Source organism: Dermacentor albipictus, chromosome 4 (genome assembly GCF_038994185.2).
Source record: "Dermacentor albipictus isolate Rhodes 1998 colony chromosome 4, USDA_Dalb.pri_finalv2, whole genome shotgun sequence".
Classification (NCBI taxonomy): Eukaryota; Metazoa; Arthropoda; class Arachnida; order Ixodida; family Ixodidae; genus Dermacentor; species Dermacentor albipictus.
In genome coordinates, this window is record NC_091824.1 from 111,790,228 (window position 1) to 111,852,398 (window position 62,171).

General features: G+C 43.2%; 1 protein-coding gene across 1 annotated transcript; it reads right to left on the reverse strand.

Annotated features, from left to right (window-relative positions):
• Positions 1 to 27,843: 27,843 nt before the first annotated feature.
• On the reverse strand, positions 27,844 to 52,415 carry LOC139059688 (A disintegrin and metalloproteinase with thrombospondin motifs 4-like). Its single transcript, XM_070538124.1, has 9 exons — positions 52,380 to 52,415; positions 51,670 to 51,747; positions 49,316 to 49,455; positions 47,436 to 47,491; positions 46,006 to 46,114; positions 43,739 to 43,897; positions 30,586 to 30,733; positions 28,238 to 28,363; positions 27,844 to 28,144 (listed from the first exon to the last, which is right to left on the reverse strand). Exons 1-9 carry the CDS (start codon positions 52,398 to 52,400, stop codon positions 28,052 to 28,054), a joined length of 930 nt encoding a protein of 309 aa, XP_070394225.1. The 5' UTR covers positions 52,401 to 52,415; the 3' UTR covers positions 27,844 to 28,051.
• Positions 52,416 to 62,171: the final 9,756 nt, after the last annotated feature.

Genomic DNA, 62,171 nt, shown 5'->3' on the forward strand with positions numbered 1-62,171 from the left:
TTCTTCCTATATCTTACTCCGCGCACGCCCTGACAGTTATTAAGGCTATAAATACAAGAATAGGCTCAGATAAAATTTCCCAGGAAAAGTGAAAAAATGGTAAGCCTATAGCCCAGGGAAAGTTTATTTCTGCGAGTTCCAGTAAGTTCGGTCTAAAGCATTTGTTCTTCCTATAACTTACTCCGCGCACGCCCTGACAGTTATTAAGGCGATAAATACAAGAATAGGCTCAGATAAATTTTCCAAGGAAAAGTGAAAAAATGGTAAGCCTATAGCCCAGGGAAAGTTTATTTCTGCCAGTTCCAGTAAGTTCCGTCTAAAGCGTTTGTTCTTCCTATAACTTACTCCGCGCACGCCCTGACAGTTTTTAAGGCGATAAATACAAGAAGAAGCTCAGATAAATTTTCCCAGGAAAAGTGAAAAAATGGTAAGCCTATAGCCCAGGGAAAGTTTATTTCTGCCAGTTCCAGTAAGTTCGGTCTAAATCGTTTGTTCTTCCTATAACTTACTCCGCGCACGCCCTGACAGTTTTTAAGGCGATAAATACAAGAAGAAGCTCAGATAAATTTTCCCAGGAAAAGTGAAAAAATGGTAAGCCTATAGCCCAGGGAAAGTTTATTTCTGCCAGTTCCAGTAAGTTCGGTCTAAAGCATTTGTTCTTCCTATATCTTACTCCGCGCACGCCCTGACAGTTATTAAGGCGATAAATACAAGAATAGGCTCAGATAAAATTTCCCAGGAAAAGTGAAAAAATGGTAAGCCTATAGCCCAGTGAAAGTTTATTTCTGCCAGTTCCAGTAAGTTTGGTCTAAAGCGTTTGTTCTTCCTATAACTTACTCCGCGCACGCCCTGACAGTTATGAAGGCGATAAATACAAGAATAAGCTCAGATAAAGTTTCCCAGGAAAAGTGAAAAAAAAGTAAGCCTATAGCCCAGGGAAAGTTTATTTCTTCCAGTTCCAGTAAGTTCCGTCTAAAGCGTTTGTTCTTCCTATAACTTACTCCGCGCACGGCCTGACAGTTATTAAGGCGATAAATACAAGAATAGGCTCAGATAAATTTTCCCAGGAAAAGTGAAAAAATGGTAAGCCTATAGCCCAGGGAAAGTTTATTTCTGCCAGTTCCAGTAAGTTCGGTCTAAAGCGTTTGTTCTTCCTATAACTTACTCCGCGCACGCCCTGACAGTTTTTAAGGCGATAAATACAAGAAGAAGCTCAGATAAATTTTCCCAGGAAAAGTGAAAAAATGGTAAGCCTATAGCCCAGTGAAAGTTTATTTCTGCCAGTTCCAGTAAGTTCGGTCTAAAGCGTTCGTTCTTCCTCTACTTTACTTTCCCCGCACGTTCTGACAGTTATTAAGGCGATAAATACAAGAATAAGCTCAGATAAACTTTCCCATGAAAAGTGAAAAAATGGCAAGCCTATAGCCCAGGGAAAGTTTATTTCTGCCAGTTCCAGTAAGTTCGGTCTAAAGCGTTTGTTCTTCCTATAACTTACTTCGCGCACGCCCTGACAGTTATTAAGGCGATAAATACAAGAAGAAGCTCAGATAAATTTTCCCAGGAAAAGTGAAAAAATGGTAAGCCTATAGCCCAGCCAGGGAAAGTTTATTTCTGCCAGTTCCAGTAAGTTCGGTCTAAAGCGTTTGTTCTTCCTCTACTTTACTTTCCGCGCACGTTCTGACAATTATTAAGGCGATAAATACAAGAATAAGCTCAGATAAATTTTCCCAGGAAAAGTGAAAAAATGGCGAGCCTATAGACCAGGTAAAGTTTATTTCTGCCAGTTCCAGTAAGTTCGGTCTAAAGCATTTGTTCTTTCTATAACTTACTCCGCGCACGCCCTGACAGTTATTAAGGCGATAAATACAAGAATAGGCTCAGATAAATTTTCCCAGGAAAAGTGAAAACATGGTAAGCCTATAGCCCAGGGAAAGTTTATTTCTGCCAGTTCCAGTAAGTTCGGTCTAAAGCGTTTGTTCTTCCTCTACTTTACTTTCCGTGCACGCTCTGACAGTTATTAAGGCGATAAATACAAGAATAAGCTCAGATAAATTTTCCCAGGAAAAGTGAAAAAATGGCAAGCCGATAGCCCAGGGAAAGTTTATTTCTGCCAGTTCCAGTAAGTTCGGTCTAAAGCGTTTGTTCTTCCTATAACTTACTCCGCGCACGCCCTGACAGTTATTAAGGCGATAAATACAAGAAGAAGCTCAGATAAAATTTCCCAGGAAAAGTGAAAAAATGGTAAGCCTATTGCCCAGGGAAAGTTTATTTCTGCCAGTTCCAGTAAGTTCGGTCTAAAGCATTTGTTCTTCCTATAACTTACTCCGCGCACGCCCTGACAGTTTTTAAGGCGATAATTACAAGAAGAAGCTCAGATAAAATTTCCCAGGAAAAGTGAAAAAATGGTAAGCCTATAGCCCAGGGAAAGTTTATTTCTGCCAGTTCCAGTAAGTTCGGTCTAAAGCATTTGTTCTTCCTATAACTTACTCCGCGCACGCCCTGACAGTTTTTAAGGCGATAATTACAAGAAGAAGCTGAGATAAAATTTCCCAGGAAAAGTGAAAAAATGGTAAGCCTATAGCACAGGGAAAGTTTATTTCTGCCAGTTCCAGTAAGTTCGGTCTAAATCGTTTGTTCTTCCTCTACTTTACTTTCCGCGCACGCTCTGACAGTTATTAAGGCGATAAATACAAGAATAAGCTCAGATAAATTTTCCCAGGAAAAGTGAAAAAATGGCAAGCCTATAGTCCAGGGAAAGTTTATTTCTGCCAGTTCCAGTAAGTTCGGTCTAAAGCGTTTGTTCTTCCTATATCTTACTCCGCGCACGCCCTGACAGTTATTAAGGCGATAAATACAAGAATAGGCTCAGATAAAATTTCCCAGGAAAAGTGAAAAAATGGTAAGCCTATAGCCCAGGGAAAGTTTATTTCTGCCAGTTCCAGTAAGTTCCGTCTAAAGCGTTTGTTCTTCCTATAACTTACTCCGCGCACGCCCTGACAGTTTTTAAGGCGATAAATACAAGAAGAAGCTCAGATAAATTTTCCCAGGAAAAGTGAAAAAATGGTAAGCCTATAGCCCAGGGAAAGTTTATTTCTGCCAGTTCCAGTAAGTTCGGTCTAAATCGTTTGTTCTTCCTATAACTTACTCCGCGCACGCCCTGACAGTTTTTAAGGCGATAAATACAAGAAGAAGCTCAGATAAATTTTCCCAGGAAAAGTGAAAAAATGGTAAGCCTATAGCCCAGGGAAAGTTTATTTCTGCCAGTTCCAGTAAGTTCGGTCTAAAGCATTTGTTCTTCCTATAACTTACTCCGCGCACGCCCTGACAGTTTTTAAGGCGATAAATACAAGAAGAAGCTCAGATAAATTTTCCCAGGAAAAGTGAAAAAATGGTAAGCCTATAGCCCAGGGAAAGTTTATTTCTGCCAGTTCCAGTAAGTTCGGTCTAAAGCATTTGTTCTTCCTATATCTTACTCCGCGCACGCCCTGACAGTTATTAAGGCGATAAATACAAGAATAGGCTCAGATAAAATTTCCCAGGAAAAGTGAAAAAATGGTAAGCCTATAGCCCAGTGAAAGTTTATTTCTGCCAGTTCCAGTAAGTTTGGTCTAAAGCGTTTGTTCTTCCTATAACTTACTCCGCGCACGCCCTGACAGTTATGAAGGCGATAAATACAAGAATAAGCTCAGATAAAGTTTCCCAGGAAAAGTGAAAAAAAAGTAAGCCTATAGCCCAGGGAAAGTTTATTTCTTCCAGTTCCAGTAAGTTCCGTCTAAAGCGTTTGTTCTTCCTATAACTTACTCCGCGCACGGCCTGACAGTTATTAAGGCGATAAATACAAGAATAGGCTCAGATAAATTTTCCCAGGAAAAGTGAAAAAATGGTAAGCCTATAGCCCAGGGAAAGTTTATTTCTGCCAGTTCCAGTAAGTTCGGTCTAAAGCGTTTGTTCTTCCTATAACTTACTCCGCGCACGCCCTGACAGTTTTTAAGGCGATAAATACAAGAAGAAGCTCAGATAAATTTTCCCAGGAAAAGTGAAAAAATGGTAAGCCTATAGCCCAGTGAAAGTTTATTTCTGCCAGTTCCAGTAAGTTCGGTCTAAAGCGTTCGTTCTTCCTCTACTTTACTTTCCCCGCACGTTCTGACAGTTATTAAGGCGATAAATACAAGAATAAGCTCAGATAAACTTTCCCATGAAAAGTGAAAAAATGGCAAGCCTATAGCCCAGGGAAAGTTTATTTCTGCCAGTTCCAGTAAGTTCGGTCTAAAGCGTTTGTTCTTCCTATAACTTACTTCGCGCACGCCCTGACAGTTATTAAGGCGATAAATACAAGAAGAAGCTCAGATAAATTTTCCCAGGAAAAGTGAAAAAATGGTAAGCCTATAGCCCAGCCAGGGAAAGTTTATTTCTGCCAGTTCCAGTAAGTTCGGTCTAAAGCGTTTGTTCTTCCTCTACTTTACTTTCCGCGCACGTTCTGACAATTATTAAGGCGATAAATACAAGAATAAGCTCAGATAAATTTTCCCAGGAAAAGTGAAAAAATGGCGAGCCTATAGACCAGGTAAAGTTTATTTCTGCCAGTTCCAGTAAGTTCGGTCTAAAGCATTTGTTCTTTCTATAACTTACTCCGCGCACGCCCTGACAGTTATTAAGGCGATAAATACAAGAATAGGCTCAGATAAATTTTCCCAGGAAAAGTGAAAACATGGTAAGCCTATAGCCCAGGGAAAGTTTATTTCTGCCAGTTCCAGTAAGTTCGGTCTAAAGCGTTTGTTCTTCCTCTACTTTACTTTCCGTGCACGCTCTGACAGTTATTAAGGCGATAAATACAAGAATAAGCTCAGATAAATTTTCCCAGGAAAAGTGAAAAAATGGCAAGCCGATAGCCCAGGGAAAGTTTATTTCTGCCAGTTCCAGTAAGTTCGGTCTAAAGCGTTTGTTCTTCCTATAACTTACTCCGCGCACGCCCTGACAGTTATTAAGGCGATAAATACAAGAAGAAGCTCAGATAAAATTTCCCAGGAAAAGTGAAAAAATGGTAAGCCTATTGCCCAGGGAAAGTTTATTTCTGCCAGTTCCAGTAAGTTCGGTCTAAAGCATTTGTTCTTCCTATAACTTACTCCGCGCACGCCCTGACAGTTTTTAAGGCGATAATTACAAGAAGAAGCTCAGATAAAATTTCCCAGGAAAAGTGAAAAAATGGTAAGCCTATAGCCCAGGGAAAGTTTATTTCTGCCAGTTCCAGTAAGTTCGGTCTAAAGCATTTGTTCTTCCTATAACTTACTCCGCGCACGCCCTGACAGTTTTTAAGGCGATAATTACAAGAAGAAGCTGAGATAAAATTTCCCAGGAAAAGTGAAAAAATGGTAAGCCTATAGCACAGGGAAAGTTTATTTCTGCCAGTTCCAGTAAGTTCGGTCTAAATCGTTTGTTCTTCCTCTACTTTACTTTCCGCGCACGCTCTGACAGTTATTAAGGCGATAAATACAAGAATAAGCTCAGATAAATTTTCCCAGGAAAAGTGAAAAAATGGCAAGCCTATAGTCCAGGGAAAGTTTATTTCTGCCAGTTCCAGTAAGTTCGGTCTAAAGCGTTTGTTCTTCCTATATCTTACTCCGCGCACGCCCTGACAGTTATTAAGGCGATAAATACAAGAATAGGCTCAGATAAAATTTCCCAGGAAAAGTGAAAAAATGGTAAGCCTATAGCCCAGGGAAAGTTTATTTCTGCCAGTTCCAGTAAGTTCCGTCTAAAGCGTTTGTTCTTCCTATAACTTACTCCGCGCACGCCCTGACAGTTTTTAAGGCGATAAATACAAGAAGAAGCTCAGATAAATTTTCCCAGGAAAAGTGAAAAAATGGTAAGCCTATAGCCCAGGGAAAGTTTATTTCTGCCAGTTCCAGTAAGTTCGGTCTAAATCGTTTGTTCTTCCTATAACTTACTCCGCGCACGCCCTGACAGTTTTTAAGGCGATAAATACAAGAAGAAGCTCAGATAAATTTTCCCAGGAAAAGTGAAAAAATGGTAAGCCTATAGCCCAGGGAAAGTTTATTTCTGCCAGTTCCAGTAAGTTCGGTCTAAAGCATTTGTTCTTCCTATATCTTACTCCGCGCACGCCCTGACAGTTATTAAGGCGATAAATACAAGAATAGGCTCAGATAAAATTTCCCAGGAAAAGTGAAAAAATGGTAAGCCTATAGCCCAGTGAAAGTTTATTTCTGCCAGTTCCAGTAAGTTTGGTCTAAAGCGTTTGTTCTTCCTATAACTTACTCCGCGCACGCCCTGACAGTTATTAAGGCGATAAATACAAGAAGAAGCTCAGATAAATTTTCCCAGGAAAAGTGAAAAAATGGTAAGCCTATAGCCCAGCCAGGGAAAGTTTATTTCTGCCAGTTCCAGTAAGTTCGGTCTAAAGCGTTTGTTCTTCCTCTACTTTACTTTCCGCGCACGTTCTGACAATTATTAAGACGATAAATACAAGAATAAGCTCAGATAAATTTTCCCAGGAAAAGTGAAAAAATGGCGAGCCTATAGACCAGGTAAAGTTTATTTCTGCCAGTTCCAGTAAGTTCGGTCTAAAGCATTTGTTCTTTCTATAACTTACTCCGCGCACGCCCTGACAGTTATTAAGGCGATAAATACAAGAATAGGCTCAGATAAATTTTCCCAGGAAAAGTGAAAACATGGTAAGCCTATAGCCCAGGGAAAGTTTATTTCTGCCAGTTCCAGTAAGTTCGGTCTAAAGCGTTTGTTCTTCCTCTACTTTACTTTCCGTGCACGCTCTGACAGTTATTAAGGCGATAAATACAAGAATAAGCTCAGATAAATTTTCCCAGGAAAAGTGAAAAAATGGCAAGCCGATAGCCCAGGGAAAGTTTATTTCTGCCAGTTCCAGTAAGTTCGGTCTAAAGCGTTTGTTCTTCCTATAACTTACTCCGCGCACGCCCTGACAGTTATTAAGGCGATAAATACAAGAAGAAGCTCAGATAAAATTTCCCAGGAAAAGTGAAAAAATGGTAAGCCTATTGCCCAGGGAAAGTTTATTTCTGCCAGTTCCAGTAAGTTCGGTCTAAAGCATTTGTTCTTCCTATAACTTACTCCGCGCACGCCCTGACAGTTTTTAAGGCGATAATTACAAGAAGAAGCTCAGATAAAATTTCCCAGGAAAAGTGAAAAAATGGTAAGCCTATAGCCCAGGGAAAGTTTATTTCTGCCAGTTCCAGTAAGTTCGGTCTAAAGCATTTGTTCTTCCTATAACTTACTCCGCGCACGCCCTGACAGTTTTTAAGGCGATAATTACAAGAAGAAGCTGAGATAAAATTTCCCAGGAAAAGTGAAAAAATGGTAAGCCTATAGCACAGGGAAAGTTTATTTCTGCCAGTTCCAGTAAGTTCGGTCTAAATCGTTTGTTCTTCCTCTACTTTACTTTCCGCGCACGCTCTGACAGTTATTAAGGCGATAAATACAAGAATAAGCTCAGATAAATTTTCCCAGGAAAAGTGAAAAAATGGCAAGCCTATAGTCCAGGGAAAGTTTATTTCTGCCAGTTCCAGTAAGTTCGGTCTAAAGCGTTTGTTCTTCCTATATCTTACTCCGCGCACGCCCTGACAGTTATTAAGGCGATAAATACAAGAATAGGCTCAGATAAAATTTCCCAGGAAAAGTGAAAAAATGGTAAGCCTATAGCCCAGGGAAAGTTTATTTCTGCCAGTTCCAGTAAGTTCCGTCTAAAGCGTTTGTTCTTCCTATAACTTACTCCGCGCACGCCCTGACAGTTTTTAAGGCGATAAATACAAGAAGAAGCTCAGATAAATTTTCCCAGGAAAAGTGAAAAAATGGTAAGCCTATAGCCCAGGGAAAGTTTATTTCTGCCAGTTCCAGTAAGTTCGGTCTAAATCGTTTGTTCTTCCTATAACTTACTCCGCGCACGCCCTGACAGTTTTTAAGGCGATAAATACAAGAAGAAGCTCAGATAAATTTTCCCAGGAAAAGTGAAAAAATGGTAAGCCTATAGCCCAGGGAAAGTTTATTTCTGCCAGTTCCAGTAAGTTCGGTCTAAAGCATTTGTTCTTCCTATATCTTACTCCGCGCACGCCCTGACAGTTATTAAGGCGATAAATACAAGAATAGGCTCAGATAAAATTTCCCAGGAAAAGTGAAAAAATGGTAAGCCTATAGCCCAGTGAAAATTTATTTCTGCCAGTTCCAGTAAGTTTGGTCTAAAGCGTTTGTTCTTCCTATAACTTACTCCGCGCACGCCCTGACAGTTATGAAGGCGATAAATACAAGAATAAGCTCAGATAAAGTTTCCCAGGAAAAGTGAAAAAAAAGTAAGCCTATAGCCCAGGGAAAGTTTATTTCTTCCAGTTCCAGTAAGTTCCGTCTAAAGCGTTTGTTCTTCCTATAACTTACTCCGCGCACGGCCTGACAGTTATTAAGGCGATAAATACAAGAATAGGCTCAGATAAATTTTCCCAGGAAAAGTGAAAAAATGGTAAGCCTATAGCCCAGTGAAAGTTTATTTCTGCCAGTTCCAGTAAGTTCGGTCTAAAGCGTTCGTTCTTCCTCTACTTTACTTTCCCCGCACGTTCTGACAGTTATTAAGGCGATAAATACAAGAATAAGCTCAGATAAACTTTCCCATGAAAAGTGAAAAAATGGCAAGCCTATAGCCCAGGGAAAGTTTATTTCTGCCAGTTCCAGTAAGTTCGGTCTAAAGCGTTTGTTCTTCCTATAACTTACTTCGCGCACGCCCTGACAGTTATTAAGGCGATAAATACAAGAAGAAGCTCAGATAAATTTTCCCAGGAAAAGTGAAAAAATGGTAAGCCTATAGCCCAGCCAGGGAAAGTTTATTTCTGCCAGTTCCAGTAAGTTCGGTCTAAAGCGTTTGTTCTTCCTCTACTTTACTTTCCGCGCACGTTCTGACAATTATTAAGACGATAAATACAAGAATAAGCTCAGATAAATTTTCCCAGGAAAAGTGAAAAAATGGCGAGCCTATAGACCAGGTAAAGTTTATTTCTGCCAGTTCCAGTAAGTTCGGTCTAAAGCATTTGTTCTTTCTATAACTTACTCCGCGCACGCCCTGACAGTTATTAAGGCGATAAATACAAGAATAGGCTCAGATAAATTTTCCCAGGAAAAGTGAAAACATGGTAAGCCTATAGCCCAGGGAAAGTTTATTTCTGCCAGTTCCAGTAAGTTCGGTCTAAAGCGTTTGTTCTTCCTCTACTTTACTTTCCGTGCACGCTCTGACAGTTATTAAGGCGATAAATACAAGAATAAGCTCAGATAAATTTTCCCAGGAAAAGTGAAAAAATGGCAAGCCGATAGCCCAGGGAAAGTTTATTTCTGCCAGTTCCAGTAAGTTCGGTCTAAAGCATTTGTTCTTCCTATAACTTACTCCGCGCACGCCCTGACAGTTTTTAAGGCGATAATTACAAGAAGAAGCTCAGATAAAATTTCCCAGGAAAAGTGAAAAAATGGTAAGCCTATAGCCCAGGGAAAGTTTATTTCTGCCAGTTCCAGTAAGTTCGGTCTAAAGCATTTGTTCTTCCTATAACTTACTCCGCGCACGCCCTGACAGTTTTTAAGGCGATAATTACAAGAAGAAGCTGAGATAAAATTTCCCAGGAAAAGTGAAAAAATGGTAAGCCTATAGCACAGGGAAAGTTTATTTCTGCCAGTTCCAGTAAGTTCGGTCTAAATCGTTTGTTCTTCCTCTACTTTACTTTCCGCGCACGCTCTGACAGTTATTAAGGCGATAAATACAAGAATAAGCTCAGATAAATTTTCCCAGGAAAAGTGAAAAAATGGCAAGCCTATAGTCCAGGGAAAGTTTATTTCTGCCAGTTCCAGTAAGTTCGGTCTAAAGCGTTTGTTCTTCCTATATCTTACTCCGCGCACGCCCTGACAGTTATTAAGGCGATAAATACAAGAATAGGCTCAGATAAAATTTCCCAGGAAAAGTGAAAAAATGGTAAGCCTATAGCCCAGGGAAAGTTTATTTCTGCCAGTTCCAGTAAGTTCGGTCTAAAGCATTTGTTCTTCCTATAACTTACTCCGCGCACGCCCTGACAGTTTTTAAGGCGATAATTACAAGAAGAAGCTCAGATAAAATTTCCCAGGAAAAGTGAAAAAATGGTAAGCCTATAGCACAGGGAAAGTTTATTTCTGCCAGTTCCAGTAAGTTCGGTCTAAAGCGTTTGTTCTTCCTCTACTTTACTTTCCGCGCACGCTCTGACAGTTATTAAGGCGATAAATACAAGAATAAGCTCAGATAAATTTTCCCAGGAAAAGTGAAAAAATGGCAAGCCTATAGTCCAGGGAAAGTTTATTTCTGCCAGTTCCAGTAAGTTCGGTCTAAAGCGTTTGTTCTTCCTATAACTTACTCCGCGCACGCCCTGACAGTTTTTAAGGCGATAAATACAAGAAGAAGCTCAGATAAAATTTCCCAGGAAAAGTGAAAAAATGGTAAGCCTATAGCCCAGGGAAAGTTTATTTCTGCCAGTTCCAGTAAGTTCGGTCTAAAGCATTTGTTCTTCCTATAACTTACTCCGCGCACGCCCTGACAGTTTTTAAGGCGATAATTACAAGAAGAAGCTCAGATAAAATTTCCCAGGAAAAGTGAAAAAATGGTAAGCCAATAGCACAGGGAAAGTTTATTTCTGCCAGTTCCAGTAAGTTCGGTCTAAATCGTTTGTTCTTCCTATAACTTACTCCGCGCACGCCCTGACAGTTTTTAAGGCGATAAATACAAGAAGAAGCTCAGATAAATTTTCCCAGGAAAAGTGAAAAAATGGTAAGCCTATAGCCCAGGGAAAGTTTATTTCTGCCAGTTCCAGTAAGTTCGGTCTAAAGCATTTGTTCTTCCTATATCTTACTCCGCGCACGCCCTGACAGTTATTAAGGCGATAAATACAAGAATAGGCTCAGATAAATTTTCCCAGGAAAAGTGAAAAAATGGTAAGCCTATAGCCCAGGGAAAGTTTATTTCTGCCAGTTCCAGTAAGTTCGGTCTAAAGCATTTGTTCTTCCTATAACTTACTCCGCGCACGCCCTGACAGTTATTAAGGCGATAAATACAAGAATAGGCTCAGATAAATTTTCCAAGGAAAAGTGAAAAAATGGTAAGCCTATAGCCCAGGGAAAGTTTATTTCTGCCAGTTCCAGTAAGTTCCGTCTAAAGCGTTTGTTCTTCCTATAACTTACTCCGCGCACGCCCTGACAGTTTTTAAGGCGATAAATACAAGAATAAGCTCAGATAAATTTTCCCAGGAAAAGTGAAAAAATGGTAAGCCTATAGCCCAGGGAAAGTTTATTTCTGCCAGTTCCAGTAAGTTCGGTCTAAAGCATTTGTTCTTCCTATATCTTACTCCGCGCACGCCCTGACAGTTATTAAGGCGATAAATACAAGAATAGGCTCAGATAAATTTTCCCAGGAAAAGTGAAAAAATGGTAAGCCTATAGCCCAGGGAAAGTTTATTTCTGCCAGTTCCAGTAAGTTCGGTCTAAAGCATTTGTTCTTCCTATAACTTACTCCGCGCACGCCCTGACAGTTTTTAAGGCGATAAATACAAGAATAGGCTCAGATAAATTTTCCAAGGAAAAGTGAAAAAATGGTAAGCCTATAGCCCAGGGAAAGTTTATTTCTGCCAGTTCCAGTAAGTTCCGTCTAAAGCGTTTGTTCTTCCTATAACTTACTCCGCGCACGCCCTGACAGTTTTTAAGGCGATAAATACAAGAAGAAGCTCAGATAAATTTTCCCAGGAAAAGTGAAAAAATGGTAAGCCTATAGCCCAGGGAAAGTTTATTTCTGCCAGTTCCAGTAAGTTCGGTCTAAAGCATTTGTTCTTCCTATATCTTACTCCGCGCACGCCCTGACAGGTATTAAGGCGATAAATACAAGAATAGGCTCAGATAAAATTTCCCAGGAAAAGTGAAAAAATGGTAAGCCTATAGCCCAGTGAAAGTTTATTTCTGCCAGTTCCAGTAAGTTTGGTCTAAAGCGTTTGTTCTTCCTATAACTTACTCCGCGCACGCCCTGACAGTTATGAAGGCGATAAATACAAGAATAAGCTCAGATAAAGTTTCCCAGGAAAAGTGAAAAAATAGTAAGCCTATAGCCCAGGGAAAGTTTATTTCTTCCAGTTCCAGTAAGTTCCGTCTAAAGCGTTTGTTCTTCCTTTAACTTACTCCGCGCACGGCCTGACAGTTATTAAGGCGATAAATACAAGAATAGGCTCAGATAAATTTTCCCAGGAAAAGTGAAAAAATGGTAAGCCTATAGCCCAGGGAAAGTTTATTTCTGCCAGTTCCAGTAAGTTCGGTCTAAAGCGTTTGTTCTTCCTATAACTTACTCCCCGCACGCCCTGACAGTTAATAAGGCGATAAACACAAGAATAAGCTCAGATAAATTTTCCCAGGAAAAGTGAAAAAATGGTAAGCCTATAGCCCAGGGAAAGTTTATTTCTGCCAGTTCCAGTAAGTTCGGTCTAATGCGTTTGTTCTTCCTATAACTTACTCCGCGCACGCCCTGACAGTTAATAAGGCGATAAACACAAGAATGAGCTCAGATAAATTTTCCCAGGAAAAGTGAAAAAATGGTAAGCCTATAGCCCAGGGAAAGTTTATATCTTCCAGTTCCAGTAAGTTCGGTCTAATGCATTTGTTCTTCCTATAACTTACTCCGCGCACGCCCTGGCAGTTATTAAGGCGATAAATACAAGAAGAAGCTCAGATAAAATTTCCCAGGAAAAGTGAAAAAATGGTAAGCCTATAGCCGAGTGAAAGTTTATTTCTGCCAGTTCCAGTAAGTTCGGTCTAAAGCGTTTGTTCTTCCTATAACTTACTCCGCGCACGCCCTGACAGTTAATAAGGCGATAAACACAAGAATAAGCTCAGATAAAATTTCCCAGAAAATGTGAAAAAATGGTAAGCCTATATGTAGCCCAGGGAAAGTTTCTTTTTGCCAGATCGAGTAAGGTCGATCTAAAGCGTTTGTTCTTCCTATACTTTACTTTCCACGCACGTTCTGACACTGATTCAGGCGATAAATACACGAATAAGCTTAGATAACGTTTGTGAGAAAAATTGAAAAATGGTAAGCGAATAGCCCAGGGAACGCTTATTTCTGCCAGCTCCAATAAGTTCGGTCTAAAGCGTTTGTTCTTCCTATAACTTACTCCGCGCACGCCCTGACAGTTTTTAAGGCGATAAATACAAGAAGAAGCTCAGATAAATTTTCCCAGCAAAAGTGAAAAAATGGTAAGCCTATAGCCCACTGAAAGTTTATTTCTGCCAGTTCCAGTAAGTTCGGTCTAAAGCGTTCGTTCTTCCTCTACTTTACTTTCCCCGCACGTTCTGACAGTTATTAAGGCGATAAATACAAGAATAAGCTCAGATAAATTTTCCCATGAAAAGTGAAAAAATGGCAAGCCTATAGCCCAGGGAAAGTTTATTTCTGCCAGTTCCAGTAAGTTCGGTCTAAAGCGTTTGTTCTTCCTATAACTTACTCCGCGCACGCCCTGACAGTTATTAAGGCGATAAATACAAGAAGAAGCTCAGATAAATTTTCCCAGGAAAAGTGAAAAAATGGTAAGCCGATAGCCCAGGGAAAGTTTATTTCTGCCAGTTCCAGTAAGTTTGGTCTAAAGCGTTTGTTCTTCCTATAACTTACTCCGCGCACGCCCTGACAGTTATTAAGGCGATAAATACAAGAAGAAGCTCAGATAAATTTTCCCAGGAAAAGTGAAAAAATGGTAAGCCGATAGCCCAGGGAAAGTTTATTTCTGCCAGTTCCAGTAAGTTCGGTCTAAAGCGTTTGTTCTTCCTATAACTTACTCCGCGCACGCCCTGACAGTTATTAAGGCGATAAATACAAGAATAAGCTCAGATAAATTTTCCCAGGAAAAGTGAAAAAATGGCAAGCCTATTCCAGGGAAAGTTTATTTCTGCCAGTTCCAGTAAGTTCGGTCTAAAGCGTTTGTTCTTCCTATAACTTACTGCGCGCACGCCCTGACAGTTATTAAGGCGATAAATACAAGAATAAGCTCAGATAAGTTTTCCCAGGAAAAGTGAAAAAATGGTAAGCCTATAGCCCAGGGAAAGTTTATATCTTCCAGTTCCAGTAAGTTCGGTCTAAAGCATTTGTTCTTCCTATAACTTACTCCGCGCACGCCCTGGCAGTTATTAAGGCGATAAATACAAGAAGAAGCTCAGATAAAATTTCCCAGGAAAAGTGAAAAAATGGTAAGCCTATAGCCGAGTGAAAGTTTATTTCTGCCAGTTCCAGTAAGTTCGGTCTAAAGCGTTTGTTCTTCCTATAACTTACTCCGCGCACGCCCTGACAGTTAATAAGGCGATAAACACAAGAATAAGCTCAGATAAAATTTCCCAGAAAAAGTGAAAAAATGGTAAGCCTATATGTAGCCCAGGGAAAGTTTCTTTTTGCCAGATCGAGTAAGGTCGATCTAAAGCGTTTGTTCTTCCTATACTTTACTTTCCACGCACGTTCTGACACTGATTCACGCGATAAATACACGAATAAGCTTAGATAACGTTTGTGAGAAAAATTGAAAAATGGTAAGCGAATAGCCCAGGGAACGCTTATTTCTGCCAGCTCCAATAAGTTCGGTCTAAAGCGTTTGTTCTTCCTACGCATTACTCTCAGCACACTTTCTGACACTGATTGAGGCGATAAATGCGTGAATAAGGGCAGATAACTTTTCTCAGAAAAATTGAAAAAATGGCAAACCTATAGCCCAGGGAAAGTTTATTTCCGCCAGGTCCAGTAAGTGTGGTCTAAAGCCTTTGTTCTTCCTATACCTTACTCTCCGCGCATGTTCTGACACTGATTAAGGCGATAAATGCACGAATAAGCTCAGATAAGTTTTCTCAGAGGAGGAATAAACTTTTATTTTGGAAACGGTATTCCGGGTTAAGCCCCGCTTCTACTCTCGGTGGGAGGTCTCCTCATTCGAGGAAACCTCCGGTCTTCGTTGCCTCCTTTGCCCTGGCGACGAGGCCTCGTTGTTGTTCCAGGTCCTCGGAGACGAGCTTGTCCTCCCACGTTTCTATGAGATCTTCGCTTTGTCTGGCGTTGCAACAGTCTCTCGGTGAAGGCAATGCATCATTGTATAGATGATCAGGTGCGCTAAGGTGTCCGCTATGCCGCACATTGGGCAGTGTTATCGTTGTAGCGTTGGGTACAGTCTATGCATGATGATCCCGTGGATGTATTGCTTTGCAGTCTTCTGAGTATAGTGCTTTCTTCGTTGTTGATCTCTGGGTGTGGTGGCGGGTACACCCTGCGGTCCAGCCTGTGATGTTGAAGGATCCCTGAGTACGTGATGGGTATGGTCTTTGCCTCCCCTGACGCAGACCAGGCGTCTCGAGAGCAGGAAGGGTTGGCCTGGCACGTGTGAAATAGAAAACATCGTAAGGCTTTAGACCAGAGAAAGTTTTTCTGTGTCAGGTCCTGTAAGTTTGGTCTAAAACGTTTGTTCTACCAATATATCACTCTGCGTGGACTTTCTGACACTGATTCAGGCGATAAATAAACGAATTAGGTCAGATAACGTTTCCCTGAAAAAGTGAAAAAATGGTAAGCCTGTAGCCCAGTGAAAGTTTGTTTCTGAAATGTCCAGTAAGTTCGTTCTAGGGAGTTTGTTCTTGCCATACATCACTCTTGGAGCACGTTCGGACACTGATTCTGGCGATAAATACACGAATTAGCTCAGATCAATTGTCTCAGAAGGGAAAAAATGGTAAGCCAATAACCCAGGGAAAGTTTGTTTCTGCCAAGTCCAGTAAGTTCGGCCTAAAGCACTTGTTCTTTCTATACCTCACTCTCTGTGCACGTTCTGACACTGATTCGGGTGATTTATACACGAATAAGTTCAGATAAATTTTGTCAGATAAAGTGAAAAAAAATGGTAACATTCTTTCTGCCAGGTTAAGTAAGTTCAGTCTAAAGCGTTCGTTCTTACTATACATCACTCTCCACGCACATTCTGACACTGATCCAGGCGATAAGTACACAAGCAAACTCAGATAAATTTCTTAGAAAAAGTGAAACAATGGTAAGCCTACAACCCAGTGAAAGTTTGTTTCTGACATGTCCAGTAAGTTCAGCCTAGAGCGTTTGTTCTTCCTATGCATCACTCTCCGCGCACGTTCTCACACTGATTCGGGCGATAAATAGGCGGATAAGCTTAGATAATGTTTCTCAGAAAAAATTTTCTGCCAGTGCCAGCAAGTTCGGTCTAAAGCGTTTGTTCTTCCTATACATCACTCTTGGCGCACGTTCCGACACTGATTCAGGCAATATATACACGATTTAGCTGAGATAAATTTTCTTTGAAAAATTGAAAAAATGGTAAGCTTGTTTCTTACAGGTCCAGTAAGTTCGGTCCAAAGCGTTTGTTCTTCCTGTACATCACACCACGCGCACGTGCTGACGCTGATTCATGCGATAAATAATTGAATAAGCTCTCATAAATTTGCGCAGCAACAATGAAAACATGGTAAGCCTATAGCCCAGGGAAAGTTTGTTTCTGCCAGGTCCAGTAAGTTTGGTCTAAAGTGTTAGTTGTTCCTATACATCACTCTCGGCGCACGTTACAGCACTGATTAAGGCGATAAATACATCAATAAACGCTGGTCAATTTTCCCAGAAAAAGTGAAAAAATGGTAAGCTCATTGCTCAGGGAGTTTGTTTCTGAAATGTACAGTGAGTTCGGCCTAGAGCGTTTGTTCTTCCTATATTTTACTCTGCGCCCACGTTCTGACACCGATTAGGGCGATAAATGTTCCCTATAGTGAAAGCAAGTGGACGTATGCCACGCCTGCGGAAGACTCGGGCATCGCGCCGATGTCTGTGCAATGCCGAGCGACGTCGTCTGTCGGGGTTGTTATCATGCCAAATCCCGATGGGCAGCGTCAATGCACCCCAAAATGCAAGATCTGTGGCGGTCCGCACCTTACAGCCGGTAAAGAGTGTGCGCATAGATTCAAGACGCCGTACATTGTTCGCCGACGACGCTTCGAGCGTGCCAGGCAGTAAGAGCAGCTTCCCACGCCGTCGATCCTGCGATCCTCCTATGCGTAAGCCTCAGCCAGCACCAACCTTAGGGGCAGAACACGCTTGCGCTCGAGAAGCCGCTCTACAAGCCGACGGGGCTGCAGAAGGCGCTCTACCTCTAGATCACGACTCACATCGTCTTCTCCACCGCGCTCCAGCTCCAGAAGCAGCTCCGAGTCCCGTACTGGGAGCGACTCATCCATCAGCTCACGATAGAAGACCCCCAATGGCAGTAAATGCAAGTCTTCTTTAACGTGGGCCGATAGGGCCCACGTTAAGATATGTCATTTTATTAAAATATGTCATGTTAATTAAAAATATGTCATATGTCGATGAATTTTTAATTCTTTTAAAAGGTAACCATGATTTTACCGTTGACCAGTGCATTAGCCAGGTCTTAGATGTTTTAGACTACATGGGAAGGGCATGCTATTTGCACATGAAATCCCTTCCCATGGCACTCTTCAGTTTTTAGATCTGTCTTTATTTTTTCACAAAGAGCACGTATGTTGGCAGTATAGCCCACGTGCTCAGAAGGCATTGCTACCGTATGATTCGGCACACTCAAAGTTAGTTAAAACAGGAATAGCCACTCTTTGCCTTGAATCTGCTCTCATGAAGTCGTGCCCCCACACGATGCAGACTAGCTTTGATAAGCAATTGGCGAGGCTACACACAGCCGGCTACCCGAGCTCGGTCGTTGTGGCGGTGTCTAAAACATTGCTCCAGAAGGTGAAGGGGAAAAGGCATGCGCCTAGGCCCGACCAAAAACGAGGCAAACCCGCAGTGGTGCCATACGTCCACAAGCTTTCCCACAACTTGAAGAAAGTCGCTGCTAGGTTTGGTGTGCCAGTTGTTTTCTCGGCACCACGCAAGTTGGCTGGACTGTGTCAGCGCATAAGCCGCGTCGACAAGAAGTCAGGATGCCAGAAAAAGCACACTAGACAGTAAGTCAAATGTGTGACGGGCGTTATATACGAAATACCGCTAAAATGTGGGAATTCCTACGTTGGACGAACGGGGAAATGTGGTAATGACCGGGCCCGGGAGCACGAATTGTCTGTAATCAATAAAGGTAATGCGCATTTACCTGCGCATTGCACGGTTTGCCTGGAGGCAGATGCCAGCCACTGCTGCGTGAGATAAAGATACTTGGCAGGAGTGGTGATACGTTAGCAAGAGAACTTTTGGAGGCATATCACATTAAAGAGAGAGACACGAGTTGTATGAGTGACACGTCTGTTTTTCTGTTTGAAAACGAGTTGCAACTGTTAAAAACGTTACTGGAATCACTCTAGGCAACACTGGTGTACGCATGCGCATTTGTTCATTCTCCCTGTCCTGCTGTAAGAATAAAATCAGTTGAAGTTCAGCGCTCAATCTGTCGTCTCGTACTCTTCTTTCCCAAGTCTTTATTTTCCTTTTTTGGCGCAACAATGTATTCTTTATAACATTGTTTCAATAGGTTTGTGGGCTAAACCTCATCCTGCTTAAAGAACTCGGGTGTAGCTCAGCTTTTTACAGGGAGTCACGCCTTGATGAGAGCTGTCCTGCCCGTCATAACAATCTTGTGTGCCTTGAAGAACAAACGCACGTACTTTGCGCCTGTATCCTCCGGCCATGACTTGTTTTCTGAAGCCTAGCTAGCCCTCGCAGTACCTGCACGTAAATGTTCCCGTTCTACCTCTTGTGGTTTGCAAGTCATGACAATGTTCACTATAGCGAAAGCATGAGGCCCACCGACCTGAATGCCAGCCTAATATGCTTGCCTACATTGGTGAGGTGAGGTGAGGATTCTTGAATATGCTTCCGTCTTATGGGACCCATTTACTGAATTAAATATAAGTAAACTCGAAAGTGTCCAAAGGAAATCAATCAGATTCGTCTATAATTCATATAGCTGGCACACATCTCCGACTCAGCTGCTAGAAAAAGCTAATTTAGAAACACTTCAACTAAGACGCCATCGTGATAGGTTGAAATATATGTATTTAATATATCATGATAATTTGCGTATCAATAAGGAATTGTACATTCAACAGGTGACTCGTCGTTCCACACGAGGAAATCACTCGAAAAAGGTCAAAGAATTCGCCTGCAGGACCGATTGCTTCAGTAATTCATTTTTTCCTCGAACTATTCGAGAATGGAACCGCCTCAGTGCACACATTGTCGAGAAACCCACCATGCAGTCATTCTTAAGTGCTTTATAATTCCATCAGCCTTCAATTTTCAGCACCACTTATCATCTCGCGACATATGCTATGGTTCTCCCGCAAAATGCTTCGATAAGTGATGCATTACAGCAGTTTGTCATCTCGAGCGACGCGCATGTGCAGCTTGAATTGTCCATGTTCTGATTTCTTTTTTCCTTGTCAAACACTCTGTCAATATATCATTGTACATTTTTATATCTGTAGCACGGGTTTGTATGCAAGCGACATGCAAACTATTGGTCTCGCTACTTTTCAGTGCGTAGTGCGAGCATTGTGTAATGCGTTCTTGTCTTATTATTTTTGATAATTTTTTCATATGTACTGTCCACTCCTGCCTACGGCCTTCTGTGAAGGCTGGCAGTATTTCTCAAATAAAATAAAATAAAATAAATATCATCAGAGTGAATGCACAGGTCCCAGTTTAATAGGCCCAATATCAGAATTCATATCCGGAGGCATGATGCCAAGAGCCCCGGATGAAGCAGAATCGCTACTCTGACATTTCCAACGGCTCACGTCACAGCAGTTTCCACTTGCTCTAAACACAGAAATGCCACCTGCTGATGCGAAAGGTAGTAGCCAGACAGGTGCGTCTCGTCATACACTTAGCCTTTGCAAATCCACCTTCTCTGACGCTGGTCTTTTTCTGTATGTATTTTACCTCACCTTTTCATCCCATTTCGCAAAACACTTCAGACAGGGTATTTTTTTTTTCTTTAGAAGGGTACTGACAACAATTTGTCTCGTTTATTATAGAGGCTACTGGTATGACTTGACATTTTCAACCTTCCATTCTCGCTTTTGCATTATATAGAGCTCAGAAATATCTGCCCCATTAAAAAAAAAGCACCCAGATAAATGAAGAAGCGCCCAAATTAATTTACTCTAATACCCTTTCTACGAACAAGCTTCGGCGTCGGTGCTCTGGAAATCAATACGTTTCTGTGGTCACTGAGCGCAGTCAAAAGAAACGCGCGCAGCACTCTTGTTAACTTTTTTTTTATGAGCAACGTCATTAAACCTAGCCGTATTGCCACACGACGTTAGCAAATTTTGCTTTCTATCGTGACGTTACAATACTCTCGGTGGCGCCAGGTATTTCGAGGCCAACATTAGTTTTTAAATGAAGCACCATATGTTTTCCAAACTTAGCACAAGATATTCAAAATGTCGATCGCCCTCTACCGACTTGCCCCAAAACACCATTCGCCATCTCGGTGACGGCACGGAAAACGGAACTGCTCGCAGGACAGCATATCGACACGTACAACAGTTGTTTTCACATTTGTTCTGTGGTGACAGCCCACTCCTGTTCGCCGATATTACCGAAGGAAGGGATTCGTCGCAACGCTGGCAACAACGTAGGGTTGTCTGTTTTCAGCGGCCGGCGCAGCAAAATAAGATAAAAGCAAATCCGCATGCTAAACAATTGCCGACACTGACGACGTTGCTGACCCGGTATTGCTGTGTGCGCGTAACGGTAGCCTTTAACATTAATTTCACTTCCTTGACTAGTACAATAGTCTCCTCCCACTGCCGCCATGGAGAGAAAGAAAGAAAACGGTTATATTTAACCATGTCAGCTTTGTTTAAATTTGGTTTGAAGGGTATAAAAATTGCTGTAAAGATATATGTTGAGTACACGAGCACGGAATTTGGTTTGCTTTTTCGGGAGGCCATGCTCTATACAGCGAAGCACTTCAAAATCTTTTAGCGCTTTAAGCTTTTTAGAGGAAAAATACGCTTTGCTAATGAAATAAAAAACACATTGCAGGTTGTTGCGGATACATATGGCTGTAAGTTTATTGCGGACGGAGTGGAAATGAAAAACGTTTGAAAAGACAGCGCGATGATCCCAAAAATTGTATTTCAGTTCATACACATACAAAAGAAAAGGAATTCTCTTTGACGCCTTTGTTAAGCGCGCAGACGAAGCAGCTATTATTGCGGTTTATTCACTGAAAAATTCAGACAGCACAGCAACTTTAATTGAAGCAGGCTTTGCCAAGCGAGGATAAAGGTAGTGGTTACGACTTCGGTGCCCGTTGATTCAGCAGATATTCACAGCAGCGTACCAAAGGCCGAGATAGTCAAGGCCCAACCGCTATATCCCCAAGCTGTTGCTGCTTTACCACACAGCATGCTGTTGAATCGCATGTGCATTGGTTTTCTGTACTTTCTTTGCACACTTAATCACCTCGTGGTGATTCATTTTCGACTATTGTATTCAGAAGCCCCGCTATAGTGGGCATATCCGCGCGCTTGCTGTGTTGCTGATGTTACTGCGCTGTGCTTGCGTCCGGAGCGTCTTTAAACAGTGAAGTCCCCAGCTTAGAGATACAGAACAGTGCGCGAATTAGAAGTTAACATAACGCGAGTGAGAGGGAACGCACGCAATGCACCATCGTTTGAGAACTTATAACGGGCCGTGGCAAACGGAACGAAAAACAGCGCACGCAAGCAAGTCCTGATGTCTAACCAGGCGATCCAACACTTGTACTCCATTTTCTGGGGCCATGCTTGTGCGACATTATTTGCGCAATTTGCGCTCGTACAGGCAAAGGGAGAATCCTATTCAAGAAAGAGCAACCACACTTCTCACTGGTTGGGTGCTTGAAATCATCAGCTACGACACACGGGAGCTTTTATTTCTCTCATGCTACGCGTTTTCTTGCGGTCACAACGGTTCTGGTCATCGCATTGCAATTCCAGGTTTTTTTCCAGGCTTGAAGCAAAAATTCCAGTGCGAATGAAAAATTTTTTCAGATGACTTAACTCAGGTTCAATGTGCTCGCACCTTGTGAGTGTCATCCGGATGAATATCAGAGTGTGCAAAGAACCAACGGCGTGACTTTGTTGATTTGTGACAGTACAGTGAAGTTCGCTGTTCTTTATTCGCTACGACAAACTACGGCAAGCTACGCCATCACCAAGAAGGCTGACAAGTACCGTGCTGCCAGATGAGTACGTATTTCGAACATCTATGTGCAAGCGTATTGCGTGCGAGGAGTGTATGGTAAGTACAGCTTTAGCCACTAAACACATGTCAGTACTTATTTAGTGCAAAGTTGAATTTTTTCGAAAATTCTGTGCTTCTACCTGCCAATAATGCAAAGCTGTCGACTCTGTCGATGCCGCATGCAGTATTAGCCTCCATTCCTTGAGGGCTCTACAAATAAATAAAACACGTCACAGCTTTTTCGAGATCAGTTTGAAACGTGCGTACCAAGTGCAGCGCAGCTTGCAACGTAAAGAAAAGGCCGGCCACGTAACACAGGCCGAAAATTGGGGTCACGTGATGTAACGCGCCCGAGGCTTAGAGCTGTATAAAATGCAAAAAAAAAAACACACACCGGAGACCCGGGTTCGATTCCCCCCCAGCCCATCTTGCAAGTTGTTTTTATTCATGAAGTGCCTCCTGGGATTTATCACTCACGGCCAACGCCACCGACACCGACATCGATGCCGATGACACCGGCTTTTCTGCGACACGAGCTCCTTAACGCTGTCGCGTTAAAAATCACACAAAAAGAATGCCACATGCCACTGACGTTTTGCGCGACGAGAAACCGGGGAAGCAGCAGCGGCCAAGGCCGGCAGGCCCAAGCAGCAGCTAACCCGTATGGGGATGAAACCCAGAGATACGGACCACGCGCCGGCTTCCGAGAGTGAGAGTGAAGCCACGTGACGTCGAGGCGATGCCCTTTCCCATCACGCAACACCTGGCGCATTATTGCGACAGCAGGCGTGAGAGTAGAGGGCATCGCTGCCCTACTCGCATCGCCCGCTCTAGTTCGTCGAGGCGCTCTCATGACATGGCATCACAGCCAATGGTAACGCAATTTTAGCTGCCGTTGCGCAGCTACAGGTGACGCAGGCGAACTTTCCCACTCCATGGGCTAGTCGACGCTTTCACATCGAATAAAGAATGTAAAAGTTGCCCTATCTGGCGACGTTGAACCACGTGCTGTCATGCTGATCATTTTTGGAAATTAGTTTTATCCGCGTTCGCTCTATGGCGCAGTACACTGCGCAGTAGCGAAACGCAAAGGGTAGGAAATTCGTCTAAAACTGTAAATTTGAAAGTGACTGATTTGCTGGAGCTTGTACCTGTTGCGATCATACCGTTCATATTGATGCATGCATATTGCGTGTTTCTTGTGGCCAATGCACCTGGGCGCCCCGACGAAGACGACGAACGCTCTCTGCCTCTCGAGCTGTCCGCTGAACTGGTCAGCGCTGCAGTTATCGTTTGTAAATATACTTTGTATATACTCTCCAGTTCTTAATCCTTCGCTTGCGTAGCAATATCTCGCTACATACAATCGTCGTAGGCTAGGTAAGCAAAGCTTCGCAAAAGAATAAGAAAAGGAAGATGTAGACCCCCACGCATTGAGGGAATCGATGTTATGCGAAGTATCTTGCAGGTAGCTGGCTGTCAAGCATTATTTGGGGTTTCGCGAAGCGTTACCAAGCGGACCAACAGGTTTGTGTGAATCGAGCCGCTGTACGTTGTACGATTTGCGGTCGTACATAAAATAAGTGGTAGCTGGCCCATGCCATCGTCCAACTCACCCACGTTTGGGACGTGGTTGTAGGGAGGAACTTGCTCTCATCGAGAACGAGGACCACGGAATTTATTTACAAAATTTACATTAAGACAGGAGATACGTTTGAACAGTCTAGCATGACTGCCAGATCTAGCTCGAAAGACGAAGCACGAAGTGCCCACCCACAAGCCCTGAAAAATGGCTCCCTCCCTAGATCACCCTCTGTACTCCCTAGATCCCTAGGTGAGGCAAAACTGCCGTCCAATCGGAGCGTCCACAATCAGTGGAGGCGTAGTCGATCCGCCTTTGAGGGGGAAGGTTTACACACTCACATCCACACTTTGGATTCACAGAACACACCGAGCGGAGAGGGCCCTCGTAGACATGGTGGTGGTGGTAACAACTTTATTAACAATCCGGCAAATTCGTGGCCTGTGCCTATAGGCCGCCCCCGAGGAGGTCCGGAGATCCTGTCTCCTCGCCGCCTCACGGGCTTGCTGGATGGCCCATAGTTGATTTTCGAGGCTTGAGCTGCGCAACGCGGCCGACCATCGCGCCGCAGCTTCATCTGGGGAAACTGCATTTTCTTTGCATATAATTTCACATTCCCAGAGAATGTGTCTAAGAGATGCGTGAGCCCTGCTGCATAATTTGCAGTTCTCATCTGAGTAGATGTCCGGATATATCCTTCTGAGATTGACGGGGTTGGGGAAGGTCTTTGTAGCTGCCTCCAGTCTACCGCTTGGGCCCTGTTGAGTTTGGGGTTAGGGGGCGGATAAACCCGCCTTGAGTTTTGATAAAATTTTGTAATATCACAGTATCTAGTCATTCTGTCCCTCTCTGTCCATGCCTCCATTGGATTTCCAACCCCCAAGAGAGGATCCTTCTTCGCGGGCGCGGAACGTGAGACCTCGCGCTACGCGGTGGACCTCCTCGTTGAGGTTGGGTACGGGGTTGTCGGGGGACGTGTGAGCCGGGAACCATATAATGTGTCGTTCCTCCATCTCCTCGGAGGTGACAGAGTTCGCGTTGGCTTTGAGTATAGCCTCAGCCTTCGGCGAAATTCTGCCTTGTGCATAGTTTCTGACCGCCGTCTGCGAGTCACTGAGTACGTATCTACAACTGGGGTTAACGATGGCTAGGGCTATCGCCACCTCTTCCGCTACCTCGGGGTTTTTTACACGTATGCTACAAGAACTGACCAATTGTTTTTCGGTATTGAGGACGGCCACTGGAAAAGCACGTCGATCCTCGTATTCTGCCGCGTCTACGAACAGCGCTTCCTTGTCCCTACCGAAGGCTTTGAGTAAAGCCTTGGCTCTACTCTCTCTTCGACCCTGATAGAATTCGGGGATCATGTTCTTGGGTATATTAGCCACCTGCAGCTTTTCCCTGATCGCGTTTGAAAGGGATGTCTTGTCGCCGTGCTGCTTGTGATAACTTATACCGAGTTTGTCCAGAATGCTCCTGCCCGTTCGTGGCTTCGCTAGTCTTTCGAGTTGCGAGATTTGGTGTGCCTCAATTAACTCTTCAAGCGTGTTGTGGACGCCCAGCTGTAGCAGAACATGGTTTTTTTTTTACCAATAGCCATAGAGGCGTCAACCGGCGCCACGAGGACGGCAGCGAGCGTGAGAAGCGGCGGAGCAGACCAAGCGGAGGAGGTAGCCATTGCCCTGGCCATCGCAGACGCAGATTGTCACACGGTGCTGAGTGAGTCGAGATAGGCGGTGCAAAACTTCGGCAAAGGCCAAATCTGCAGCGAAGCTGGGCGCGTACTGCGAGCGGTCAAACTACAAGACAGAAAAGTAAGACTCAAGTGGTTCCTGGCGCACGCGGGCGACGCGTCGGAATGCAATGAGAACCACAATGAGACGGCACACGCAGTGGCGCAAGTGCTAACCAGCCGCGCCCCGGCGACAGACCGTCCGACGTGGTTCGGAACCAAGGACCGCATGACGGAATACAATGAAATTACGAAGGCCTACCGCCTGGCTCGCAGGACTCTCCAACCTCCGCACCCGAGGCTGAGTCAAGCGGAGGCGGCACTACTGAGACTGCTCTAGACCGGATCGCTACCGAGCCCGAGACTGATGCATCGCATGTACCCCGAGACATATCCCACCGATAAGTGCAGAGTATGCCGGAGGGAGAGGGCAGATTACAGGCACATCTTGTGGGACTGCGTTAAAACCCGGAGGAAGCAAAATCAAGAACAATCCCACCGCGGCTCGAGGCAGCTGCGAAGAGCTGCGCCCGAGACGAACAGCTCTGGGACGTCCAGCAGGTCCTCGGGGCGCTCGAAAGGCAGGGACCCAGCGAGCCGGCAACGGCGAGCGGAGACCCGCGCCGAGTAACGGCAACTTCGTAGATGACGTAGACCCTCGTCGGGGCGCACGAACGCCCAACTACAGGCACAAATAAAGTTGGCTCCAATCCAATCCAATGACCAATAGCCGAGAGATAATGGCAAAAAGGCGTCGAATAAGAAACAACTATTTTTCTTTTGTTCGGTTCAATCATGAATAATCAGTCTGTACAAGCCATATCAGATGGAGAGCTATCGCGGTTTTCGTGACGTCGCGTGACAGACAGCCGAAGTGGGATAAGGCGGAGGGCTGATTGCAGAATTGGAATAGAAAAGTTTGGAATAGCTTTACGTTATAGCACCCAAAGTGCACTTTATAATGACTCAAGGGGTGTAACTTTCCTATCTTAGTTCATGTATGGAAGATATTTGTTAATAAAGGGTAGTTTCAGCTTCGCCTCTACCAGCCATGAATTGTTTTAATTTAAGAATAAATTATTCGGCTTAGTCAAGAAATTAGAATTTAAGGCGAAAGGAAAAGATGGAAACCCAGCGAGACTATTAAGAATTAAATAAAATTTAGATTTAAAGTCCTTGTTCCAGAATACAGATAACAGGGATTCCAGGATACAGATAACTTTTCATTTTTTTCGAGAAATTACTTCCGTAGTGAAGAACTTGCCTGTCATTTTCAAACGTTGTCACTTCCGATCTCTCGCGTAGCACAGATGCTTTGGTTAAAATTAGAGAGTCTGACCGGGACTAACGGCAACTACCAGCTCAGAAGTACGGGAGAGGCCTTTGCCCTGCAGGGGGCGTAACCGGGCTGATGATGATGATGAACAGTACCGTGAACAAATAATTGACAAAATTACTGATTAAGACCTCTCATACATACTTACGGAGGAACATGTGACATTGAGCTCTACTGCGACTTATGATAGCTGTATCATTTAGCGCAATCTAACGCAGATAGTGCCGTGTACCTGTATCATAGGAAATTATGCAATAAAAGATGGCAGGCTATCGTGCTTTTGGTACATATAATCACTTTGAGCCCGCATATCATAGCATTAAACTACAATGGGAGCCTTTGTATGAAAGCGACTTTTTCTTTTGTTCTTGTTTTTTTAACGGCCGAGCAAATTTAGGTTAGGAAGCAATGAAATCTCTGCAAGGTAGTCAAAATAAATACGAGTGTTATGAACTAAGAAAAGGAGCCAAAAAGAAGCAGAAGATTTACATTAATCACTTGAGAATGCAGCCCTTCTACATAAATATACTACATTTATTATATCGCATTTCGACACCTATTTTTTGGCTACGACCAAAGTTGTTAAAAACATGCAAAAAGGCCGGTCAGAAACCGGATCTCTAATAACTACGATAGTACCCCCATTGAGCTAAGAAATGGGGGGGGGGGGGTGTTTGGCTTTCTCTTGTCTTCGGTGTGAGTCAGCTGTGGCGCCTAAGATAACGCTCTTACAAGCCATTTAGAACTACAGTTGAGTGGAACAAATCAGGGATTCCACAATGCAAATCAAATAGCTGTCAAAAATGCTTTTCACTTTACGGATTTCTGACCGCTAGACCCGTTCACATATTTATGGGGGTGGGGCGGGAGGTGGAACTAGGGTAATGAAAGCAATAAAAGAGCAGAAGGCAAGTTGTGCAAAGGCAGAATTTATTGAGAAATGCTGCAATGTGCAGCTTTATGATTTTCTTTCCATGGTCAGCTTTCTTATTCACATTTACTAAGCTTGTTGGAAACTGGCAATGCTTTAGATTTGAACGTTCTTCTTACATTTTCTTCAGTTTTGGAGAATGCGGAAGTGCTGTCAGTTTGCTTAGTTATCGAGATGTGACTTCTGTGGCCATGTCTGCACGTCCTCTAATTCAGCTGAATCATCGAATCCTTAACATCGTTTCCGAATGTATCGACACGAATGTCTTTAACACGTGTGCATCTACCGTTCATGCAGATCTGCAAAAACATGCCACAAATTCAATGCTTATAATTCTGCCTCTGTAATTAACCAAAACAAAACATTCATTTACACTATGCTTTGAACCTTACCGCGTGTGGTCTGGTATTGCGACAGCTCGTGCCATCAGGTGCGTCGTTGATTATTATTACGCCTGGTCTTTCAGGCACGCTGCATGTGATGATGCATTTATCTAGAGTCAGTCTCGGGTCAGAAAGCTGAAAGAAAATTCATTGTTTTTGTATAAGCAGTAAGGTTAGCGCGAATAAACACTGTCATATTTCAATGTATGATCATATGGGGTGTTTTATTTGCCAATGGCCAATCATGGCGAAAGAGCACCAAGCAATGTTGCAATGCACTCATAGATACAATTAAGGACTAATCCAAGGCATGTTTATTGCTCTGAGTAATATACATTAAAATTTCAGCTCACTGCAGTATTCCTACAGCTTGTTGGCTGCAATCACCAAAAGTAGACAAATAGCGTAATATCGTGCTGTTGTTCAAAATCGTGTACAGATTGAGCCACTACGCTCCCATAACATCAAACGTAGTCGGCGTGACTAATTATTAGTCGTTTTTTACAGCATGGGAAGTTACGAGCTCAATCATGTCTGTTCTGTACATCTTCCACACCTCGATTCACGTCGTGTGACAACGTCAGCTTCAAGAGCTCAGCAACGTTCAATTGTTCCGCTTTACGAGTCTTCCTGCATTCAAGTGACGTCGAACAGTATAAACTGACGAAAAGACGTATCGGGGTGAAACATTGCAGATGTGGACTGAGGTCAAACAGCATCGCCCCATTTTCAAGACGCTAAGAACCACGGGAGTTCAGAAGAAAAATTTCGACCAACAACGCACTCACGTGGCAAAGCACATTTTAGGGCACATAAAGCACAAGTGTTGCTTTAGAATTGCTAGGTCGCCTTCGGGGATCCATGAATGCATGCATGTTGTTAGCGTTTGGACGAAAGGCGGTTCCTGTTTTGTTGCTTCGATAAAACGCTCCAACAAAGAGAAGTAAAGAAGTTATTTATTATAAAACTTGGAGGCTTTTACCTGCGATAAACCAGTATCTGATTATGAGGCACACAGTAGCGAGGAACTCCGGAATAATTTTGGACCCCCAGGGGTTCTCTAATATACACCTAAATTCAAATACACGACCGTTTTTGTGTTTCACCCTTGTCAAAACACGGCGGCTGTGGCAGGAGTTGATAACTGACCTTGAGCTCTGCAGCGCAACAACATAGCCACTGGGCTACAGTGGCGGGTAAGCAGAGATGTTTATTGCCCTTATTTTAAAGAAACATTAAGAACTTGGTTAATTACCTGCTTGCGTTTTCACAATATACATTCCACTTTTTTTATTTCATACATTCTTTTTACATTGTCCACGCTTGAAAATTATTTTGCTGAGGCCCAAAATTATAAGCTGTGCGGACAAAGTGCGCTCGACATGATTGTTCTGTAGTTCATAAAACATGCGATTCTAGATCGTGAAGCTGTTATTTTTCTTTTTTTTCTTTTTTGCACATACTTCGTTTTTTAAAAAAGTCGAATTGCATACAGCATATAGCTCAAATAGATCCATATAGGGGGTCTACTTTAAGAGACGGACACTACATACTTGCATGACAAATAGCAATGTCAGGTAGCTAACTAAAAAAATTGCCTAATGAGCCTCTCAATTCTTCCCTGCAGGGCTGATGTAATTGTGAAACTGAAACCGAACAGTAAAGAAGTCTTATAAAGATATGCTGAGCAGGAACCCTAAGACCGGCACCAACTTCTGTGTAATCAGCCCTTACAACGTTCAACGAAGTGTGCTGGTGTTCCAGGTAACAGTTTCCGAAAATCCTCAATGTAGCAGTTCGGAATTTTAACTAGAACGCCAACGCACTTCTTAGCTGATTTTAAGGATAGATATCTCTATAGTGGCGCTGTATTCTTAGAATTTCTGCTATACAACCACACATGACTTCACTAATTCTCGTATTGTATTTTACAGTTATAACGCGCATCGCTAAGCAAATAAATATAAAGTTAATTATGACACCTTAATATGTTATCGAACATCGTGTGTTCTACAAAAATAGCTGCCACATCATTCAGAAATTCACATAAAAAGGTGGTACAACTGTTACAGGCGTTGTTTAAAAACATTGTTCGAAATAGCAAAGAAATATTTGCCGTGAATCTGCACAATTGCAGGAGCTTGCCTTTTTTGCGGTTGTAAATGTTCAAAATGCGACTAGAACATTAACAGTGAAGACGCTACCATGAACTCAAACCATACTGAAAGCCTGAGAAGACGTTAATATAATGCCACAAGTTGTTCGTCTTCCTTATGTGAAAAGGCCCTTTAAAATAAGTGTATTTTGCCCTAGACTTTGGTGTGTACAATAGTACAGGGGCGTCCAGTCAAACTTACTTTTGTGTATCTAGTCCCTCTATGTTCTGCATAGTGGCGCTGGCAGAACTCGTCCAGCGAAGGTCGGGTCTTGTTAACAGCAGCAAAAGTGAGCTTTTCACTCATTTTCGAAGTAGTAGTAGTTGTCAAACAGTGTCCTTTGTCGCTCCTGGTTTTTTTTAAAAGAAAGACAATGCTGTTGAAAAGGAGCTCAACAGGGGCGAAAGATGGGGCTAAATTAAGCGCAATGTGTAGCACATTGTAAAATGGCTCGAGAAGCTGCGAAACCACTCTGTCGGTAGCGTCACGAAGTGTTACGAGTATAAGTATCTGCTTCGCTCTCAAATATCGTGCGAGAATAACACAACCGCCAAGTCGAACTAATACTTTTGTTAAAGAAAAATACTGGTTATTTCTCTAACCACTTCACTATCATAAGAACATCTTGTAAGTGCGTAAGCGACGGTATAGGTTGTAAGCTGCACACTGGATGGTTTCACGGCAATAACTCGTTACCACAATAGCCAGCTCCTGAAGATGTCTGATAAGAATCACAGTAGATCACTCACTGCCCTGAGTCCCACCAGGATATGCTGTTGACCGAAGACACAAATAGTAATTATAAAAGAGCACGACACTTTGAAAATACACTACATTCCCATCAGTTTGTGTGAAAAAGCAGCATAATTGTGAGTTATGGCTTGGCACTTGCTCAAGTTTTACTCTTAGAGAGGAGAAGAAAGAGCGAAGGAACATAAGCTAGAGAGATTAACTAGGTACTGTGTATAGTTTGAAACTCTACACGCTGGGAGGGGAGAGCGAAAGAGAGAATATATGAGTTCAGGTTAATCACGCGTTCTAGACGACGTGCAGCGGATGTAAGTCAGGCCACTCAAACCTGTCGAATTCAGGTACTGCATAAGAGGCCGTGTGGCCTTCTGAGCTGGCGAGTGGGGAGGCCAGGCTACCACCATCGTTGAAGAAAGCAACGTCCGGCTAAGCCAATCTCGCTTCGTTTTCCGGAATCACGAGCCAACCGTAGCGTGGTAGCCGACATGGTTTTCATCCCGCACTGCGGAGACCTACTTTAATCGGCTAAAGCGGGCCTGCTGCAACGGTACTTCCAGTGCGAGGCTGTCGTAGCCTCAGACTAAAGGTGCTACCAGCATGTTTGTAAGGCACTGAGATATTTTGCTTGTCAGCAGATGACAGCACGGGCTCCTTGCCATCTTGAATGATCTCACGGCCCGTCATGACGTCACGAACGGCTCGACCATCTGCCGCAAACTCGGGATACAACATGACAACCCCCCTCGTAGTAAGAACATGCGATGCTCTTAGAGAACTGTTCGTCACAATTTCAACTAGGAACACTTTGACCTCGTAATGTACTGGTTTTACAGTTGATGTGTTTTGTTGTGTTGGCATAAGTTCTAACAAAAATTCACATAGGATGGACTTGGTGGTGCTTCAAAAACAGGGAAAGAGCGCAGAACCAAGGGATAAGAATGAACTTAGTTGGGCACCTCGATAATCACAGCAAATGACGCTTTGCAAATGATGAATGAATCCTTTAATGTGTTGTCGAGAAGCGACAAAGACCTGAATAATTTAGGCTTTTCATGTAATGTAGCCGAATGACAATTGCATGAACATGCTTTCTGTTTCAGTAAATGACAATGAAAGCACCTTCCTAGAAGCATATAGGTAGTTTCCTGTTTCACAGTGAAACATTTATTGCAAGTATAGGCGCTCAAAAATGTTATATGCCAGTTTTCGCTGCCTTAGAAAAAAAAAGTATCACTCACGCAGGATGCATTTGAAGGAAATGTGGGGATGGTCTCCCTCAGTTAGGGTGATATGAAAATTTTAAACCCTCGTTTTCGGCACGTTTAGAAGCGTTGTATGAAACGCTTTAAAAGCTTTACCTCTTCCGTGGGTGGACTTAAGAACACCGCGCACATCTCTATTTTTGTGTCATATCTTTCAGCAATCATTATCATCTGGAGTGGTGCCGCAAAACTGGTAATTAGGTACGATAATTCCAGTACCAAAAAAGGATCATCATCATCGTGCCACAATTACCGTCCAATTTCCCTCATCAGTGTTTGTTCTAAACTAATGGAGCATATAATTTATTCTCATATTGTAAACTTCCTAACATCCGGTAATTTCTTTAATCCAAATCAACACGGTTTTCAGAAAGGCATGTCCTGCGAGACTCAACTAGCCCTATTCGTTAATGACATCTGCTCGCATCTTGATCAAAACATACCCATAGACGCCCTCTTCCTAGATTTCCAAAAGGCTTTCGACAAGGTTCCTCATGAACGGCTCTTTCTAAAATTATCATGTCTTAATCTTAACCCTCGTGTTCTCCAATGGATACGCAACTTTCTCACTAACCGTCAACAGTTCGTTTACGCTAACCAATGCTCGTCTACCTTATCAGCCGTTATCTCTGGCGTGCCACAAGGCACAGTCCTGGGACCACTACTCTTCTTAATATACATTAACGACTTACCTATAGGTTGTTCTTTCAAAATTCGTTTATTTGCTGATGACTGTGTAATCTATCGTCCTATTACTAACGACGCTGATTCTCGCGCCCTCCAGTCCGACCTTAACGTCATTGAAACTTGGTGTAATAATTGGCTAATGTCCCTCAACGTCAAAAAAACGTCACTACTTACTTTCCATCGTCGCCAATCATTTATGTCAGCTAATTACACTATCGCCGGTTCGGAAATAAGTGACGTGACTTCATGAAAATACCTAGGCGTTAACTTGTCCAATAACCTCAGTTGGTCCTCACATATTTGCAACATTAGCAATGATGCCAATCGTGTACTAAGCTACCTGCCCCGTAATCTACGTCTTGTCCCGCACTCAGTAAAACTACTCGCATACTTAACAATCGTTCGACCCAAACTAGAATACGCATGCTCAGTGTGGGACCCACACCAATCTAACCTGGCAACAGCACTAGAATCCATTCACAATCGTGCAGCAAGGTTCATTCATTCTGACTACTCTTACCACACTAGCGTTACTAAACTTAAATCATCTCTGAAACTTCCAACCCTCGAGCAGCGCCGCAAAACAGCAAGACTGTGCCTCTTTTACAAATTTTATCACTCACTACTTCATCAGACCAACATCACGCCTGCGCATCGCACTTCATCCCGTCATGGACATTCAAAGGCTGTTTATCCCCCTCCAGCTCGCACCTCCGCTCATCTTAACTCTTTCTTCATTCACACAGCGAAAGACTGGAATAATCTACCTGCTGAAGCGGTGCACCACTCCAGTCATTCATCGTTCAAGGCATTTGTTGAAAATATTATGTAAATATGCCCACCCCTCATGTAAAACCCCAAATGGGGTATTTGAGGTACCAATAAATAAATAAATAAATAAATAAATAAATAAATAAATAAATAAATAAATAAATAAATAAATAAATAAAGCACAAGGCTCTCATTTCATCAGAAACGAGAACTACTCTATGGGTGACGTGTACCACTAAGGTTCGAACGTCTAGGTTAATTATATGCTTTGAAAACAATTAGGGAATGCTCGACTTTCCCAATTTTCATAATCAAACTTTAATCAATTTAATTTTATGAATACAGGCATGTAGTTCTTCCTCGGTCTCCTACGTAAAACAAGCAAGGCATACTCTTGCAGGTATATTTTATTGAAGTAGGAAGCCTGCTGGGCGAGATGAACGATAAATGTTTCATCTCTGTAGCTCTATTACAGCCTTTGCAGAAAGTTAACTTACTAAATGTTCCAGAGTGTCATACTGACGTTATTGGGTATATTTTCCAAAGTGCTAAAACAACTGCGCAACCCATCAAGGTAAACCTTTATTATTCTTTAATTATGGGACTTTACGTGCGAAGATCAGAATCTGATTAGGAGGCACGCCTCAGTGGGGGACTCCGGAATAATTTTGACTACCTGGGGTTCTTTAACGTGCACTTATATCTAAGTACGCCTTTGTTTTCACATTTCGCTCCTATCGAAATGCGGCCGCCGTGACCGGGATGCGACTCAGTGACCTCGTGCTTAGCATCCCAACACGGCAGCCACCAAGCAACCACGCTGGGTCAATTTCGATTAAAATAGAGGGCACGTTAAGTGTAAGCTATGGTGAAATTTTATTGTTTCTGGTTTTAATAAAAGGGCTGCAAAGATTTACTGATCTTTCGATTTTTCTTTATAATTATGTGTCACACGAGGCTTGAAGCTCCGTTCTCCGGTGGCCTCGGCAAACTACACTAGCACCTTGTTTGTAATACATGGAAGTAAGGGGCAGCTTATGGCTAATGTGTCCGCAAAGTTCGAAAATGTGAATGAATTGCGGCATTTGGGAAAAATAACGTATGTTAGTGCTCCGGACCATTAAAAGGGTGTTCTAGAAGGGTTGAGAAATTTCGCCCGCTGTCCTCACGTATCTACATATGGCAGCAAAATCAAAATTAAGAAATGCTGGCGGACCTCTATGAGGACAAAAATGCGAGATTAAGTGGGTGTGAATAAAATACAGCCTGTTAAAAAATGGCTAGGTAACTGCTCGCAAGTGTCAGGCTGCCGTTGAGAGATACGTTTCTCAGTGTCCCGAGATAACTCTACATTACAAAACTTTAATGCTCCTAACATGACTAGAAAGCGTTGCAAATTATTACTAAACCCCTGTATTTTTCTCTTTTTTATGCGTTGCGCTAGGTAATAGTTGGTTTCCCCGGTGTCCTCGATGAATTACAAGATGTGCCTTGGAGGCACGCAGCCAGAATATTTTATTTCTGAGGGGGGGGGGGGGGGAAGGGGGCAATCGAACGTGACTTTTCTATGCACATGAAGGGGTACCTTTACTACCACGAATGTGAAGAACGCCCCCCCCCCCCCCATTCGCCATAAAGACGCATGAACTCGCAAAAGAGAAATGAAATAAGGTGTATCGCAAAGGTACACCTGTGAGATACACTTCTCATTTGCATGGCGAACAAGGAACCAAGTCAAATGGACTCGCGCCGGAAAGAAGCACAGGAAGAGCACTGCCAAGAACAAGTAAACAAGCCAAAGTGCTAAATAAAGGTTACGATAGTAGAATACAACTTAAAGAAGCTGCAGTTGGCAGCCAAGGCACAAGGGCCGCGCGGGGTTGTGTTACTCCGCCAGCCAATCACAGAAGCAAACATAATCGTCGTCTTGAGGCCTTTTCAAGATGGCGTCGTACTTGATACCTCCGGAGCGTCTGCTGTTCTTGAAGAGTCTTTCATCGGCGGAAGCAATGAGTGGTGCAACAAACACGGATAAAGTGTATGGAGTCTGAGCATTTCACTCTTGAAAAGTCTTCGGTACAGTTCATTTTACTGCTGAACCCGTTTTACTCATGAAACTTCACTGCCAACTGAAGTGAAACTTGACAATAAATACTTGCACCGAAGCAAACATCTTATTTTAGTTCATTAACGAATTAGGCTTTCGCCATTCCACTATAATAGGCGAGGGAAAACGTATAAAATTACGCGCTAATAATTTTATTTTTATGATTACCGCCTTATAGGACTAACAGGAAAAATATAAAGTACGAATTATATGCAGCCTCGCGGAGGTACAGTGGCTGGCGGTTATGAGGGCGTGGGCGCGACTTCCCTGCATACTTAAACTGTATCCGTCTATAGTAGCGTTTTCTGAATTTGGTCTGGAAGAATTATAGAGAAATATATATTTGCAAAACAGTTACAGTTCTTCTGGATCCTTCATTTACTGCAGAAGGTTAGAAAAACACCCACATAAACACATCACGGAATTGGCTGCGTCAGGCGGCTCGACTAGTAACTATAGAAGCATCATTCAAAACACACGGAATTGTTCTCCCCTTCCGGCGGCGTTTTCTCTACTTCCTTTTTAAATAAAAAGATGTTGATCCATAAATATTTCATAAACAACGGTTAAATTTGGTAATTTTTGCTTTTCCTTCCTGTTTGGCTGTTGCCTTGGCTCTCTCCCTTAGTTGATAACTTAATTTCTCAACCTTGCGACTCACGTTTCGAGTTGCCACTTCTGCACGAAAAGTGCTGTACAATTAGTGAAAAACCAGATGACGTAACGGTTGACAGTCATATTCTTATGGGCTTAACGGTTATTGCATGGTTTGATGATGGACGCTGCCTCGCATTATCTTATTTTCCGCCTTATCTAACCCATATCACGGTTATATGGTTCCGAAGATCTGCCAGCGTCGCGGCGAACCCTCACTGGAGCAAATTATGAAGCAAAAGGAAAAGTTAAATGCGACTGGCGTTTTTTCCGGCCACAACTCGTTCCACGGGCATACAGACCAGCTGACAACGAAACGAATCCGTTTCCTGGTCCCGGGGTCAGTCTGAACAAAGAAAGTTGAACTAACGAGGCAACACCGATGCGGGTGACGATTGCAATGAATGGTGACGCGTGAACGCATCTCGAGTTAATCGCGTGCATGGGCACCAAATCGATTAGAAAACTAGCCTTCACACCCCAGGAAATGCCGATAACTACCGCCATCCAAAAGGAGTAAAAAAGGCAGCAGAATGTCGACCGCCGAATGGCTGTCAAGTCTCAACATTGATTTGGCGACGCTTTAGGAATGTGTGTCAGGAGTGGTGGCGTGGGTGGGGAAGCGGGGGGCGGTTATGTCGCTTAATTTGGAGGGGCCGCCTCCTCCGCCCCCTCCCTCGTGTACGTGCCTGGTGCCTTGTATGTATTTGTATAACTCTGTTAACAGAGTTCAAAGTGTGTGGTCAAAACTGCGGCCTTGGCAGTAAGTTACTTATCCATGCTAACCGGAGCGTTGTACGTGTGTTTTAGAAACAACGCATGATTTAAACAGCTGCCCTGGGGGAACTGGCCAACAAGGCCACGTTTAATGAAAATGGGGGAAACATTATCGCCAATGTTCCCGCAAAGTAAAGTGTATGTGGATGAAATACTGCATCCGAAAAATTTCTTTACCAAGGGCCCGAAGCCGTTATACGTTGGTAAATTATCGTACGGACCAGTCATATAGGCGCAACGTTTTGAACTGTGTGATTTTATTACAGGCCACTGAAACTTTTATTGCAACTGCTCGAAAGAAACAGCTTCGCTGGAAATTGAGTTCTGCTTCTGCAAGATAAAGCAACTTTGCAGTACGTTTTTAGCCGTAGCACTTGTCTTTTAATGCACATTTTCAATTGCACGGTTTTTTTCTTGCGATATTAATTACATGGACACGCCAGTGGCATTTTCGCCGCCCTCGTCATCGTTGCCGCGATGTTTCGTATACAGTCCAAAGGAGATAACATCGCCGCCGTGCGTCGTGGGCTGCATGTGCGAGCGAAAGCACGCGTGGGAAGGCGACAATCACGGCTCAATCTGGCGCGCAGGAACGAGGTAAGCGTAGAGCAAACGCGCCGTCGCTCGAAAGGCCGTGGGGGGACCGGAGGGAAGCGGGGGAGGGGGGGCGGTGTTGTTCTTCTGCAGCAAGAGCGTATGTCTCGGCCGGGCGCAAGGGGAACTGACGATCGCGGCAGGGAGGAAAGTGGGGCGGCAGCGCGGGAGGGAGCGGCGGTGGCTTCGACTCCGCCAACAAGTCCGTGCTTTGCACGGTCGCGCACGGGCGCGCGCCTTATCTGGAAAGGGACCTGCAGACGACAAACCTTTGTGCGCCCCGTGTTCTCGCCGTCCTTCCGCTGAAGCGATCGATAGACATCACGAAAATCACTTCGCTCGCCGCTGCTTCCGCGCTTGCTCACATCATCGTTTCGACAGCGAGTGTCGGCGCTCATCGAGTGTGGTGTGTGCATGTTTACTTGTGCGCACTGATGTCATGCTTGTTATTTAAATTACAAGCGAATGTTTCCAAGTTTGCAAGTTTATACGGCCGATTAAACTGCTATCCTTTTTTTTTATTGAGATGAATATTAGGAGAGGTTGGCGCCTTTATGGTGGCACCGGCTACTCCTTGTCACTTGGCAAAGGAAACAAATTTGCGTAAAAAGGGAGAATAGCGACACGAAATATGGCACTCAGTAGAACACTGGATAAATAAAAAATATACAGTCCAACAGTACATGAGTCGCAAAGTTCTCTGCATTAGTTCAGTCCACGTACGCACATATAAAGTCAGATATTTAGAACAGCCATAACACACAACACATGTAATGCACTGCAAGTACAGAACAGAATTATACATATTGCATAAAAGTTGCGATCGCCACATAAACCAATTATGAATCACGAACAAAGTTTATGTTACTCATTTAGCGCATTCGGATCATCTGATACCTATTATTGTCCCAAAATGTTGGTCTCCTCTAAATACTTTTTCAGAGCAAGAAGCGCTCTTATTTGAAGGCCCGCAGTTGGCCATGGGCCAAGTATTTTTTTTTTAGAGTGAATGGTCTTCTGTCTAATATCAACAAATTTGCTTGCAGTACCCTTCTTTGTGGATTGTATTTAGTGCACTCGAGGAGAAGATGATGCACATCTTCCTCTGCATGGCCACAAGAACACTGTGGACTAGAGACACGTTTTATCCTGTACAAGAAGTGTTTAGTGAATGCAGTACGAAGACGCAGGCGGTGTACCAATGTTTCAAATTTTCTGTTGTCTCTTAGATTTTCCGGCATTGTTAAGTTTATACATGGGTCTATAAAGTATAACTCAGAGTTTTTAGTTTGCTGATCAAACCAGGTAGTTTTGCTGAGGCGACAAGAAATCTGTCTCAGGAGCAGACGGACTTCACTACGCAATAGAGGAAGATTGGTTGTCTCCACGTTATTGTGCGCCCGATTTGCAGCTGCGTCCGCTGCAGTATTTCCAGGAATATTGCAGTGCCCAGGTAACCACTGGAATGCAATTACGTGGTTCATTGCGCTTGCTTTTGTTAGTTCTTTGAGTGTCTCATACAATAGCAAAGTGTTCAAAGAATTTTTCTTATTGCTCTGTAGTAATGTGAGAGCGGCTTGCGAATCGCTAAAGATAACCCATTTTTGCGAATGTTCTTTTGATGCTATGAAACGCAAAGCACACAGGATTGCAAACAGTTCTGCCACGGTGGAAGATGTCTCTCGGGATAATTTAAATGTTTGCTCTAGCGCTAAATGTGGAATGACGAATGCTGAAGTCGAGGAATTTTTATGACGCGAACCATCTGTATAAACGTGTATGTACTGGGGATATAAGGAGTAAATTTGGAAGACTGCCAGTTGTTGGGCGACTACTATGAACATGTCTCTCTTAGATATAATCCCGTCAACCGATAATTCTATTTTAGGACATGTTAACATCCAGGGAGGGTAACAAACATCCACTTTGCATAATTCAAATCTTGGTAATAATGCTTTATGTTCTCGAACAACATCGTGAATTTTGCTTTTGTTTCTTTCGGTAAGCGCGAGGTTTAATGGATGATTCTCGTGTTGGGTTAAGATGCGATAAATATGTCGGCATGTTTCAACCGTTCGTATGATTGGAAATGGTGGGTGACGATCGAGCTTCAGCAATTACTAAAGAACTCGAGGTAGCCTGCGGAACCCCAAGACACACTCGCAGCCCTTTTGCCAGTAAACGTTGAAGACGTTCCTCAGAAGTTTGCGATAAACTATGGAGAATAGGTGCCGATTAAGCAATTTTTGTTTTATGAGTGCGTTATGAACTTGTAGCAGCGAAGAGACTGATCCCCCCCACGTTGTACCTGCGAGTCGCCGAAGTACGTTTATTACTGCATTGGTCTGCTTTTCAATTGCGCGGATCTGTGAAGCCCATGTTAGCTGGCGGTCAAGAATAACTGTAAGAAATTTATGCTCTTTCACAAACATCAAAGTTTGCCCATTAAGCGTAAGTTGGAAATTATTCAGCTGTCGTCTAGTAAAAGGAAGTACGGCTGTCTTTGCGTATGAAAGACTCATGCCTCTTTCTTTTAAGAAGGTGTCGATACTATCAAGTCCGTCTTGCAGCGTTGTTTGAATGTCTTGTATATGTGATCCAGAGGCCCATATGCAGATGTCATCTGCGTACAGCGAATACTGTAGACCAGACGGGAGGTTTAGTGGCAAAGCTGCCATGACGCAGTTGAATAAAAACGGACTGAGAACACTGCCCTGCGGAACGCCCTGTGTGATGCTGTGATAATTACTCGCGCCTTCGATTGTTTCCAGAAATATTTTTCTGTCTTTCAAGAAATTTGATACCCATCGTAGTGCTCGACCGTGTAGGCCAAGCTCTAACATACCACCAAGGATGTGTACGTGACTTACAGTGTCGAATGCTCTTCGAAGGTCTAAAAATACTGCTACTGTCACATTTCCGCAACTTCGTTCATATTCGACGCATGTGGAAATGTCTAATACTGAATCCATTGTACACCGATTTTGTCGAAAACCGGTCATGTAATTGGAAAACATATTTGTGACACCATCTGTGAAAACATCATATACGTGACACCATCTGGGCCTGCGGTTGTCTTTGTACGGCATGACGAAAGAGCACATTTCAATTCATTTAGACTAAACTCACAGTCAAGTTGAGGATGTTGTGACATAAAGCACGCACGAACTTTGTGTTCTGCTAGTGTTATCGAACTTGTAAATTGTAGGCAAGTGAACGGAATTCCTGGTCTGGATACAAGTTGGCAGAATTCGTCAGCAACAGATGTTTCCGGAGTGCTTCGAGCTACGGCAAGGGCTCGGAAGGGATGGCTTTGGGTAATTGGACCACTAAAGGATCGGACAACTGACCATATTCTGGGAAATGGAGTAAAGGGAGACAACGACGCGCAGTATTCTCGCCACCTTCTCGTACCTAATTTTTGTAAGTGTCTGCGTGAAGTTGACCGAACTTTCTGTGCCATCTTGTAGTCATCGAGCTTTCCACTGCGGCGGTAAGCCCGTTCTGCGCGTCTGCTAATGGCTCTTAGACATTCATATTCCCCGTCGACTGCAGCGCATTCATTTGGAACAATGACTTGCTTTGTGCAGATCTCGTAAGACTCACACAAGATATTTGCAAAACTTTGAAAGCTCGGATTTTCGCCCTATGAGTTACTCAAGTGGTGACGAAAACTTTGCCAATTAGTATATTTTGAGTAGCGCCGGGTCCGCTCACTCCGTATGAGGCGATGTTTTACCAGGATCGGAAGATGATCACTACCGTGCGCTTCTATGTCCGTTGACCATTCAACGCCATCAAGAAGGTCTTGTGAGCAGAGCGTGACGTCTATACAGCTTGAGTAACGAAACTCCCGCAAGAACGTTGGAGAGCTGTCATTTAACACGATAAGATGACTTTTTTCGGCGGCAGACTCTATGATGCTTCCACGGGAATTGTTATATTCACTGCCCCAGATGACGTTATGTGCGTTGAAGTCCCCACAAACCAGCACATGTGAGTTTGCGATACCAAACACATTCACCAAGCTGTCTACTGATATTTTGCTAGCACATTGTAGATAAAGACTGATCACTGTGACGCTTGTATTTCTGAAAGATATCTTGCATGCTACGAACTCCAGTATATTTAAATCGCTCGACTGTATTAAATAGGACGGCAGGTCCTTTCTCACATATAACATCGCTGTGCTACTTCCAGCAATGCGCGATGATTTATATATAACATAGTTTGAAAGATGAAAGTCATCTCTTACGCCTTCCTCCTGTATACATAAAACAGGAAAGTTATGTTAAGCTAGTAGTTTGCGAAAATCAGCTGACTTATTTCGAAGGCTATTAGCATTCCACTGAAATACGAAAACATTGTTGTAACGATTACTCATTGTAAGCCTGCCGTGGAGCTGTTGGTGGTTGTGGAAGCACCAACGATTCCATAGAAAGCAGTGCTTTTACCTCTGATAGGTTGTTTGCTTGTGGAATGGCACTTAGAATTGCACGCAGAGCTGTGAATAGCATGGGCAGGATCACCTGGACTGGGGGCTATCCTTACTTTCTTTAGCTCTTTACTAATTTGCTATCGCAATCGATGTTTCGCCTTTAGGGCGAAACTGCGATTTTTTAAATTCTGATTTCAGAATTCAGTTCACGTTTCCTTCTTTGTTTTGATGCAGCTTTTGCTTACAAGTCACGTTCCACCTGGTCTTAAGCTGCCAATTCGGCAGGTATATTAAAACGTTGGCCATGTTAGTCGAGTTTTATTACAGTATCTAGTGGGGTTTTAGGGATGTGCACCCGTTTTCTTTTTTTTCTTTTTTCTAAACGATAGCTTTCTTTGGCTTTTTCCCCCATGCTTGTTTCTTTCGCACTGTATGTTTATGGCCCTTCATGGTAGTAGAGTCAACTTGGGCTGCCGGATATGTGCTGGCTTGTTGGTTTACCGAGCAAATGTGAATATCAATGCGCAGCTTACTTTGACAAGACGACAGCCGTAGCTAAAGAAAAAAGATAAAATAACCAGGAAAATCCGAGAAGGTTTAGAAATAGAACAATAAAATGACAACTGTGTAAGCACGCCTTGAGTCATGCTTACTAACGCTGAAATTACTTACGCAAGGAATGCATACACACACAGAACGCACTGATAGAGTAATAACAAACAGATACGTGCGAACGCGATATGATAAAGTCTGCTACAACCGTTGTTCACGCAGTCACAACGTGTCGTTGTGTGCTTTATAAACTGTGGTATGATCTGACAATAAACCTGTTGGTTGTTGCGCTTCCCTGTGTCACCTCGTGTCCGCTCCATATATAGTGGTTTTTTCGTCCCCATTGCGTCTTACAGTACTTAGAGCAAGAAAAATGAGTGCAAGACATGTGTTTGAACTGCAGTGTTCCGTTCATTGAAGCTTTTTTACCATAGGGAACACCAAGATCCCACGTCGCACTGGAGAAGACACCACTGAGCCACTTGGGGAATTACACCATACGAACCATCGCTAATCAGAGCGATCATGTATACCTGTCTAGAATACTCAGTTACTAAGAAAATTCGGAGGGAACGATCAACACAACGAGGCTCTGACGCCATGGCTTACCATTCCAGTGGCGATACTCGTCAAACGTGCGATTTATTTGTGTTTCCCGCCTTAATGCGTAGCAGGGCTCAGTTAGATGAACAGTTGAAGACTGGTCAAACGAGTTAATGAGGTAGCACGGTCCATCTTATCAGCTTTCGCTAAAGCACTCACATGACAAACTCCGCTACTTGTATGGTGCTGCAGTAGGAGAACGCATGCTGCATGTTCCGGCCCATGCTTGGTGACATCATCTTTTTATCAGCCGCCAGACAAGTCCTCGGGTCGACCGAACTGTGTTTATTCTCAGAGCCATCGTGCACCGAGCCTACCCTGAAGAGGGCAGAAAATAAATAACTTAATTGTCGTTTCAGGACGACGTACAAACAGAAAAGAACATTGCGCAAAGATAGCTTCACGGGCTGAAGTAAAAATAAAGTTTTTCACTCGAAAGTGATGATTGCCATTCGCCGGCCAGCTTGGCTGATATGTCCGACATCACGATTACCTGGAACCTGCCCTTACGAACAGTTTCAGCGTAAGAAATGTCTTAATAATGTAAGTCCTTATAGATCCTTGCCTCTCAAAACAACAGTTATGCCAAAACAGACTGACACATTCCCGAAAGGCAGCTGGGTACACGATTCACTGGCAACAAACTAAAAGCCCACAATATTGCGCAGGCATTTAACACGTGCTCAGTTTATCTTTCGCCTTTGAACGTACTGCATCAATTAAATGCCAAAACTTTGCTATTTCTTCCTGCAGGCTTGGAATTATAATAGTGCATTTTTAAATTATTTTACAGTTTGATAAATTTATAGAATGTGAAGCACATATTACGCTTGCTTCCTGACAAACACGGAGTGCGAGCTTTTTACCGTAGAGCAGATTCCCGCATTCAACTAGTTTTTCTGTCATATTGAGACAGTGATAGAACATAAAAATTAAATTCAGAATGACATCGCGAAGTACGAGGTCCTCAGTTATCTAGAAGATTCGGCTGCACTAAATGCAAGAATTTAAAACAACGAACCTATAGAGTTGTATAAAATAAAGGAACTACGCTAAAACAAATTGGTGGAAGAGTTTGCGATGATAGAGGGATAGATACAAACAGAAAGATGAGGCAAAATGAAGAGGCAGTTTCCAACTCACAATCCTATCGAGAGATGTGTTATAAATTCGATTTCTGTATCAGCTGACTAGACGATTAAAGTTATCAAACACTTCAAATTGGTTGTTAGCGCTTCGCAATCAACTACGCTGAGACCGTGCGGCGTGGGTTAGACTCATGTAAACACCAATAATTCAACTTGTGCTTTACTTTGCCCTTAGATTTTTTTGTGGACTGAGATACAGCACGGATCCACCACACCACTACGACGAAGCGTTCATCGGTTGCGTCACTGCCTGCCTAGAATGATAAAATGGCCTCTCAAAGGCACAGCCTGCTGAAGAGTCGGCCACTCGTTGCCGTCGGCGTCTGGTCAGTGTCACATCGGCCCAGTGTTGCTGCGCCTTCAACGAGTGCGTGAAGTCAAGCACAAGCTGCCACCACCAGCAAAAGGGGGCCGACGCTACGAGAAGACTTGGGCAGCAACGTGATGTTTGTTGAAATGTCACCCACCCAACCATGACGCAGAGATTTTCAGGTCCATTTTTTTTTACCATCAATGAAGGGCGGCTGTACTACACGTGGTTTACGGCGTCGCCCGGGACAAGCCCACGCCGCTCCGCGTTTGTAAGTGGAGTTGTAGCGATATGCTGCGCATATTTTCGGCACCGCACCGAAGTAGAGCTATCGGTGGAGTTGCAACGCGGTAGAAAACACGAGCGTTTGCAGCAGTGCGTGTCGGGACCGTCCGATATCGGACGCTTTCAAAATGTTTAGCCACTGATCCACATTGGAAGGGCACAAACACCGTCGCGACAAGACAAACATTGCATTCGCATGTCGTAATTGCAGTTACGCAGCTGCGGCAAGAAATGGCGCGTAAAATTGATAGATCGACATCTTAAAAAACCCCATTAAAACAGGGCCGTGACAGTCGCCGCCAAGCTTACGTTATAGTGAATATCATTCTTAGCCTGCTTCGGCAACTTTAGACTTCTCAGCCTTACTTACGCCGCTCTTCAATGAAAAGTAATAATAAGAAGAAATAACATCCTTTTCTAAATGATTAGGCGATGTCACTAGATAACATTCATACGCGCGCGCGCGCGCGAAGTGCAGGGAGCTTCCACATCAGGAAAGCTCAGTCGAGGAATACACGCACAAGCAAATGTAGGACGAGAAGCTTCGGAACTGGAAGAGTTGCATTCGTGAAACACATGTGCGGTTTAAACGTTCACGCATAGTGCCGCGACATAAAGTTGGGTTACGTAAAATTTTGAGCGTACTGAAGGTTAACAAAGAAACCGAGCTGGACGCAACTCACAGGTGTCCAATCTCGTGGGCCAAAGTATGCGCGCTGCTGAACGTGCGCGGCACATCTTCCACGATCGCCGCCTTGTAGTCGCCGCAAGCAGTTCCGGCTGACGCCAGCCCTGCGAAGTGTTAATTGCCAGCAATGTGCCTCCTTTCATCTGTGACGTCATTTGTGGGAATCAAGATAGCCTGTGCAAAATGCTTCGGCACGTCACCTACGCCGGTCAGATTAGTCTTCTTTACGGTATGATTTCCTTCTCTCCAATGCAGCTTGCTTTCAGATCCTTCTTTTCTTGCGACACGTAACCAGTAGGATTTACCCGTGACATTGCTGACTTGAATAATTCTGGCAGGGAGACCTGATTCTATCTTTTCGCACTACCACAAAGCGTTCGATTCGGTCTGGCATACACTACCATTGCAAAAGCTTTCCTGCTTTGAAATCTCCGATAAAGTTCGGACCTGGCTTCACGATTATCTTCATGAAAGACGACAGCGTGTGGTGCTTGAGAGTGAATCATGTTCATATATTCAACTCTTGTCTCGCGCACCACAGGGATACGTCATGAGATCGCTGCCTTTTCCATGTGTTTATCAATGACCTCGCTAAGTGTATTTCCAGTAACGTTGAATTATACGCGTATGATTGCTACATATGTCGCGAAGCTAGCAGTGACACTTATTTCAACTCTCTTCACGAACAAATCAACTCTGCGATGACATGGCGTGGTAGGTGAAGCACGAGTCAATATACCTAAATGCAGTGTATCGCGAATAAAAAGCTGCCGTTTGTTAAGGATTATTTTGTGCAGGTCACGTCCTTGTCTAATGTCACAGGGTACAAGTACCATGGCGTTCTTCCGAAGAACAATATGTCCTTCAAGGCTCACGCTGAATACACGACAGCAAGGGTAACTTCACACGTAACTTCACACGGAGCGCTTTTAAAAAATAAGAAACGCTATATATCACGAATGCGCGTTCGATCTTACAGTTCGCCTGCAGCGCGTGGCATTCTTCCGCGATCCCGTATGTTGATGTGCTGGAGGGGGTTCAGAAGCGCACAGCTCGGTTTGTGTCAGGCAACAGTGATTTCCGAAGAAACTCACCACGTAGAGTCAAATAGCTCGGCTGGCCCTTGCTCTAGGAAAAGCGCAAATTGTTCAGACTGTCAATGCTTTACAACATCCTCAACAACAACACCGGCATTGATAAGCACTATCATTTCAAAAATGGCAACAATCGTATCTTGACGCGTAGACCGCGCTCTCAATGTACGCCATTATTTATGTCATATCAATTAATTTAGGTACCCATTTTCCCCCCGTGCTGTACATGACTGGAACTGCTTACCGATTTGCCTGGCGCGTCTACATCAAGGCTCTCTGTATCTGGTGAAGGAAGGTACGCAATATTTGGGCCAGGATTTTGTTGACTTACCTACCATTCTTTTGCCAACAGGTTTTCCTGGGCCGTAATTCGCGGCCAAGTCAAGCCTGAAAGAATAATGTCAAACAGCCGCTACAGATGTACAGCGTGAAGTCATGGTTACTTGCGACAATCTACTCATTAAAATTTTCATTCATTTTAACTAGCTCTGCTTCGTTCATATGGGCGAATCACGAAGCGAAGTAGCTTTGGAAGTACTACATTCGTCGATTCCATTTTTTAAAAAGAAACGTTCTTTCTAACGAGAAGAGAGGGGGAACCAAATGACTGTATTTAGACACATTAAAAACAACAGACACTCAAGCCAAGGAAAGCACAAGGAAGAATATCTGCTGTTCTAATTGAAATATTGATAAAGTAAATCATAAAGGAAAGTGGACTAGAAGACAACTGAAACTACTCGGTGTGAAAATCTTGTGTTGAGACGTAAAATAAGCCAATTTGAACTTTCTAAGAACTATGCTTGCACGGTCCGCGTTTCATTTATATATTATTTCGTTATTATTCGTTGTTTTTCTTTTTTTTTGGCTTGTTTTGGGCAGCACTATCTTTGCTATGTACTGTTTGCCTAATCAAACAGGAGTAACCGATATCAGTCATGATTCCAATTTTCCTACACACATACTTAATAATGATAAAAAAGGCAACTGGAAGGTGCAAGTCGTACTCACATCTTCTGCATTGCGCGTTATTGGTGTTCTTGTGTGAGTTGCCACTAAGTGGACTGCCTACTAAGGCCATGCTGATTGGCTGGAGCAGTACCAGCGGCAAGGAAAGTGGCTTGGGGCATCTGCCTTCCTTCTCGCTGATACCCCAACCCAGCCAATCGCCACTATGTGGTAACTTACAGAATACTCCCTGCACTAGTAACAATAAAGGCGAAGCAATGCAGCATTGTTAACTGAAGTGTTAGTAGATATATTTTAGGCCACAATAGAAAAAGGTCGTGCAAAAAAAAAGAAAATAGTCTGCTTTGAAAAAAATTGGGAGGAGTCATAACGTCAACACTTCTGACAAAACGAAGTCGAAAATACAAAAAAAAGAGGTAGAGATAGAGAAAGGACCAAAAAGAAAAACTCCATTCAGACAGAAAGTTTATGAAATTGCAAAACTACGTAAATTAACAGATAGGCTGATCGCATGAAAAATTTGTCTCGGGGGATTTGTCATCTAAGTCTAATGCTCCAGGTCAGGTATCTAATGATCAGCAGTTGTCGAACAAGGAATAACGCTGGACCACGTTTCAGGGAGGAACGCGTGTTGAGGAGGGCGGAAAAGGTATGGTATTCAACCACCCGTTTATTACTCCAAACTTCATCTTTCTGTGAACTTCTCTATTGTTTGGATTTTGTTAGCTACTTAGATAAAGTAGAACTGGCCGGCTGAGTAGCACACTAGAGCATAGTAGTCCAGGTCGACCTGTCAGCATTTCCTTCAAGCTCTTCCTCTCTAAAATTGACTTTTTGTTTAATTGTTCACGTCGTTTGCGTTCACTTGTTTACTGCTAGGCTTCGCAAACATCGCAAATTTAGAAAAGCATGAAAGTGCTAAAGTCTGGATGAGATTAAGAAGTTTGCAGGGACAACATGGCCACAATTAGTACATGACCTGGGCAGTTGGAGAAGTATGGGAGAGGCCTTTGCCCTGAAGTGGGCTTGGCCAGGCTGATTATTATTATTATTATTATTATTATTATTATTATTATTATTATTATTATTATTATTATTATTATTATTATTATTATTATTATTATTATTATTATTAATATAGCAGCTAATTTTTTATGGGTTCTCAACAATGCCACTCTAGGGTGCCTTACTTATGGCTCTTTCAGCATTTTCGCTACCAGATATTTGCAGTCAGTATCTTACCCAGTAAATAACACGACGATGTCGTCCTCCTTAAACATGCTCTCGCTTTTTACATATGAGTTGAGTGCAGACAGCGTTTCACTAAGCATTACGGGTGGTTCGTCGGCCAATCTCTTGATAAACGTTTCTTTCGCGGGGTGCTGCAATACAAATGAAAGATACTTGGTAAAACAATGGAGAAATTAAATTTGGAGTTGAACATCCACAAGACGAGACTGCGGCTGCACCATTTACCGCTTTTACGATCTGAATACAGTAGAGCGCATGCTAAAGATTGATGAAAATAGGCATGGACCCGTAGCCGTGGCGGGCTGAATGCCAATTATTTTTTAAAAATAAACTGCATAATTAGAATGCGAATTCATTTTGTTATTACCTCTGCTCGTGCAGTTTTCACCATACTTTTCTTTATTTTGGTTTTATTTACATTGCTCTTTCTGCATGCAATCAAAAAAGGAAAAATATATATATGCAGATATCCAACAAACTTCCTGGGCTCTGTAAATGGAGCTTTCTTGAAGCGGCTATCTAAATGCTACACAAGTAAACGGGATGCGCACAAACGTCTTTATTTTTACTCTATGCGAAATGTAATGCTCTATAGTGTAATTATGCAGATGCACAGCACAAGTCGCAACATAATTGTGGAACTGTTTGATGCACTATACGCCATGCTCATGTTATGCCGAAATTCATATACGCATTTCAGACTGTGAGACGTTGATGCAGCAATGTCACAAGGGCGAAGACAGTGTTTACTGTTTGCCGAGGGAAGAATGGTCAGGAGACGTGCCTACAAAGAGAAGTCTGGCACGTATGTATATACAGTCCAGGGCTACTAGCGTTAATCTCTCGCACTTGAGCTTCCGTACAAGTGATCGTTTACCCGTAAGTGATCCACTGAGAACACAGGCTACGTAAGGCGACGCCTAATTCTAACGCTATGAAATGCTGTAGCTCGTGAAACGTGACAGCCGATCCAGGGGCCACCATCTCAAACGCCATAAACAAAACCGCATCGGTGAGACGTAGACTTCTTTGTTTTCGCTTCCCTTTATTTTCTCTGCACAACCCACATCCATCCGCTGATACATGCATGCACTACGGATGCTACTCACGCAAATCGACGTATATGAAAAAATTGGGGAGGACGCTTGTGCGTCGCCTTTCAAGTGTGGAATGCGATCGCATTCAAATATCGCTGACTGGTTCGCGAGCTTCCCGGCAACTGCAGCTTATGTAACCGTGATGTTTTCCTGGAAACGCTGGCGGTGGTCGCTGTGTACGAAGGCAAGTTTTCTGGTTCTTTTCTTGATGGCGCTGCAACGAATCGTCCGGGCCGCGCCGCTCCTACTAAACAGACCTCAGACGGCAGGTGGAAAAGCGGCTTGTGTTTTGAGTTTCCGCGTAACATAATTATGTTTTGTCATATTTTCAACTTACAATCCGATAGCTATCATGTTTGTAGGCTGTGTGTAATCCGTATTTTACTCATTTTTGGACAAATTTTTCTTTGAGAGGGCCTGCATGGTAAGGGATGCGTGGTAAGGGATGATTTTCTCGGCCGCAGACGCCAGCGCCAAAACCGATACCGAAGTTTCAGCGACATGGAGCCTTTAAAGAAGATCGACAGCTGAATGCTTAGGAAGACGCCGTGAAGCACGCGAAATTGTGGAAGTTCCACGTTAGGAAATGCATAGTGATGCGCTACACCGTCGGCTTGCTGTGAGATACGTCTTTGTGACTTAGGGCCACACTAACTTCTCTATTGAATGATGAATTTGATTCAGGAAAATTTAGTGGCCTATTAAATGGAGAACGCTCCACAAGTCTGCATAAATGCCGAGAAGAAAGAGATTAACCATTATTTTGTTTTGTTTATCGCGCTCCGTTTAGTGACACTTTTTTATCATAAGAAGTGCCAGTGCGACAAAACTGAGTGTTTTAGGAAAAGTTGATGCATACTGAGGTAAGTAATATTTTCCTAGTCTTTTCGATAGGACTCCCAGAATAAACGTAGCTATCTTTCTCGTTAATTTGGCGCTTCTTTGCCTGTGTATATAACGAGGTCCTTCCATAGCTTCGTATGTATATAGCAATAGCCATAACTTTGGGGAAACAACCTGGAAATGTAGCGGTCCTCGACGCGTATTAGCGCAGAGGTTAGTAGGACAGTAATATGCTTAAATCATTTCATCTGGATGCCGTCTTGCGGCTTCAGTGCCTGTAAATGTTTAATAGGATAAAAGAAACGTTATCTAACCAGGATAAGTGAAGCGCTCACGGGCATTTAAAGTTCAGCACCATGTCAGGCTTTCGTAACGTCGTGATACGTTTTAATATTGACCACTTACCGAAAAAATGACAATTCCTGTTACACTTAGCTGGAAGTGTAATATATTTTCTTGGAAAGTCTGGAACTTGAGGTTCGCCTGAAATGAACAAATGTATGTTAAAAACGTCAAGACGTTGCTTAAATGTTGAAACACCTTCACTTGTCCCTAGCGTCATGCATAGATGCCAGTTAACGTAAAATTTCACCCGACAGGATGGCTATGAGCGTAACATTGTGTCACTCTATGGGCGCCCGTGCTGCGTGATCTTGTCGCAAGGAATCGCACGATTAATTAAATTCTAGAGCTTTACCTGCCAATATCAGAATACAATTATGAGGGACGCCGTAATGGCAGCGAAAAATGTAAAATATTTTATGTCAGTTATCGTTAGTAGTATGCTAATAAATTACATTCTTTTCTATTTTTTTGTTTCCCATTAACAACACAGTGTGGCACACCAGTGTGCGGCAAAGGATGCCTTCATCTTATGGCTTGAATACATTTAAATGTTATGTTCACCGAAATAGACTAGATAATTTTTAAAATAAAGGCACATTAGGCCCTGAATATACAGGTATTGTTGCCTTTTATTTTTTCAGATATTTACTCTCTATTTCTACTGTGCCGCTTGCTGCGCCATCTATATATATAAAAAAGGGTTTCTTGAGTAGCGCAGTATTTTCTGTCTGAATCTGTAACTGTAAGGAAGTGGAAAAGACCTGACTCACAAAGGCTACCAGTACGGCCATGTACTGGGCAAGTTTCCGTGTCTTCCTACGAAATAAGTCAAAATAAGTTGAGTCTACAGCAATACGGGTCTCACAAGTGGCTTTCACAGGGTCTGTAAATAAAGTTTTCGAGTTCAAGATTACATGACGCTGGATCTTTAGATATTTTCTTTCCAGCTTACACTGTAACATTGTTCACCTTCACAAAGCAATACCGCGATTGCAGTAATTTTAATAAAACCAACTTCCCTGACATATTCAAGTAGTTAAGTAAAGAACAGGCATCCTGAAAACATTGGTATTCAAAAGCCGTGGGGGATATATTCATATACATATGTTACAGGAAAGAAAAATGAGGCTGGAGGGTCTGCCTGCCTGTTTGCCCTGACAGTCGGTTGGTCGGTACTCGCTCATCTGACTCACTTCGTTTCTTCGCAGATGGCATAATCGACAAAAATGGCACGCTTGGTGTCACTTTAGCCCCAAAGACAACGATGCACGAGGAAATGGAAATGCTTTAGATGATATGGCAAAACAAAAATAAAGAATGTAGGCAAGGCTCTTTACCTGGCGCTAGAGCTGCTTTACGAAATGCGCAGAGTCTCGGTGAACTTTTTGCACTATACTCCAAGATAGCAAAGCTATCTATACCGGGCTTGGCTTTAAACTACTAGTCCACATGTGCAAGCCGCACAAGCGCTTAGACGCAATTTCTTACTGCGAATGGCAGCTTCTAGAAGAAGGTGTTCTGCTCTCTATTGGGGAGGGGGGAGTCGTTTAAAGCTATGAATTCCCATTTCGCTTTATTGCTACGACGGTGCAAAAGTTACTCCTCTACTGCCGTTTAATCGCGTCTTTTTTTTTGTACGTTCCTATAGTCGTACACGCCAATATAATTCGATGGATAAACGAGAGATTATTTTTTTGCTAACTGTACTCAACTTACAAATCGACCCTCCAGACCTTGCCTCGAGAACTTTTCTTGCCGTCAGGATAAAAGGCTGAGACAACACGGATTCTGGGCGGCCATCAGTATCTGTGACGAAGAAAGAATGTCAATATTTTAGTTACCAAGCGTAACGCTGCTGCCGTGGAGTGCCCATTAGACATGTTGTTAGTGAGTTCCCAGATAAACGTCTCTTCGCAGTTTAATACAGAACGAGAAGATTTGTTTGAACGTCACCGAAATTCCGCTGCGGCCAGTTTTCTGCATTTGCAAGTATTCAAGCGTATAGCGTTCTTTGCAAGCCAGACATGTTTTTTCTGCATCGGGCCAAACGTGCCCGCGCTCACCGATTAACCTCCACAGGTGCTGACGTCATCCTCTCTGACCGAAGCGGACGCCGCCGCCGGTGAAACTCGCTAGGGGTCACTAACCTTGCTCTTTTCGCCGATAGACAATCTCCCCTCACAGTTTGCGGAGCGGGGGTTATATATATATATATATATATATATATATATATATGTGTGTGTGTGTGTGTGTGTGTGTGTGTGTGTGTGTGTGTGTGTTTGTGTGTGTGTGTGTCATATGGGGTAAATCTATTGGTACACACGCCCCGGATGGTTCGTTGCCGGGTAACGAGGGTGATAGCGTTCTGCCTCGCATCTACTCTGCAACGCTGTCAGTGTTCCCCTCGCTCAAGTATTGATGGTTTGCACGTGACATCGCGAAATCGATGACATGGACGTGACCTCGATGCTTTGATGCTGTGGCAGAAGCATTCAATTTGGGACCACCTATCGAACGCTGCACTGCTGCTTGATGCAGGCGATGTGCACGGGTGTATATTCCATCGAAACAGGTACGTCATTACCATAAAAATGTACCCTTCACGTGCACTTTATACATAGAATGTAATTCGCTTGGAAAGGCACTTTTCCCTCATGTTACCGACCGACATATGTGTGTGGTACATCAGCGCGAGAAACACGGAGTGAACAAAAGGCGCCCGTGTCTTCAGAAAACGAAAAGAAAAAAAGACACGTCGTAAATAAAGATTGCGTATACCAGTGATGTAATACTCAATTTTCGCCGGCTATTTCCAAGCGAAAATTCTTGGACCTCATTTGCTCTTTCTCGCTTAAATCGTGAGCGCGTATATTATTTTATTGTATGATATTTTGTAGACGTTTGCCTTTTGAAATGGAGCACGCTACTTCTTTTTACGAAAGAAAAAATACAGAAAAACTGGAAGCAACAAAAATGGTTACATAATATTCGCATAAACGTCGCCCTCAATATTTGACAGAACTCTCTTTAAGCAATCGGGAACCAGAGAATATAATCTTAAGAAGGCGCACGCTACTTCTTGCGAATGAAAAGTTGCGCAAAAACGGGAAGCAACCGGAATGGTAACATCCTATCTATTTAAAGATTGGCCTCAAGGTTTGAGAAAGCCCCTTTTCTGCAATTCGGAACCAGAGACTATATCCTGGAAATAAACTTGTAAATAACTGGTTTGATGAAGGCCAACATCTGGAAGCGTTCATCAAAGCAACAACTGCGTGACAACTAGAGGCTAATACTGAAGGTTGCCCTTAATTTCACTGGAGCACTCTCGCAGTGAAGCAAACCATAGACAATTAAATTAATCTTATCAGGTATCACTATCTTGATGCCTAGTTCCGGGGCAAAGTGATCCAAAGAAACGGAAACATGCCATTAGATTGCACCACTTCGATTCACATCGTTGGGAAAGATATCAATGCGGAAATGGCATTGGAAACTAGCAGCTGCAATACTACGCAGAAGTACACGAAATTACTGCGCGTGAATGAAAATTCATTCACAGCTTTATCTGGTATAGAAGGCATGACCGTGAGCTTGACAAGGGCTAGAACGATAAGCGACACAGTAGTTCGCGCGCTTTGGAAGTCAAATTATCAGTGAGTTGCAATAACACAGTGACAATTGGAACTTCCATTTCGACAAGCTGTCTAATGTGAGTCTTTAATTTAAAGCACGCTAGGCAAGCGGCCAACCTGCTTTTACATATGGTGTAATACACTCCCTATACATTTATTCTGCAACAACGTAGAGCAAAAAAAAAAAAACCAAGAATATACTTTTAACCTTTAGCACGAGAACTTACCTTCTCGAAATACGTCTGACGAATTTTCAGCGTCAGAGTCCGTCTGCGCCATAGACAAAATTTCATGTTTTACGCCACCCCTTGTGCCATGACGAGCAGCAGCTGATGGCTGTATTCGTTCGGTAGGGCTCAGAATGCCGACCTTCAAAGAACGAAGATCATAATTACTTGTTTGCATCTTGCATGCCATTCCATGCTACGCCTCTTTCCTTTTTCCTCCCCTCCTTCCTATCTTCTATTTCTGTGTTGCTGTCACCTCCCTTCAGAAGAGTAGGCAGGCGTTGTGCCCCTTCCGGTGGCAGTTGCCAGCCTGCCCCTCGCTTTCCCTTTCCTAATACCTGTGTATATGTGTATATGTGTTCAAAACAAATAATAATTGCATGCTACGCAACAAATGCTGCCTTCGTGGCATTAATATTGTTTGCATTACTGCGAAATTATACAGACCCTCTGAAGCATTGTATTTTCTCTCCGAGTTTCTTTCACACAAGCACACACAGCGCGCGCAGTACTTTTCCTGCCTGTGTGTGTGTGTACTTACTGTTTCTGTTGAACAGCTTTTTTTGTTTGTTTGTTTACTGTTGTACGGATTGGTAGCCTTGACCATATATATGTTTTATGTTCTAACTCATCACCCCGTATAGACATTTACTGATTGCACACAGTGTGCAAGAAAAGAACGGTTAAATACACACGAGTCGAAGTCCACCGGTGCGGGTAAGTATGACAGCAGCGCGGGCTTGAGGGTCATGGTATAGGTGCTGTTCCAGACGTGATCCATTCATCTGCAGAAGAGTAGGATGCGGCCTAATTACGAACTGATCACAGCAAAGGAACACTGTAACAAACGCCAACGAGAGTTGACTGCATATGTTATGCGTGGTGTACTTCTCGATACGTTTGTGATTCTTACAAAATAAACAGTAAATTTCATTTTAAGTATTGGTTAGGCATTGACATCAATCCGGAGTGTCCAATTAAAAATGGCAATCTTCAAGAATACACCAAATAAGTGTTTTCAGTGAAGAAGCTGAGGTTATAAAAGCTCGTTTATTATTATTCTTTTTTTACTTTTCTTAGCCAGTTAGGAAGTGGGCGGGCTAGCAAGGGGGAATCAATGCTGTTGCATTATAGCTGTAACATGGCTTCGGGAAGCTCGGTGTGAGCGCAGCGTCGCTTCAGAAATCTTTAAAAAAAACATCGAAATATCGTTTGACTACTAGCGTCGCAGATGTACCCAGTTTTACATTAACTCTTTTATTTGCAAGCAATCTCACAGGCCATCTGGCTATAAAAAGACTTACTTTTGTAACCTTTGTAACGTTCCTAACGGGACCCTGAAACGGTTTTAACGATTGTGTACAAGCGTGCTCAGTCGGTAGGTTTAACCTACCGCCTAATCATAGGCGGTAGGTTTAAGCGCTCCGAGTAAAACGTGCAATTTTTAAGGTTGAAAAAACGTACATCGCTACCGATTGCAGCGCCGCCACTCCCCTGCGTTTTCAGCAGTCCTTTCCCATGCTACATATCGTGGGTGAGTGACGTCACATGGGCGAGCGATCCGTTACGTCATCGGGAATGCCTAAAACATGCCGTTGCGTGAAGCTTACTTTTTAGGGTGCACTTTCATTATTTGTTTTATTTCAATCTACCCGTAAAAGCCATCTTCGAAGGGTCCAACTTGGGGGGAAATACATAAAAATATGCAGGCGTGAAAATATGTGGGCATAATAATATGTATTCGCTCGAAGTCCAGAAAGTCCAGAAATTTAGACTTTTCTTCAAATCAATGACACCACATTCGCCTCGGAACGCAGATATTCTGCTACAGCTCGGGCGATGGCAGTCGATGGGACACGCATGGGTTTCTCTCATTAAAATAGCAGCAGCGGCGCCTTCTTTGGCGGCAGGAACACAATGGTACCCCGCAACGCTGCCTTGCGCTCGTCTTGCACCACCATGTGGGTGCAGGGAGCAAACTGCAGCCACTGCAGGTTGTAGAAAACGGGAGCTATCCGTGTCGATGTCAACACCAACCTCCTTGGTCAACAGAGCAATCACCGGCAGTTAAAAAAAAAAGACACCTTTAGCTGTTCTCGCGCGTTTTGCATTTGTCAGAGAGCCAGGTTTTGTAAAGGACTTGCCTAGAATGGCAGCAGAAAAAATACGCTAACAAGCCGACACGTCCACCAGAGAAAAACGCATTTCGATGGCAACTCAAAACGTCTCCTCAAGAACCTGCCATCTTAAGTTAGACTTTGTTGTTGTGCTACCGTCTGTGCCTCTACCGCAGGAAGTGTGGGTTAGATTGACGATGTTGATGCATTTGTTTCCTTTAGATCCTAGAGTAGCGAAACCGTTATAGATAGCCCATTTCACCCCATTCACAAGTTGGCGGTGGCGCTTTCTTTTTCCGCTTATGCTGACAAAGAAGTCCTACGAGCCTAATATAAAGACAATCATAAACGTACATACTATTACATATTTTTATGTTTTCACGCGATTATCGAGCCGAAACAATACCATAAGCAGCTGCTTTCTAGACACGCAGTGGCTCTTTTCGATTCGATAAGGATCATAAAAAAATAATAATCAGAAAGTGGTTTTGGCAAGTGAAACCCCAAAATTTAATTCAAACAAAAAAAGATGCCAGCGGACATCGTGCGCAGTGCCGCCGCATTTCCGACGGTCGGGCACAGTTCGGCCTCTCAAGTTTCGCTCCAACTACACCAGTCTTAACGATAAAAACTGCATAGAAAAGAGACGCGGGAATACACGCGGTTACAACAAACCGGAAGTACACAACACTTGCGTCATCACTTGCAGGAGGCAGGACACAGTGATGGCCACATGGTGTAAAAGTTGAGAGAGAACGCCGTGGCTTAAGGGGAGGGTAATGTTTTACCAACGAACGTACGGTAATATAGCGCGCTGACACGCAATCCTTGTGATAAAGCATTCCTTGAGCGACACCTTCTGTGCCTATGCATACGACAGAAACAGCTACAGGGACCCTTTAAGATATGAAGCAGTGTCAGATGGAACTGAACATTTATATACGTCACTGTCGAAATCCCAATGATCTGTATTACAGTGATAGTCAAGATGTCAGCAAATGTGTCTTCACAGTTGACAACTTTTAATTTCGAAAGAACTAGTTTTTGGCGGCTCTATATTTCGCTGGTGGCTCCGGCACCAAAACAATCCATCGCCTTTCGTGGCTACTCATCAACCACCACAGGTCAAAGAATCTGACCATCTCTCAGTGCTCGATAAACTGCTTCTTTTCCTCTTCAGCTACCATCTGCGACCTTCGACCTTTCTAAACATATAATTGTATTAAGATGCCTGTCCAGTATACTCAGACGGCTTGCGTTGCATACTGCACAACTGAGAGGAACTTCTTACGTAATGAACTCTTTTCTCATGTTCCTCGAGCGTCGTGACTTCTAGATGTTCTCGCAGCACGGACACTTTCCTCAGAGCCAAAGTCCAACCAGCACGGATGGCCACAACCAGTTCTCCGCTGTCACTCCGTTCTTCCAGGATTCGAGGGACCACGACGGTGGTTGCTGGGGCTCCTGTGCAAAGAAAGCCGGTCGTTAGGGCACAGTTACATTTATTTGGATGGCTCATGGTTTTTTTTTATCTCCGAAGGCACTGAGTGTACTCTATATATGTATGTATGTATGTATATATATATATATATATATATATATATATATATATATATATATATATATATATATATATATATATATATATATATATATATATATATATATATATGCTGAAGCATAGCAAAGACTAGCTTTGCGCTAAAGCTCTTGCGACGGTGTTCCAACTATACGCAGCAGGGGCTATGCGCGTATGCGACATACGTGGATGCACCACAATTTCTGGCCCCCTAAAAAGCTTTAGCACGTCGTGTAGCGTCTGCGATGGGATCGCACAAACGCCACTGCGCTGCCCGTAAATAGCGGCGCCAGTGAAATTACATCCTTTTCAGATTGTGAGCAGTAGTATTGTTTTGCAGTTTTTATTAATCTGAGAAAATTAAGATAAAAGGCATGTGCTGTTCATAACATTATAAAGGGCTTTTGATTGCGCGCTGCAGTTCTCAAGATACTGAAGAATAATTAGTAAAGGATATAAGACTTGGTTTGAGCAACTTCGGCTGTGGAATAGTAAACCATCTATATTGCATATACGGCATTGATAAGCATGGATAAAACATAAATTTACAAAGATATATACGGAACATGACGGTAATGGTGACAATTCGGCTGGAATTTACATATTGCTATCGCAATGGAAACATTTACGAACAGAGCTGCTCTGTTGGGTCAATCCCCATGGTGGCTGGCAATGGTTAGGTGCATTGTGCTTGCCTGCGCTCCTCCGTGTATTCAAAGCAGCGCGAAGGCTCTGTTGGGTCAATCACAATGGTGGCTGTCAACGCTCAGGTGGTTTGTCCTTGCATGTGCTCCTGGCATGTATTGAAAGCTGCGCGGAGAGGTTGTCCTCGCAGTACGTACCTCAACGACCGCTCTCGAAAGCACTCCAGTACATGCTTTATTATTGAACAGAGAATACCCCAAGTCGACTGAACATGAACGGTAGTCGCGAACCTAAGGTTTTGTTAACATTTTTGCTTCTACTCGGTAGTCACTTATTCCACAACAATTAGTTATGCACAGGTTCTACAGTCACATTGCTGCAACTTACCCAGTGATGTGTAAGTCGGGTATAGAAACTGCAAAGAGGCGATCAGGCCTATCAGGTCGTTTACAAGTCGCCTCCGCATGTTTAGAGGATGCATCCAAACTCTCAGTAAAGGCAACTCCTATCGTACTCCTTATAAACTTCACGTAAAAGTACCTACAACAAATGTACCGCGGGACAACTGCAGGAAAAGGCGACGCGGAAGTGTCTCTGGCCTTGATTCACATTTTCTCTTTGTTCCGTCTCTTGTTCTTTGTACATTTAGACTTGAATATTTGTCATGTGTAAATGGCCCATCTGAAAGTGCCACTCTTCATTCGAGGATCCGGTCAACGACAGCTTAAGGCACATTAATCACTGAGTAGACATTCAGGGAAGCCTTCTAAACATAAAAATACAATATAGAGACGGACAGCTTTCTATGGCAGCGAAGGTAGACCTACAAATTTGAAACACATATATGTGACATTAATGCTTAAAATGGTTCGCAATTTCATTGCCCTTTTGGATCTAATCCTGGAATTATTTCCATGTCTAACAAATATGCGGAAGCAATGTACACCACTAAGAGTGGTGGTTGTGTCTGACCAGGACCTAAATGCGGAGAACCAACGAATGCATTCAATACGCATTGCCGACAGAAACACGGCAGCGTTCCCTTCATTCGTCTCACTACTTCGCAACTATCCCGACGTTCCATTAATGTTTGGAGCACACTACTAACAAAAATGTTCTTAGCAGTCTCTCCTGCTACCTTTAGTGCCACCCTAGAGCAATAAAACGCCTGTAATCGCACGAGTAGTACGAAGGTTCAAGAGTTGCCGAAAGCCCTGGAATTCTGGAGAAACTGAATGTCTTAACACGTTGTACCATGGTGCTCTTTGTTCATCTTTCATGGGTGCAGCTTTTTCGTTAGGATGAGAAGCCAGTTCGTTCAGTGCATAAACTTCTTTAACTTCCTACAAGCATGGGTGATGACCTACGAGGGGCATGCCTTATATAGTAAGTCCTGAAAGCATCAGAGTAGCCATATAGCTCTAAAATCATGCCTTGTCACTATCTTGACAAGGCACCGGCTGCGCATGAACATATTACAGTCATTATAGCCGACATTTACGAATGAATGAATGAATGGCGGCTAAGGAAGCCTGTCGGTGCTCACGATTGCAAGGGAATGACGTGATGGTCAACAAGACATTTGCGATAAGTGATGAACAGGGCCTATTATAGCATCGTCGTTAGCGATCCGATGCAAGTGTCCTCTGCTGTGGTCATTTGTTTTGCCACAGCTGCAACTGAGCTCTTTCTTTTCTTTCCCATGTAGTGAAAGGGGACTGAAAGGGAGACCGAGACGTGTAGAGTGACAGACGAGGCGCTTCATCTGCCTCAGTCTGCACGTTCAGATTTTTGCGCTGTTACTCGCTTAGTACTTTTTTTCAGCCTCAAATGCCCAGTCACTTGTTACTTTCACACAAAAGAGGGTTTTCGTCTATCAACTTGTATGTTTCTCTCAGATTTTTCTCAAGTATAGTAAATAAGCTCGCGTTACACTTATGATAACAGTGTTAATTAAGTTTTATTACCGTTCACTTACCAAGAACGAATGCTTGCAAATAGATATTATGTATGGGTGTTCAGTGTGCTACACTTGCACTTGTGCAAACGTATCAGTTTGCACTTTGCAGTTTGCAAGCATCTTATAGCAGTGCTACTTATAACAAGGGTAATTGTCCGTTATCATGGTGAACGTACCTGTAATCAAACGAGACGTTGTAAGAGGTAAAATATTTCGAAATTTTTTATTATCGTTGAAATTTAATGACACCGTAGTAATAATGCTGATTTCATTAGGTTTGGATAACATCATCGGATTGGGAGTCTTATTCCTGCAACATGGCGATACCTTAATAAGAGATGTGCATCCAGTGATGAGTCCGCAGCTGTGTAAATACTAGTAGCCGTGCCCAAATTGATC

Coding starts and splice junctions, on each gene's coding strand:
- LOC139059688 (XM_070538124.1), bottom strand. CDS start 52,400: ATGGCCGTACTGGTAGCCTTT. Junction 43,898..46,005: donor GCCCACGAGATTGGACACCT/GTGAGTTGCGTC, acceptor TGCCCTCTTCAG/GGTAGGCTCGGTGCACGATG. Junction 28,145..28,237: donor GCAATACCAGACCACACGCG/GTAAGGTTCAAA, acceptor ATGTTTTTGCAG/ATCTGCATGAACGGTAGATG.